This window comes from Cavia porcellus, unplaced genomic scaffold (assembly GCF_034190915.1).
Source record: "Cavia porcellus strain 051 isolate PalLab524CR breed Dunkin Hartley unplaced genomic scaffold, mCavPor4.1 scaffold_31, whole genome shotgun sequence".
NCBI lineage: Eukaryota > Metazoa > Chordata > Mammalia > Rodentia > Caviidae > Cavia > Cavia porcellus.
In genome coordinates, this window is record NW_026947514.1 from 35,537,629 (window position 1) to 35,598,576 (window position 60,948).

The 60,948-nt window shown below is 46.7% G+C and overlaps 1 long non-coding RNA gene across 1 annotated transcript; it reads right to left on the reverse strand.

Moving 5' to 3' along the window:
• Window positions 1-12,769: 12,769 nt before the first annotated feature.
• LOC134474131 (uncharacterized) lies at window positions 12,770-39,319 on the reverse strand. Its single transcript, XR_010044758.1, has 3 exons — window positions 37,628-39,319; window positions 25,802-25,914; window positions 12,770-25,315 (listed from the first exon to the last, which is right to left on the reverse strand). It is a non-coding gene; the product is annotated as an uncharacterized LOC134474131 (long non-coding RNA).
• Window positions 39,320-60,948: the final 21,629 nt, after the last annotated feature.

Genomic DNA, 60,948 nt, shown 5'->3' on the forward strand with positions numbered 1-60,948 from the left:
TTATTAGGCAGAGTTAAACGTAAGAGAAAACAGGGAAGAGGCCTCAGCTTGAGGAGCTAAAGGAGCCACAGCTCTAATGACCAGACTGGCCTACTAACAAAAGAACTAGCTGTCACGGCTTCCCTGGCGTGGGCTCAGGGGCTGTAACTTTCCAGCAGCACAGAAACCTAAGTGTGATCTGGTGTTTTAGGGGATTTCCTCCTACTGTAAAATATGGATCAGAGAATTCCCACCCTTGGAGACACTCTAAAATCCCCCTCTTTCCCAGCGCACTTGGTCCTTGCAATAAACACGGTGGCTAATGAGAGGACACGTTCCATATGTACATGGGTAGCGAGGGAGAACGGGGGAAATGCTTCCATCTTCAGTGGATACCAGGTCATGGATTAAGGCCCGGGAACATGTTTTTTATCCCGTGAAGGTATCTGTCATATTTCAAACTGAAGTGAGGGATCTGTGGAGGCAGGAACCGTGTTCAGGATTACTGTATGCTCAGTGACGTGTTCACCAAGCTGAGCAAGCTCACGCAAGCCCACCTTCTTGGTTTAGACTCAGGTGTCACAGTCCCGGCTGTAGAAGACCCCGTGTAAGGCTCAGCCTGAGTCCCTGTTGGGCACAGCTCTTGCACCAACGCATCAGTGGCCATTTTGCTGTGACACAGCTTTTGGCATGAGTAGGTCCCTTTAATCCATCCATGTGGGGAGGCATCTTCCTCACTGCATGCTTGCCAGCACTTGGGAGAGGCATCACCTTAGTGCCGGCCAGAATTCCTCTGGGGGTCCCTGCTGCCCTGGGCTGGCTCAAGCCACCCTACACTGTCAGAGCAGGCTTTCTGTCTCTCTATGTGCCAGTGTGTGTCAGCGCTAAGGATGGTGACGGTAAAGCTCTGGGAGCTACAAGGCTGCAACCAGCATGATGAGATCGCTTCTCCCAGGCTGCTCTGCCACTGTGTACCAGGCTTATGCAGGGAAGAGCTTCCTCTGAGCCCCACATACAAGTGGCCGTATGCTAGAAGCCCACTGAGAGAACAATTTGCATCAGTTTTACATCAGGGGGGAGTCAAAAACTGAGAGTCATTCACTTGTCTCCTGCCCCAGAGGAGGGACTTCCTAGTCCCAGGGAGTTTTCCTGACCCTGCAATCAGAGCTACAGTCAGAAGTTGCAGGTGCCTAGGAGATGCCACATGCCTGTGCCCTCCATACCCTGAATCATGTCTCATAGTGGAAGACTAGGACAATTAAGAAGGCTAGTACAGGGGCCAACTGGAGGGCAGCCTCTTCCAGCAAGGGAACCAGTGAGTCCTTTGACCAGGGTGACAATGTCCATTTGATGAACCCCCACAGAGTCCCCAGAGGTGGCTGGATCTCTCTCTGAAGGGATGCCATGTGCATACCACCAGGAGATAAGAGCCTGCGGCATGGGCACCTCTGCCAGTTCCTAATGGTCACACAGCCACAGGCTCTGCCCTTCCTCAGATCCTTTCTACCATGCTGACCCAAAAGCGGTGGTGACCGAGGGCCCCTCCCCAGAAGATCATGCACTGCCTGGGTCCTCTGGGATTTCTGTAAGTTCCCAAGGGAGGGGTGAAACTACCTGCTGACTCCTCTGACTTCTTGTCATTGGTGAGTAGGAGCTCAGAGTCACACTGAATTTTCTTTAGAGCAATAACGATGTGGCAGTCATTATCACTGCATTCATGGTAGAGGGATCAGCAGAAGTAAGATGGTACCCGCCCATGGAGTCTGAGTTCCAGGCCTGAGTGCAGTTAACCTGTCCTCCCATGTGGTACCAGAACCGGAATGAAGGTTCTTGTTATTTCCTCAGCAAGTGAGTACCCATTTTGAGCTCCAAGGCCTTCTTTCCTCCCTTTTCTCCTTCCTCCCCTCTTCCTCGCAGCCTGTCTGAGGGCCTCACCTGCTCCAGGGGTGCTGGAAAACCACTGCTCTTGGCAGAATTGAGAAAACACCCCAAGTGGGCCTTCAGTGATCTATCAGCCAATCTTTCTCCTTCCATTTTTAAAGTCTAAGCCAAGCTCCTCGCCATCTGCCAGAGGTCAGGCCCAGGCCAGTCCTGTCTGTGCTGCATTAGCCAGTCCCAAACCCTAGCCGGGGGCCTGACTGTATCATCTATTCCTGTGCAGCTGCTTTTACCCCGTGCATGGGCATTTCCTGGGCAGTTTTGATGTGGTTCACTGCTTTCTTGTTACTTAACTGTGTCCCTTGGCATGGCAAAACCCTGTCTTCTTATCCACTGACATCTGCAGGAATACCAGGTGAAACACAGGTCCCATCTCTAAAGTCCCAGGGTCACTGTAGGTACCCTGGAATCACCTTGCAAGAAGATGGTATCTGGATCTAGAACTAAACCCCACTGACCTGCTCCCCCCGTGCTATTGGTCTTTCTCGCTTAAAGCCAAGGTCATGCCACCTCCTCACCCAGATCTGAGAGGAGTTGGGGAAATCAAAAGTGCCCTGAATCAGTATTGTGAGGACAGACTGATTTCAGGAATGGAAGCAGCCAACCAGCACCAGTCTATTAAGGCCTGACTTGCTTGGTTTCGTTCTATAAGTAAACAGTTTTCTCAGCTAGGATGGATTTATGGCCCTGCCAAGGACTTCCACAGCTAACCAGACCACCTTCTGAATTCCTCTCTACTTTTGGTCCTGCCAGGAGCAAAGTCCTTCATATGAAGGAGATGAGAAATTTTCTACTTTGCCCTCCAAAATCACAGCTCTCAAACCGGGTATCACAGAGCCTGAGTGTCATCCCAGGCACTCAAGAGGCTGAGGCAAAACAATGGTAAGTTTGAGGCCAAGCAACTTAGCAATTTAGCAAGACCCCTGCATCAACAGAAAAAATAAATCATAGCTCTCTTCTGAGGCCAGGCACGTCCTTTCCCTTTAACTCAATTCTCAGCCTAGAATTTCCAGCACACACTGACGGAAGGACAGAGGTGGTCTGAAATGGCACCTGGGCTCCCCAAAGGTATTTTCCAGGCTCTTCTAATAAGACCATCCCAGGAAGCGGGCAGAACCCAGGAATTTCAGCAGTTAGACTTCCTGGCATTCACTAACACATTCTGTGGGTAAGCAGTGTATTCTCAGCTCATCAGCATTAACTAATGGCCACTTTTTCACATCTGACACCTGGGCAGTGAGCCCCAGGTGACAGCTTGTAGCCACCACACACCCTGTGCTTTGTATAAAGGGTCTTGGGCTCCCAACACGGGCATCTGCAGCTCACTTTGCCTTCCCTTCTCACCCTGGTCCTCGCCCATCTGCAGGAGGTCAGGCCCAGGCCAGGCCAAGGCAGAGAAACAAAAGCCTACAGGAGGACTGCACCTCTGTGGGCCAAACATGCGAAAGATGGTCACCTGGGGCTGTTTGCCCTTCTCCCTTGCCCGACTGCCCTGCTCTGGCTGCAGGCTGCCTGCGCCTTTTCCCTTCCAAGACAAGGCTCAGCAACTGCAGGAACGCTACTTTAGCATTTTCCTGGGAGGACAGCAGATGCTTCTGGTCCACTGGCCTGGGTGGAGCCAAGGACTTCTCTGCAAGGCCTGGGGACCTGAAATGTGATCTTCTGGTCACATCCATCGCCTAATCTGCCTCTCCTCTTGTAACAAGCGCTCCATCTGGCACAGCTGCTTCTCCACCTTCTCTGCTGTTCTGTCCCTTAGTCTCAGAAAGAGAGAAGGGGGCCATCCTTCTAGGGCAGCGGCAATGATCCTGTGTATGCAGTTGGGAAGTAACTCGGCTTCTGGGTCACCAACAGGAGTGGCCAGTGAGCACGACAATTGGTTCCCTTGGGAGTGACGTGCATGTTGGGAGAAGGAAGCTCATTTTCCTTCTGTGTGAGACTGAAGGATCTCAGAAACCAGAAGCTGCTCGGGTGGGATGCGGGTGGGTCTGTGGGGATATTTGCCACATGCATAGAGAGAGAATGAAACCAACACTGAGGAGAGCAGTGCAGTAGCTCAGAGAAAATAGGGTCCCGGAGACACCATCTGAGCCAGGAATCAGGGTGAGAACCTCTTCCCAGCATTCCCATTCTGAGAGCCGATGCCCTGCGCTGTGCTTAGAGTACTAAAGGTGAAATTTCTTCACTGGTCACCACTGATTCACTAATGCATCTCCCAACTCAGACCCTGGAGGCATTTCTGTATTATTCAGGGTTCATTCAGTTGCAAGTAACAAAAGCGCAATTCCAGACAACTTATACCCCAAAAGGAAAACAATGGATATGGCCATGGCGGGCCTTAGTGACAACAAGCATTAGGACATTCTCAGACAGCCGTCCCTACTTCTTTGGTGGGCCTGCTTCCTGGGGTGTGCATACCCGCACTAGGCTGCTCCTGTGCTGTTGGGGTTCCAGACATTCAGGCTTCAGCATGATGAAGAGGTCAGTCTCAGAGGAGGACTCGTGACCCCAGCGTGTCCTTCTCCGATCACCACTGCTGAGGTCACAGGCCCACCACGCAGGCAGGGAGGAGAGGTCTGTCACCTGAAGGCACAGGAAAAAGAAGGCAGTGAAAACAACCTGAAACAACATGAAAAAAACATGGGATCTCCTATCAGCAATTTGGTGAACGCCACCCCCAGCTCGCTAAGGGGGAGACGCAGACGCCACACTGCTCCCTGGTCGTCTCATCCACCTGGCAGAAAAGCACCACAATTTATGTCACTGAATTTTGTGGACTGCTTTTGGAGAGTTAAAATAGGGTTTGCGTCATATTTAAACTGTAGACATTTTCATTTGTAGCTTACTTTTCCCCGCTCTGTTATTCAAAGTCGAGGGGAAAAGGATCAGTCGGTCTGCAGAGAACGCCGGCCCACTGAATAGCACAGTCAACCAGCACGTGAGGCCACCCGCAGCCGGCCCACTTCCCTGAGGCCCGGTTATTTACACATCTACCACACGACTTTCAGCTGTCAGAACTTTAGGGTGTGTGTGTGTGTGTGTACACATGCATGCACATGGTACACTGCGTTTCTAGACCTGAGAAGTGCCCAGGCCCCGGATCCTTGCTGTACACATGGACTTGTGTGTCATGGCCTCAGGACCCGGGATGATGGTAGGAATTCTTACTTGATAATGTTATTGAGACTTTGGAGTTTCTAGAACAAGAGCTGGGATCCAGTGTTTACAGATTCTCAACAACCTCAGTCCAGGAGACTTAGGCAAAGCTACCAAAGAATCTCTTGGTAGGTGAGTGTACTTGCCAAGATTTTCCTTACTGACAAGGATCTTGGTTAGAATATTGAGAAGTCTTTCAAGGGAACTTAGAGATCACAATGGATGCGACCTTTCAGCACACACACTGATAATTATAGGCATATCTCAGAGGAAGCACCACAGGACTCATTTAAAATTATTCCATAAATACTATATAATTTAGAAAATTATTAACTGCACCATAATAAAATTTTAATCCCTCAAATAATTTTCAATACTATATAGTAATTGATAGTATTTTCAATAAAGTAGTAATTAATTATTTTGATGAATCATATTTTAGTAATGTTAATAGGCTTTCTACTTCTAAAAGAATGTATCTTTTATAATTAAAACATTTAAATTAGTGATAAGCACTTTTATGGGATTCAAATCTATCAGAAGCAATTTAATCACCAAACTTTGAATGTTATCATTCTCATAAAACTATTTTAGAATTTCATAGTAATATCCACGTTTTTATTTAATATCCAAGCCAATTATTCATGTCTAAATTTAAAAATATTCTAATTGTTCTTTATAACAGCTGCTGTTATCAAGAAATAGGCCACAGAATTCTAATAAATAGCATAGTAGGAATATTCTGTCTAGAACGTACTGAGCCTTTGTTGGTGTACATGCAATAACTAGATGTAGCCACTAGAGGGAGCTCAACTAGAGGGCGAGAAGGAAGGAAAAGAGCGGCAACATTTACCCTTCCCACTGGGGAGGTTGTTTCAGGACACCAAAATCCGTGGATGCTCAAGACTTTCATATAAAGTGGCATAGTTTGCATACAGCCTACACACATCTTCCCATACACTTTAAGTCATATCTAGATTACCTATAATACCCAATACTATGTAAAGAGCTGTTATGGTAATTTAAGGTCTGATGACCCTGGGGAGGGGGGGTTATCGGTACATACTCAACATAGACTCAGACTTTTTGTAATATTTTTTTCCCATGGTTGACGAATATTGGATACAAAACCTCGAAATACAGAGGTCCCAAAGTACACTGATGTATTTGAATGCAGACTGTATTTCGGTTTGACCATTTGATGCTCATTTTCTGGAGTCCATACCCAGGAACCTAATTAGTAATACAGCTCACGATTCACTGACATGAATATACTTCATTTGGAAAGAGATCTAAGTAAGTCATGCTCGCCTCTGAAGAAAGCCAGCTCATTCTCTCTCTGCACACCCAATACTTGTGTAATGCATTTCAGTTTTCAGAATGATTTCATATACATTATCTTATTTTGGAGGCAATGTGGTATGGCAGAAAGAAAATTAGACTTGAGTCAGCGAACCTGAATTGCAGTCTGGTCCCTTCCACTTGCTGCTGTGACCTTGGATGAGGTATTTAACCTGTCTGGACAGAAGCATCCTCATAAGTAACAGGCCAATGTTCAAACGGATGAACTCTGAGGTGCTTTCAATTCTAAAACCCTACAATTTTATGGTATAGCCTGTGTAAGAGGCTGTCTGTGTGTGCACCTGTGAGTGTGTGTCTCACTTTACTATGAATTCTTTCAAATAAAAACAGGATTCTGACTTTACTGAGAGCACTTTCTCTCTCTGCCTTAGAGGAATAATGCAAATGCTAGGAAACGCCCAAATAGCAAAAAGCTCCCTGCAGGACTCTGCATGTACCAAGATTGGGTTACAAAATTTAATGTGTATATGAGATGTTTCCATCAACTCATGAAATAAAAGTCCAATAAAGGCAGTGACTTTTTATTATTATTTAGATTTAAGTCATTCCCTACAGGGTTGAAAACCCAAAGGCAACCTCCTGAGTTTAGTGGGCGCTCAAAATGAAATGGAAACAATGTACCAGGGAAATAGATGCATTTGACATCATCATCCTACCCCAGGGGCAACCCTTTGTTCTTTGTTTTTGTGAGTGTGTTTTTCTGATCCCAGCAAACAGCATAAATGCTGAGTGCTTGTTAGAATTTTAAAGCGTTCTTAACCTACTGATAAATTCTGAGTTTTGGAATTTGTGATTCTTTTTTGTCTTAACACTGGCTGCTTTGTATCATTTTCATTAAACTAATGCAAAGCAATTCTCATCCCCAGCCTTGAAGAAATCCTTTAACTCTCTTGCCCAGTTTTATTTAAGCATCCTCAGATGCACTCCCTGTTCTCAGCCATGTCCCTACCACTGTTCTCCAACTTTTGGCTCAAGAAATGAATACAAATACAGACAGACAGGCACAAGGGGAGCGCCAGGAGCTACAGTGGGGTGAAAGCCTTCAGTTCCATGGGCTGTGGGCCAGGGTTTGAGTAAACAGGGAAAGCAACTGCAGTGTTTTGAGCAGAGGGCTTACGTGGCATGATCTGATTCATATTTCAATAGGATCACTTGGGCAAATGTGTTGAGATTGTCCTGAAAAGAACAGAGGGGAAAAAGAGAGCCCATGAGGAAGCCACTGTTGTGGAAATTTAAGGGTTAGTGGGGACATGGCCAGGGCTGTAGCAGTGGAGGCGGTCAGTAAGCGCAGAGACCCCAAGGGGAACAGGAAAAGAACATGGGGTGGTGCTGACGCGTTAAGTGTGGTGTGTGCGAGAGGAGAGTTGAGGATGACTGTGCGGAACCGCCATCTGCCACATGGGGATGGTTCCAAGTGAGTAAGGACAGGACGGGTATCAGAGGTTTCACAGTGGCGGTGTTGTCTGAGACATCCTGTGGGCTCCAGTGAGGTCAAGTACACGAACGCTTGGGATGGAAGTTGGAGAGTGCTCAGCAAACAGAAGGCAATGCAAGCTGTGAGACTCTAGACCACCACGGTCACCCGCGAAGCTCAGGACACTTGGGTGATAACACACTCAGACCATGTTAAGCCTGCACATCAGTTAGGTTGGATGTAAGTGACAGCAGAATGAAACTCCCAACTACTATGTACAGTATGAGTTTGTGTTCTCTAAAATCAGAGAATGAATTTTATGAACAATGGAGGTTAAGAACAGAATATATTTATTGAGAGAAAGAAAGCTTCTGTCTGAGGGACAGAAGGGGTCCCGAGCAGGTTGCCAAAGACTGTCTTTTTTAGAGACTTTCATAGAGTAAAATCATGCGGTGAGATAGGTTGAAGGTGGGGAAAACTGGGAACTGGCAAGACAGATGGACATAAGGTGGGACAGAACTGTGGTTAACCAATAAGATCAATTGTTTAGGTAAAACTAATTGCATTGGGGACAAGGGGGAAAATGAGTCGTGTAGAAAGCGGGCATTCTTAGACAGCTGACTCTTCCCATAGCGGATTGGATGGTGGCTCCTAACTTCCTCAGGGTGACAGGGAGCTGTTTAGAATATCAGTCCTTAGGATGCAGGTGCATTTGTTCGATCTTCTGTCTTCTGTCTGGCCCAGAGCAAGAGGTGTCTGTCTCCCACAGTTGCAAGGTATCTGGGCTTCTGCACTGGCTCCTTCCAGGACCTAGTCCTGTCTCACTGCCTGCAATATTTCTAACTAACTCAGCTGCCTATAACAAAAGAACTGACTTACGGACTCCAGTTTGAAGGAGGGGTCTGGAATAGGGAAGGGAAAGGCTGATGCAGCCACTCCAAACACTTATTCCTGTCTCCAGGGTCACCTTGCCCACCTACGTCTATTGTTTGGGTGGTCTTTTATCTGCATGCTGTCTACACCTTCCCAGTAGGGATATCTGCCTGTCTATGAGCCCAGAGTTTCAGGCAAGCATCCAAGTCTACAAAGCCTAGATTCCAAGCCCTTTGTGTTTTTGTTTGTTTGTTTTTGACAGGGGTTGGGGGAGTTTCATTTCATGAACTTAGGAGAAAGGAAGTGTGGTGTTTACGCCTGGGCTTAGCTACCACTGTCATCTCACACAGTGTTTGAGCAGACGCCAGGGCCCAGTGCCTTTGCAGTTTTTAGCTTATAGATGGTGCTTTCTGCTGGCTCCTCCAGATCACATTTCATCCCTGTTAGGGTTCTAATGCAATATAATGTTAACAGACTGATTCTTAAGAATTGTTAAAGCTGCGTTACAGTGTTCAGGTAGTGAAGGAGAAGGATAAACATGCCTTTGTATCTGGAAACTGGTTTAAAGAAATGTGTGTACTGCCAAGTTGACAAGAGGTGGACTGTCATGGCTGATACACTGTGTCAGTTTGAGAAGTTTAGGAGCTTATCTAAGTGACTCGGCGGTTCTACATCCTAGGGTGAAGAGGACCCACCCGAGGGCAAGCAGCCTGCTTAAAACAGAAGGGAGGAAAAGAGATTTGCTCTCCCCACGTTCTGCCCGTGGTGCTCCTGTGTCTTCAGCCACCAGGAACTGTTGCCCCTCAGCCATGCCATTCTGCCCTGGAGCCAGTTAATTTTGGACTGAAAGCTCCGCACACTGTGACCTAAGTTAACCTTTCTTCCTTTAACTTTGGGTGCCAGGTATGTTGTCCTAGCAACAACAGAAAAGTGACTTATTGCTCTACCCCTGGGACCCCACTTCCCTGAACACCTCCATGAGATGTTACTGTAACTGTAGATGTTGAGTGTCCCTCAGAATCCATGTGTTAAAGGCTTGGCCTCTAGGGCAGCCCTGCATTGGCACTGGAGGGTGGCAGAACCTTTAAGAGCTGGGACCCACTGGGAGCCCTTCAGGTCATTAAGGGCAGACTCTTCAAGGGGTCAGCGGGGTTTTGGCTTCCTCTGCACTCTTCCTGGCTATAAAGTGAGAAATTTTGCTCCACCATATGTTCCTAATGAACTGTTCAAAGCAGTGGCATCAGCTGGTCATGAATTGAAACTTCAAAACTGTGAGCCAAAGGAAAACTCTTTCTCTCTATAAGTCAGCTATCTCAAGTGCTAACACAGACCACAGGGCCACAATTTACACACGCTCCCCGATTCCACATCTGGGACATCACTCCAGGGGAGAGCTGCTTTACTCCTACTAGACAGTGGGCTGTGGGGAGCGTCCAACCTGTCCAGGTCCCTGAGCCAGTCCATTGCTGTGGCCCCAGGAGCAGTGTGCTTAGCTGGGTCCATCCACCAACTCACATACAGTGTGGACCCCACAGTGGCCTTCTGTCTGAAACACTGACTTGCTTTAAAATGTCCATAATAAAAGACACAGGTGTGCATAGCATCTGCATGGTCCACCTTCCCAGGATGTATTAGATAAGGTATAACATTTGGATTAACCTAATAAGCTCATATTGTATAGCATATAACTCGACATGAAAGCATGACTTCCTGTGGAAATGGCCTCCTCAATGGAGCTCCCTCATAAAATCCCTCACATCACAGTCACAGACACATTGCCAGCATCCCACTTTCCTAGAGGGGTATTCCAGGCCACAGCAGAGGAAGTGACCTGGCGTAAGGTGAAGGGAATTAACTCCAGTTCCTCCTTGGCTGCACCCATGGCCAGACAGTTTAGAAGCACCTGGTCCTTTCTCAGAATGTCTTTCACCCACTCTCCCTTCTGCAGGTCCACCCTTAGCAGACCAAATTCTCCCTCAGAGGGCAAAAGGGTGGGGAAAGCCAAGGTCACCACTGCCATGGTTTAGATTTGAAGTGTCCCCCAAACCTCATGTGCTAAAGAATTAGTTATCAACTGATGGACTTTGGGGAAGTGACTGGATCCTGAGGGCTTTACCTTTATCAAATGGATTCACCCATTGATGAGATCATAATTTGATGGCATTATTGTGAGGTGATGGAAACAAGGGCTATCTAGCTGAAGCGAATGGATCATGAGTGACCCTAAGGACTATACCTGGTCCCCACGCCTTCCTCTATGGCTCTTTCTCTTTCTCTGCTTCTTTGGTCACCATGAGTTGAAGTTTTCTTCCACCACACCCAACCATGGACTGAAATTTCCAAAACTAAGCCAAAGTATATTTTTCTTCCTTTCAATTGAGTTTCTAGGGTATTTTGTCATGGTGATGGAAACCTGACTAACACAATTATTCTAACCCATTCAGTAGAGGCTTCTGAGACCTGAAGTTTCAGGCAAAGTCCTGTTTCTCAGGCCTCAGTCTCTCCTCCTTTCTCCATCTCCACCATTCTATGCATTTCCCTCGTTGGGGTCCTTAGTGCAGCCTCCTCCTCCTCTTCTTTACATCCTTACAGAAAATGTGGTCCCCTCAGACTCTGCCCATGTTCTTTAGACTCTAACACCTCAGTCTTCAGCAAGATGCCCTCTCCTAGGTTCATGAGCAGGGTGGGGGCTATTTGGAACAGGGAGGATTTGGGGACAGTCACAGCACCTGGGACTCACTATTGGCATTTGGAGCCCCGAGGGTGCTAAACATCCAGCCATGGGTAAAACAGTCTTCTTCCATCCCAAATGCCAATAATGAATCACTTTAAGTACCAAGAGTAACAGCAGAGATACAAGCCCAATCCTGGGCCCTCCCTACTAGTGAGGTTCTCAGCTAATTTTCTCACTGCTTTGTCTAAGACAAAAGTATATTTCCTCAACACGAGCATTAAGTCAATGTTAATTTTATTTATGGAAAACAGCGGCTGGTCTATGAGGAAAGCTTCTCCCCTGGACAGTGTGTCTTTGCCTTTGCCCTTTGATGGCGATGCACCAGCATCCCTGTGCTGACTGGCCTCTTGTATCATTGTGTAGATGGGAGCAGGTCAGGGGTTGAATTGTGCATCTGACTCTGCCACTTATTAGCTGTGCTACCTTGAGCAGGTCATTGACTTGGATTTATCATCTGTAGAAAGGGAAAATAATAGCATCCAATACATACGAATTTGTGAGGGAAGATTTAAAGTGCTGAACCCACAGGTCCTCAGGTAGTAAAATCCCCCTTGGAAAAGGGGAGCTTGTTTTTCCTGCACCCTGAGACCATTGCATGCAACACACAGTGTACTTTCTAAATAGGTTACATGTAATTTTCTCATGGCCTGGTTAGGGAGTTGGGTCTAAAAGCGTGAGTCAGTGTGAATCTAAACTAGTTTCTCTTTTGCCAAAGCTCCTGGGGCTTAGCAAAAGCAGAAGGCTGTCTGCTCAACTAAGATGTATCCCAATTGCTAGTGCGCAGTCATGTGCTACACATTGCAGGCACGCTGAGGGAGAGCACGCGCTCTACAACAGTAAAGCAGTGTCACGGCTCAGAGTTTATCCTTCTGGTGACATACAGACCCAGCTTTAAGCTACCCGTGAAAGGGGAGTCAGGCCACCACCCAGAACCCTCGCAGGTGTAGGCAATAGTTTGACTGCTGCTTCTGAAGACTTTTTGCCAGGACTATGACCAAATAATAAGGTTGATAGGTGGAGGGGTTCTTTTAAAATTTTATTTAAAGAGAAAAAAAGCAAAACAAAAAAAAAGGTAGAAATAATACAGAATTTCAAAAAAACAAACACTAAAAAATTACTAGTTGATAAATTACATATTATCATTTTAGAAATAGTTGTTCAAGTTACAAAATTAAAGCATAAAAGTGGATGTTCAAACAGTGAGACTGCAAACAGTTCTGTTCAACCATACAACAAAAACTTAGTAATATGGTTATCAATCCTACACACTTAAACATACATGCTGTTATATCCTTTAGAGCACTTTCTTTCCCTTTCTTTTTTACAATAATTATTACACATTTTGGGTCTTATTACTCTTATAGTTCTTATTACTTTTTACACTAGAGATACAATGTGATATTCATAAATATGCTTCTTATTATTTCACTTATGAGGATAGTCTCAGGTTGCCTCCATTTACCTATGAAGGCCTCAAAATCATCCTTTTTATAACTGAGTAATATTTCATTGTATAAAAATACCGCATCTTTTTCTTTTCTTTTTTTTTTTTTTGAATTTTATTTAAGGAGAAAAAGAAAAAAAAGCAGAAAAAGGGTACAAGTTATACAGAAATTCAGAAAAAAATAAACAGGAAATCACTAGTTAATGGATTACATATTGTCATCTTAGAAATATTTGTTCAAGTTACAAAATTAAAGCATATAAAGTGGACATTCAAACAGTGAGACTGCAAACAGTTCTGTTCAGTGATCCAACAAAACTCAGTAATATCATTGTCTATCTTATACACTTAAATATACATGCAGTTATATCATTTAGAGCACTTTCTGTTCCTCTCTTTTGTACAATGACTATTACACATTTTGGGTTTTATTACTCCCACAGTTCTTATTACTTTTTTTGGAAGAGAGTAAAACCAAATGTGGCATAAAAGAACAGAGTTGGTCAAATCAAAAGGGTGGACTTAATAGATAATGTAAAAACATAATACAAGGTGATCAACAATGGTTACCATAATGCCTCCCGCTATCTCAAATAGAATTGTCTATATCATCAGTTATAATAAAATTGAACAAAACAGTAAAGAACGAAACCAACAAAACCAAAACATTGCGGACATTACAGGTCTTCAAAAGTAGATAATAGTCAACCAGAATGGGTGTCATAATGAATCCCACTATCTTCACAGCTGTTGACTAAACTTTCGAACCTGGTACTATTGAGCAAAACAAAATAGAAGAACATCAGTCAAAACAAGATGGTGAGAGCAATACAGGGCTTCAAATCAAGTTAATAGAAAATCAAAGAGGGTTACTATAATATATCCTGCTATTTTTAAATTTATTTTTCCCTTAATTAAAAAGATAAAAATAAAAAAGTAAATAATAAAATGGAGATTGAGATAAAAGAGGGCATAACAACAAAACAGCGCAGATCCAAAACATGATCATTTAAGCAAAATGGTGTTTCACCACAAGATATTCCCGACATAAAGGAGTTACCATATTGTCTCTTTCCTTGAAATCTTTGAGTATAACTTCATATACTGTAGCATCAAATATATCAAAACAATGTAAAACCATTCAAGAGAATGACAGTATTACAGGGTATGTAGAATCAACTAACAGAAAATGAACAATGATTTCTGTATAATCTCCTTGCCTATAAAAGTTTTTGTTTATACTATCACATATAATAAAATCCAATAAGATATAACATGTGAAGACCTATGGAGACAGAAGAACAAAAGCTTGATGGGACTTCAAAACAAGATGATACTAAATCAGCATTACCTATTATGACGTCATTTTCTCCAAAATAGCTGTTCCTATCATCCAATCTTATTACTTTTTTTGGGAGTTACAGACTGGGCAGCCTATGTGGGGTCCGCCCCTCCAGGTCAACCTACCGAAAGGCCTCACCGCTAGCGTGCACCTTCAGGTGCTGGGATCTGGGTTGTGCTAGCCTACTGGGTCTCAGCCAGGAGCGTCACGTAGGCTAGGCACTGCTCACCAATCACACTTGAGAGGGGGATATGTGAGTGAAGCACTACAGCACCCTGTTCCAGCAAGTCTGCCCGATCCCAGAATGTCCTCTGTTGGAGACTCCCAGACCGTGAAAGAGTCCCAGTTTCCCTCACTCACCACAGGTCGATGCATGGCTCCCTGCCCATTCCGCTCTCAACTCCATTCACCGATTCTTGTTCTCAGAGCTTTCTTGCATCTCTCTCCCTGCCGAGCCGATTCAGACGCAGCAGTGGTGGCAGGAAACCCAAATCGCGGCTTCCAATGGCGCAGGCTCCAGCTTCCACATTGAGGCTTTATCTGTTCCTGTTATAGCACCAGGATTGCATTCCCAGTTGGTTTCTCTCAGCCCAGTTCGTTCTTGGGTCAGCAGGCTATATCTCCTCTTGCTTAGGATTCCTCATGCCACACCATTCCTGGATTCTAAGCTGGGTCTCTCAGAGAGCCTCCATAGCTGCTGCTATCTGGCCGCCATGTTCTCCCAGAAGGGGCCAAAAATACCACATCTTTTTCATCCACTCTGCAGTTGATTGGCATTTTGGTAGTTTCCAAGACTTAGCTATCACAAATTGTGATGCTATTAACCTGGGTACACATATGTCACTGTGACATGACCTTATCAGGTTTTCTGGGAAAATACCCAGGAGGGGAAGAGCTGGATTTAATGGAACTTCCAATCCTAGTCTGAGAAATTGGTGGAGGGGTTTTTGTTAGTCTTTTTTAAAAACTTGTCTCTTGATTACAATTTCATAATTTTCCCTGTTTACCTCCTTGAACCTTTTAGGTAGAATTGTCAAATTGCATCCTTTTTGTTCCCCAATGAAACCAAATGGGTCTCCAAGTTGTAACAGATTTTTCTCTTATTTCACTGGGTAGCTGAGTGGATGAGAAGGAGCCTACAATGTGTATATGTGTGTGTAAGTGTGTACATGCTCATGCGTGGTATGGTGTGTGTGTACATGTATGTGGTATGATATGTGTGAGCATTTGTGTGTATGTGATATGTGTGGGTGTGGTATCTGTGTGTGTGCACTGTGTAGAGGGCATGTGTGTATGTTTCTGTAATGTAGTGGTGTATGCGTGCATCAGTGCCTCTGTGTGTGTGTGTGTATGTGTGCTGTGTGTACACTGGCAGGGCGGTGAGTTGGGAACGGCAGGCTCTAGAGTAAGGCCCTGCTCCAGCTTGGCTGTGTGAGTGATTTACATGCATTATCTCTAAACTGCGTTACACCCCATAAGAGTTGTTTACAAATGAGAAAATTGATTCTTACAGAGATTAAGCTTGGGGAACTCGCCCAGGTCATGCAGCCAACACATGGAGTAAAACAGGGATTCAAATCAAACTTGGATAATTCTGCAAGTCTTTGGCCCCATCAGGGACCACATCAAGGCCTCTGTTATGGTTTGATAACTAGTGGTCAACTTAACGCCAGCTGGATTACATCAGCATGCATTGAGAGAAGATGCTCCACCTGAGGAGGGTTGCCAGGATAAATAGGTGGAGAAGAAGGGAGGTATTGAGGGTTGAGCTGTTAAGGAGACATTGTGGGTTCTCCTATGAGTTGCTTGCTGTCTGAGCTGTTGGTTCTCCTGGAGAAGCTTTGGTCTTCACATCGAGCATTGCTTCCTGGCTCTGGAGGGGAAGACGTGTGCTGCCTGGTCTCTAGGATGAACTCGTCACACTGCTTCCTGGCACGTACCCGACTGAGCTTGTCGGAGGAGGAGCTCGGGACCTCCGTGTCGAAAAGGACAGCTGTGGTGCCTTTCAGGACAGCCCCGCTCTTTGTTGTGAGTGTGACTTCTGGGCTCCAGTGTAGAACCCTCATCCCACCAGTACAGCTCCTTCATCCTGCTGGCATGGACTTTCTGGCTTCCACCGCTGACCCTTGGGTCTTCCCGGCATGGATCCGTAAAAGAGACTGGCGTGAGTCCTTCTTGTGGGCTCTGGACTTCCAATTGGACTCGTGGAGGCGTTGTCCTGAGCTCTGGGTTTTTATCTGGACTCATGTGGGACACTGCCGTGGGGTTTAGACTCTTGAAAAATAATCTATGTCGTTGGTGTTGCGGATAGATTTCCTGCATTCTCCTGTGTTAACTTCCGGTGACCATTATAAAAATATTATAAACTCCATGTCCTAACCTGAATTGTTCTCTGTGTACAACCTCTGACTACAACAGCCCCCTTATCCAAGGTTTCGCTTTCCTCATTGTCAGAGATTTGGGGTCAATTTCAGACTGAAAATTTTAAACAGAAAAAACAAGAGTTTTACATTGCACCGGCTTGGGTAGCATGATGAAATCTCCAGCCACCCCTCCCCCTATCAGTGTGAATCGTTGCTCTGTACAGCATCCCTGTGGGCACCCGCTGTGTGCCATAACACACACACCCTCTTGGTTATCGTTTAGCTGAGGTGGCAGCACAAAGCTAATTCTACTTAACAAAGGCTCTGAATCATGAGAGTGGTGATGTTAGTGATTTGGAGGTGCCAAAAAGAAGCCACGCAAGGCTTCTTTCGGGTAAAAAGGTGAAAGTAACACTTTTATTAGTCTATTGCTATAACTTTTTATTTTATTATTTGTTATTGCTGCCAATCTCTTATTGTACCTAACTTGTAAGTTAAACATACTCATGAGCATGTTTGTATAGGAAAAGACATATATATTGGTATTATTCACATTTCAGGCAGCCACTAAAGATACTGGACCAAACTTATCCCCCAGAGACAAGAGAAGTCCATGCTGCCCCACGTGACAGTTTAAGGAAAGCTAAAGTATCAACAGATTCAGTCACACGCCTTTGCCTTTCGCAGTGTCCTTTCCCTTGAGTTCTCTCTATCCATTAAATTTGCTCCAGTTTCATGATTTAATTGTGTGAGTGGATTTAAGAAGAGGGAATCAGAGCAGGGTCTTACAATTTGGCTTATTCTGGGAATCAGTAAATTAATTCTTTTTCTGCTCTGGACCTTGAGAGTTAGTGAGAGATAACAAGAGGGAAAGAGAGAAGAGACAACTCAAAATAACCATCTCCAAGGAATTGGTTAAAGGAGGGCCTGGGCCCAAAGCTATTAGCTTTGGTTTTGATTTACTTGCAAGCCAGTGGTCATGAAACCCTAGCCCTAGAAAACACAGTATGGAGAATTTATGGGAAAGGTTACAAGGGCAAGAAATCTGAGCTCAAGCCAATGATTAGACATAGAGTGGCTGTCCAGTGACAAGTGTTCACAGAGGTGACCCGGTCACCAGCCTCTCATAGGTGGAAAGCTGAGGAGAGCCTGGCTCTGTAACTCGTCCCCAATGAGGGTGGAGACTGGTGCGCCCGAGGGCTGTGAGGAATAGCGGCATGGAGGGGGCACACCTTACCCGCGAGGACCTCTGCAGCCCTACTTCTGTCCAGCCCTGCCATGGGCCTATAGTTTGGCCCAAGGGACTCTGGAACTTTCCTGGCTGTGGGATGCAGGTGCGGAGAACAGGCCTTGCAGCACACTGAAAGGATTTCTAAGGTATACAGAATATAGGAAAAGCAGGCTTTAGGTTCTAGGAGCCCTGAGATGTCTCAATGTGTGGCTATCGAATGAAAGAACAAAGACAAGAATGGTGCCAAGTGTTTTTGAGCTCAGAAGTGGCAGGAGGATTGTCTCTCCCAAAAAATATCCATGGTGGCTACATCAGGTTCATTGATTCATCCAGCCAATATTCACTGATTGCCTAGTGTGTTTGAGTAGGGCCAGACATGACAGTGGTGCACAAGAAGAGATTTTTGCTCTTTATGTAACTGAGAGGCTAGTTGGATGTGATAGGAAATGAATAAAAACCCCAGGCTATGACAAGGGCCATGAAGAAGGAAAAAAATAAGCATGTGATGTGCAGGCAGCAGCTAGCGGTGGGCAGAGCAGGGTGCGTCTGCAGTCAGCCAGCTCTGGGGTAAAACTTGCCACACTTCTCCCTGGCCCGTGCCTTGTCTGGGTGCCCTCATCTCTAAAACAGGGACAATGATGTCTACTTTGTGGGGTGCTTGTGAGAGGGTAAAGCCAGGCATGTGAGGCACTCACAGACAGAGTGATAATGGATCTCTTGGTCACAAGGAGCATTTACTCTGGAAGTGTAAGCAACAGAGGCATCATGTAAAGGATGGATCAGAGCACAGCCCAGAGAGTGGAGAGACAGGCTTGCATTCTGGAATAACCAACAAACATACCTCTAGACCACTCCAGGGCAAACACACTCATGTCAGCTACCATGGCTACCAGACAGCTCCGTCACCATGGCCCCCAGAAGCTGGATGTCCCTTTACTCCCCTTCAGACTGGAGCCCACACGGCAGCTGATTCCTGCTGTGCCAAGTATGTTTGTACATTGCCATGTCTGATTGACAGATTGTCAGGCTGACCTCAATTCTAGTTCTTTGGGGAGCCTGGGAAAGGGAGTTTCTGGTTTCTATCTAGGCAGACAGGCACATAGTATGGAAAATTCTTCAAGCTTAGAAGAGGTATCTCAAGCATCCAGGTACAGAACAAAGACTCACATAGCTGATCAACATAACTGGTAGCCAGTGCTCTACCTTTCCACTCTGAAGAAGACAAAGCAGCACACAAGGAGACCATTTTGGCAGGTTGAGGCATCTATTCTCCTGATTTTATTTAAAAAGTGGAGAAAAGGATTGGGAAATGCAATGATATACCATTTTACATTGTTAATTCTGCAGATATAAAAGCCTAACAATACTGTGCACTGATGAGCATGCAAAGAAAAGAAAACTCTCCTCTTAAGAAGTGTGGTTGATGCAGCAATTTAGGCCAGCAATTCCGAAGGAACCAACGAAATTGAAGATATTCCTGCTCTATGCAACAAGGGCTTCACAGGCTTCCCGTCCCTCCCCCTGGCATGCTGAGATGAGAGAGCAAGAAAGAAACCACCTGTGTGGTCCTCAGCAACCCACCACCGCATAGAAAGCAGAGGCATTTTGCTGGGAGGTTTGCATGCACCCCAACCGGAAGGCAAAGAAGGAGCTGGACGTGCCCCTAAGATTTCCTCATCCCAGGCAGCCAGGAGCCTACCAGCCAGTGATGAGGTGCCCACTCCTGAAGCAGCAGGATTGGGGACAGGGACAGAGACATGGACAGGGACATGGATAGGTTCTTGCTGGCATTAGTTTATATATTACAGGGGCAGCCTGACAGAGACAAATGAGGTTCCTCGGGTTTACATCTGATGGCGGCGTCCACAGCGCTCACCCAGTGCTGAGTGGCACCAGCCAGGGAGCAGGCTGTGAGGTCAAAGCCATCATCTGGCCAACTGTAAAAGGAGCCAGAATAAACTCTTCACTGGCCGTCAGCATACCAGACTGGCCCCCTCTCCAAAACATCGAACGCATGTATTCATTATGCTCAAGACCAAGCAAATTGCCTAGTAAAGGTTCCCAGTGGGTGTCAGAAATGGCAGTGTGTGCATGTTGAACTTTATCTTTCTTTCTTTTTTTTTTTTTTTTTTTTCCTTAGAGAGGAGCAGTGGATAAGGGCAGGAAAGGTTTGAAGAGGATTAATGATTAAAAGCTAGAGGAAAAGACAATCTAGTCAATTTGTGTTGATTTTCTTCTATTTAAAATAGGAAAACCTATGGATTATTCAAGCTTAATTGATGTTTTTGCAACAAAGGAATGAGAGGTGCTTAATTTGTATATATACTCTTGAGACCCATTACCAAGCTGTCACCCCCGTCAGCCTGGCCAGGAGGTTTTCCTGGAGCTCCTCTGTCTATGTTCACACAGACCTGCACTGAGGAGTTTGTCAATTCCTGGGCGACTGCTGCTCAAGGGCTTAAGAGGAAAAAATGGAGCTGAAAAAAAGTTGAAAAAACCTGGACAGAGAATGAGCACCTTTGGAGAATGAACCAATGTAATGATTTAATTTACCCTACTCAAGATGCAATTTTTTTAGCCTTAGCCCTAAAATAATATTTAAGAACTTAGCCAAAGTCACAGCAGCTCTGGTGAATAACTTTAATATTCTTGGGCAAATCCTTCACCTTTCTGTGTCCTACTTTCTTCATTCATACGATGGGGACATCTAGAAAATAGGCACAAAACTTCCCATGTGGAGTTCTAGGGAAGAGGAGGAGTTACGGGAGATGGATGGCACAGACTGGATGGCCCACAAATGTTATCTCTTTCTCCAGGTGTTCATGAGAACCTGTCATTTTAATGATGCACAGCACTTCATGAGTTCAGGAAGAGGAAGAACGTACAAGAATTTCATGCGCCTCACACGATTGGTTTGGTTAATTACCTAATTCTTCCCACTTTTGACCCAATGAATATAAATCTAATATCTTGAGTATTGAGAAACCTAAAGGAGAATCCCGTCTAACCCACGCAGAGATGAACTCCACACTTTTACACAAACAAGCTAGCCCTCCACATCACATGCGTCACGTGTGAGGAAAGCTTGAAACCAGTCTCAGCTAAGGCCCGCTGCACTGTATTTTCTGATGAATGGATGCTTTTTAATTCCAGCTGTTGTTGTTAAAAGCTTGTTTGAAGGGGAGGAACAAAAAACAAGGAGAAGGGCAGAATGTCTGCACAGTGAGAAAGAGCCTTCCAGGCAGCCCTGGGCTGCAAGGCCTCTTCCGCCAGCCCCTCACCAGCAGGGCTGCTGGGGTCGCATTTGCATTCAAGCAGGCCCGCCGCCCCTCCAGCGCCTCCCAAATTGCCCAGCTAAGTATTCATAGGGAATGCAAATGCAAAATGAAAGCTCCAGAAAAATCAATTGCCTTCTACAATGCACATGTATTTCTTTTGTAACCAGAAGACAATAGACCTCATAAAAAAGAAATAAAGCAAGCCAAACTGATTAAGCTATACAATTGAGGCAGAAAATCTGTGTACATTAAAGCCTAATCTTTGTAAACATTTGTGGACAGAGAGACTGAGGGAATACAACATTTTGTCTGCAAACTTGCAAGTAAGGAGTGACAACATAGAGCTGACCAGTAGGGCCCAGCAAGAGACCTGCTCAGTTTGGGATATACACACAACACAGCCAAAAAAGAGAAACAACTAAAAGGTTTGGACCCAGAGTGAGACCACCGTAGCACTACTAACACCTGCAGGGGATGGGGTATAGCTGTTGTGGACAGGATGGACCTAGGGGGACAACAGTTACAGAACGGAACACCTATAGGTCCTACCCAAGGCAAAGTCACTTTAATAGTTTGTAGCGTGGTCACTAGAGCAATGTCTTCTACTGCCACAATGGTGACTCTCAGTCCTTTGTGCCTTATGTGTCCCTCAGAATCTTCAAAGGGATGGAGGAAAATTTCCACCCCTAATCAGTCTCTGAGCCTGCTCCGGGCTCCGTTCACACTCTCTGCTCCACTGTCTCTGTGCGGGCCCAGGTAGTGGCACACATCTGGTGCTGCTCATCCTCCCAGCTGCTGATCTAGATGCTCTTGGCCATTCTTGCCACCAAGGGTCTCCAGATGACTCATCGCTGCTGCGCTCTGTGCCATGGTCCAAGACCTCCAAACCTCTGACCCCTAAACCTTCAGGGTCTGCCCCTTGCTAGCACTGGTCCCGAGCTTTCCCTCCACAATCCTGTGTCTCCAGGATAAAGGAAGCACAGCCCTGCACTCTCAGTTCCCAGAAAGAGACTCTTGGGCCCCCAGGGACATGGGTCTTTGAGTTTTGTCATGTGGTCGGTCCTCTCTTTGCAGGAGGGGAAAGGTCCCTGTGCTAAGACTCTTCCTGCACATCCTCACCCGGGGCTTATGCGCCCGTGTGCCCTTTGACCTCCTCACTGCCCCTTCAGCTGCCAGGCCCACTCCCTCCCCAGGGCCTTAGCACCAGCTGCTCCTTCCACCTAGGTGCTGCTGCTGTCCTCATTCTCTTCAGATCTTCAGCCCTGAGACACAGCCCTGCGACCCTGTCTAAAAAGAGTGATCACATATTTCTACATCACATATTTATCTTGGCTATTGCTCGTGACCCCACATGAGGACGTAGGTCCAATAAGGGCGGGAACTTCAGCTTTTTCACCATGTGAACCCAGTGCTAGGTAAGCAATCACTGAATGAACAAATGAGTGAATGGGAGAGGAGGGGACATTGCAGATGTCACTGGAAGGACAAGGGAATATGGTGCTTCTGATGCTCACACGGTTGCACAATGACTAGGTTGCTCTCCAAGGGAAAAGGCCCAGAGACTCTACTTATCACTCTGCTCAGTCCCCCGCAGTCTGGAATCTAAACTTCAATTTTTAAACGAGAGACCCAATTTGCACATTCCCTGAGAAACCAGGCTCCCAGTGACCAAGTTATAAAATCAGAAAGTACATTTACTTCTTCACAGTAGAAACAAAACAAAGCCAAATTGCTATTCAGATAGGAAAATCTCTGAGTGTATGAAATCGATATCTTCATGTCCCTGTGGGAGAAGCAATAGGAATCAGAAACAAAATGGACAAAAGTGAGTCACAGAGGCACAGTACTTACCAGGTCCAGATGAGCTATGGAGCAAGTGGTCCTTAAAACTGCTGCAAATGACATAAAAACCAACTCAAGTGGTTGAAGCAAAATAGTTCATAAAACTGAGAAAGCCACAAGAAAATCTGACCTCAGGCATGATTTAATACAGAGCTCAAAGGCATTAGATTTTTGTCCATGTTGCTTCTGCCAGTTAGCTATACTTCAAACAAATTCTTTATCCTTAGTAGCAAGGTGGCTGCAGCAGCTCCAGCCTTACATTCATAGCTCCAAAACTAGATGGGTTCAAATCTTGTTTTCATCTTGAAAACCCTAAGATATGCACAGTATAGCCAGAGGCATTAAAAGTTCTTATTATCTTCAGTTCATAGGACCATGACTAATATACATAGCCTTAGAAGGAGAGAGGCTAAATCTCAAACTTTAATTGTAGTCATAAAAATAGAGCAGGCAGATATGAGAAAGAAAAACTGCAGATTTTCCCTGCAGGCTACATCTTGATACGTACTCCTGTCAATAGAGTAGAAAAACTGACAGTCTGCTGGGCACATGTCCTGTGCCCAGTGCCCTCACTTCACTGGCCATTGTCCCTAAGGCTGGAGGTCTAGCGCCAGGACTCTGCCTTCCTGGACTCACTAAGGGATACTCAGTCTGCTCCTGGGCTCTGTGCTGACTGTCCCCAAACCACACACTGCAGTCACAGCCCAGGCTTCTGGGGTGGGGGGGGTCCTCTGTCTCTCTGTAGATGCCTTCAATTTTTGAGCTCCAGAGATACTCAAGCCCTTTTGGGAGGAAGAAACCCATTCCGCACAGAGAGCTGGGGGCATGTTCTGGTGTCGACTCCACATAAACACAAGCGAACAGTCTTGTGTGTACCCCTCGTGACTGAAGTCCTCTGTGGGGGTACATATTCTGAGACAGGCCCTGCAGACTGCCTTTCTTCAGAGGCTGGGTTCCACCTTACTATTTAGTATATATTTTTGCTTTCTCATCTATGGGATTTTATTTAGCAGCCAGTACAAATGGAATCTCCAGGAATATACATCATGCCCACCACACTTACTGCACGCTATTCACCTGAGTCATTGGAGGCAGGAGATTAGGGTGTAGCAAAGCTGGCTGGGGAAGCGGGCCTGACTTGTTAATTGCAAAATCCCAGGACACATGCACAGAGCAATTCCCAAAGCCCTGCAGTGCATTTCTTGTGAGCATTTTCAGATGGGACAGCCTAGCCCTGACGTCAGCCTAGGGAGAAGGAGGTACAGAAGGGCATCAACACTGAGCTCTTGGCCACTGTGTTTTTCCACAGCAGTCCCCTCTCATGCTGCAGGGTGAACTCCTTTTCCTGCGTTTCCTTGCCCCAAACTCACGCTGCAGAGCCTGTTTCTCTTCCTTTCCTTAATAAATGTAAAACCCTGCTACTATTTGCACTTGTCTGAACCAATTCTTTGTTTAGGATGGAAAGAACCGAGGAGCCAGTTCTAAGGAAACTCCAGCATCCCGAACCGGGTAAGAAGCCGTCCCCTTACAGAATCGGATGCAGGCTACCCTGTGAGGCACTGAATCTGGCTCCTGAGGTGACCACTAAGGAACTGGAAAGCACAACCCATTTGGTGTGGGGCAGGTGACCAGGGAAGGAGAGTCAAGGGGTCAGGCAGGTGAAGGCCTTCACTTCTCCTTCCCGTGGCCTCTCCTTGTTTCCCTCGCCTACCATGTGATCAGCTGGAGCAAGGCCAAAGGCCCAGGTGTGACCCAGCTCACTTCTACCTCCACCAGTTCTGCCCATCCCCCCCCTTCCTCCCCTGGCTTCCTCCTGCCCATAAAGCAGCAGCAGCTCATCTTGACCACAGGCACTGCTATCTAGAACAGTGACCCCAACACTTTCAGCACTGGGGGCCAGTTTCACGGAAGATAATTTTTCCACAGACCAGAATGAAAGAGTGTTTCTCTTTTGTATTAGTTTATGCTTGTGATACATAATAATTGCATTCCCCAGCACTAAATCACCATCTTAGCTGTACCACAAGTCCTCAGGCATCAGCTTCTTGGAACCTAAATCCCTCACATGCACAGTTCGCAAAAGGGTTCAAGTTCCGAGATGAATCCTGCTGGTGCTGCTCTGATACGGGGCGGAGCCCAGACTGTGAGGGGAGCAATGCGGAGCCGTACAGCCAGGGAAGCTGTGCCTGCTTGCTGCTGCTCATCTCCTGCTGTGCAGCGCAGTTCCTAACAGGTCAGAGGTTGGGAGCCCCTGTCCCAGAGGACCCCAGCCTAAGACACGATCTTGTGTGACTCTCCAGAGAGTTACTTAATTTAGGTGTGTCTCAGCGTAGCCCCTGAGATCCGGCAGCAAACAGAGCTGGACGAGAGAAAGTCCCAAATCAAGAAAATAATATGACCAGAGTCCTGCAGCTGAAGGAATTCAGAATGGAGCAGGATATTGAGGAGAAACAGGAGGGAGGATGTCACACACTCAGGAGGAGCTTGTCTGCCGGGCACACCAGCAGGGACGTTGGCCCTTCCCTCCCTCCAGCCCAGACACTGAAATGTCACCGAGGAGGTTTTCCTCACCTTCCTCAGTAGGGATAACTAAAGAAATGAGGCTTTCCTGGCCCCTCAGGTGTGTTTGGGGGAAAGAATGGCTGAGAGTCACTGGCACAGAAGGAAATGAAGGTCAAAATGTGACAGACATGCTAGAGAGTTTGGCCCTTCTCCTATAAACTGGAGGGGGTTTACTGAGCAATGGAAAGAGGAGAACAGATCTGTTTGCTAACCCTGGTGTAGTCCCTGAGAGTCCGGGGCCGCCCAGGATTCCACAGTTAGGCCAAGCGGCCTCTAAACTCACCTGTTTCTCAGCCAGCCCTGCTGCATCCTGTCCACCGCAGGAGAAAGCCTTTAGGCACACGCAGACTGTTTCCCCTCACTGGTGAAGAATTCTGTAAATCAGAGGCCTCTTCTCTGAAAGATTAGTGAAGAAATTAGTCAGGGGACTTTTCTTTTTAAGCTGACAACTGGTAAAATGAAAAATTTTAAAAATGGTCTTAGGCTGAGCAAGATCATGTTAGGGAACATAAGAGGAGGAGAAAGGTGGGTTTTTGTTGTTGTTTTCCAAAATGTAGGAAAAACATAGTTTGGTCTGGGGCACTTTGGGTGGGAGGCCCAGATGTGGCCTCTCGTGAAGTTATCTGAGTAGGAAATGGCAGATGTGGACATGGCTCAGGACACAGGCAGGGTGACCTCAGACCCTGGGGTGGCATCGGCAGGCTGTGAGGACAGAAGGTGAGGAGAGAAAGAACTGTGAGCAGAACTCGGGGTGTGGGCCACCCTGAGGAGCAGAGGAGAAGGAAATGGACTGGGGAGGTAAAATCAGGAGAATGTGTCACTGGGCAGAGTTCGTCCCAAAGAACCTCCCAAGAGAGGGGAGCCAGGCTTCCATGCTGGGTAAGTTGAGGTTCCCTGAGACCATGCAGAGTGCTGCTCAGAGCTCAGGTCCATCCAACAAGAAGGACTCAGGGCAGGCCCGGCAACAACATGCACGCCACCGATCCCCACCATGGAGCTCTGGCTGGCAGGTAGGTTCCAGTCCACAGCCAGATGGACACAGTGTGATGCAAGGGCCTCCCATCACAGCAGCCAGGAAGCAGAGAGTGAAGGGAAGAACCCAGGAGATACTGCTACCAGGTCACGCCCCAGGGACCACCTTTCTGACCGGGTCCCACCTCCTAACACCACCTTCAGCTACAGCACCCATGTCACCTTTCAGCGGCCCAGCCTCCGAGTGCACACAGCTCTTGGGGGACATCCAGATATAACCACAACACCTTCTGTCCTCAGTGACACAGACACTTGGCCAGGGAGGCCACCTTCACTTGGATGGGAGACCAGAGCCACTTCCAGAGGCAGATCCCTGAGGTGTCTCTGAGAGGCTCACAGCCGTGGTCAGCGCTTCTCATTTACCTGCATCAGAGACCTGGAAATCGGAGGTCAAGAGAGGCTGCCGTCTGTAGCAGCTCACTACAGGTTTGAAATGTCTCTGTAAAGATGTGTCATGCCTTGGAAATTGCTGGGCACAACAGCTGACCTAGGGCTGCTTAAAACCTCTTCAGAAGGGACAGTCACCGGGGTGCTGAGAATAGAGACTTTTTGCCAAGGCTTCAAAGTCTCCTTATGACCAAGCTTTGTAGCTTAACCGAACCACTGGATAAAGAGGAGCGAATAAGGATTCCTTGCCCTGCAAGCACAGCACCGACATAAACACTGCACACCGCGCCCCATTTCATCCTCAAAGTGACCCTGTGCGCCAAGTGCTGCTATAAATCATCTCCCGTTTACAAACAAGCAAACGCAGTTCATGGAGCCAGTAAGTGGAGAAGCTGTATCGGAAGCATTTTTCCATCTCCAGTGACAAACTCAGCTGACAAAGCTCTTCCTCTAGATTCCTTCCTCTTGATCCAGAAGCACACTGATCCCATGAGCCCCTGAGAATTTGGGACCTGTCCCAAGACTCAACGGTTAGGCCAACTGGCCTTTAAGCTCGTGTTTCTCAGCCAGCCCTGCTCATCCTGTCTATCACAGGAGAAAACCTCGAAGACCAACCAGGCCATTCCCATCACTGGTAAAGAATTCCATAGGTCAGATGCCTCTTTTTTTGATAGATTAGGAGCCCTCAATTTGCCAAGTTCCTGAATATGAAGTGGACACTATAGAGGTGTCATCACAGGGAATAAGCTCCCTATTTTAAGAAAGCTATGAGGGCTCTGTTCTGGGGGTGCCTAAGAAGCACAGCCCTGGGCCTCCTCCTTCGTCTGCTGCCCTGGGCTGCTGTTTCTATTGTGACCAGCAAGGCTGCATCGGGCTGCTGCCTGTGTGTTCCTGAACCTCAAGTTCCATGTCCATGTCTGCTTGCTCTTGCTATAACTCAGTACCACAGTCTGAGTAATTTATAAAGAACAGGGATTCGCTCAGTCTGGAAAATTCCAGGTTAAGCAGCCTCCTCTGGTGAGGGCCTTTTGTTGGTAGGGACTCAAGCAAAGGCCCAGGTGGTATAGGTGTCATGTGAGAAGGCTGGCTCGTGGCTCAGGTCTCTCCTCCCGTCTTGTACAGACACAGTGCCAATGAGTTAAAGCCTCCCCACCATGGGCTCGCTTAATATTAACCCCCTCTCAAAGCCCCACCTCTAACACTGTGTCAGATGAATCTTCTCCCCTCTCAACACCTCAACATGGCAACAAATGAGTTGGTGGGGGGCATTCAAACCCTCGCAGCCCGTGAATTTGGTTTCCAACATCTCTGTTCCAACCCCCACAGACTACTCCCTGCCACTCTCTGCCCACTAAGCATGGAGCAGCCCTCAAGCTCTCAGAGTTTGCTTCATGTCTTTGTCTAACTTTGCTCTGGTGCTTCCCGCTCAGAAGTCCTGCTGGCCAGTGTGACTGCAAGGGACCAGTCTCCCTCCTCTTTGTACCCTTCCACAGTCCTCACTTAGAGGATACATTTTTTTATTGTTCCAGCAAAAAGCCAGGTTAGCTTTTTTACTATAATCCTTATATACTTATTTCTTAGCAAAAAAAAAATTTTTTTTTATTTATTTTCTTTCTGATGAGTTTTAATCATTTGTTGACAGGAGAACGTGGCAATTTCCTTCATGATTCACTTTGCTATGGAGTCATCCTATCCATGCAAGTGTTCTTACCTTTCCTCCCCAGAGAAGGTGTCTTGAGCCACCCTAAATTCTGGATCATTCTGTTCCCTGCTGCTCACTCAGGGTTGGCCAGTACAGAAGAGCAGGTTGTTAACTACCTTAGCAAAACATTTAGTTTACCAGTAGGGATAATATCAATAATGATAAAAGTAACAATAACCAGTATTTGTATCATAACTTTTCAAAGCAGCTGTTGGATAGCAGAGCTGGAAGGGACCTAGAGATCAAGTCCATCCCTCATTTATGTATGAGAGAGCAGATGAAGCTCTGAACACATGACACCCTGAGTGAGCCTCCCAAGATGATGTAAGCCAACTCATTTCACAGACCAGGAAACTGAGGCACACACAGCAGATTGCCCCAAGTGACTCAAATAACACAAAGCAATCTGTGATCAGACTTCCATTTCCCCAATCCCTGGTTAGCCATCTGCTCTCTCCTTTTATAAAGGAGCTATAGAAGTACCATTGCGACACTGCATCTGACCCTGGCCTATGCCAGCTTGGAGCATTGTTTCCAAAGGACTCCCTGCTCCCCAGGGTCATCCCTGTTTCAAGTTCTGTCTCTGTTCCCAGTCTCCCTTGAGTCCAGGTATGACAACTCCAAATACCTAATCGTCTGTTAACAGGGAAGTTTGCAGCTGAGAGCTGAACAGCTCCCTGTCACTTTAATTAATGGCGAGTACATTGTCTGATGCTCCCCACATTAGCAGTTCCCATGTGTTGAAAGATGTCTTAGCTCTAAGCGATATGAATCACTATGCAGCCCGGTTGGCTACAGCAGCTGATGAGGAACCTGGACAGACCACGAAGTAGACCCTGCTGGCCCGCAGGACAGCCCCTCCGTCAGGGAGACAAGGAGGGCAGCTCCTGATGAAAAGACGCACACAGGACAAAGGTGGTGGACCCAAGGCTAGCCCCTCAGTCTCTTCATAGGGAAATTCTGTGCTGGCAGCTGCTTCCCAGGGTCACACACTGCAGCTGACTGTATGAGCTGACTGGGCAGCGAGGGTGCACTGTGGGACCCTGTTTCCTGTTGAGATGGGAAGGGGGTCAGGACCAATTCAGGGCGAGGCTTCCAGCTCAAGGAATATAGATCCTGTTGGGAACTCAAGAGGTAAAACTCTGCTATCATCTGTCCACACCGGGCGTCCAGCCCCTTTCTGCTGGTGAGGGTTCTTTTCCTTTCCCGTCCAGTCTCAGTGGTCAGGACTCATTCCTAAGGGCTTCACAAGCTGGACTGCCCCCAGGGGCACTGACAGAGAGTGACAGGATCCCACACACTCTTCTTTCTTCTAAGAAGTCCTTTGTGACCCCAAAAAGCAGTTACTCACTTTCTCCTGTGATACCTCTCCCTGCTGTCTTTCTGTTGTCACACTGGGCCATCTTCCCTTCTAGACTTCAGGCTTTTATTTTTAAATTTTATGTTATATCTTATTTTCTTGTCTTATTAAGAATTGAATCTAAGAGGACCCACAGTCCTTACCCTGAGCTACATCTCCAGCCACTGACTGACTGATTGATTGACTGATGATTGATTGATGCAGGGTCTTACTGAATCCCTAAGTTCCCCAGACTGGGCTTGAACTCATGATCCTCCCTCTTTAGAGCCTGCGCTATTAAGAGCTGAGAGTGTCTTTGATTATTTTCATATCTGCAGCTTTTAACACAGCGCCTGGCAAGTGGCAGGTGCTGAATACATTTTGGATGAGCAAGTAAGTGATGAGAGTCACACGTAAACTATAAATAATCATGTAAGTACCATATGGGTAGAAGGTCACGCAGCCTCATGGACATTTTGTCAACTCAAGTGCTACAAACCATGACTCACATGGGCTTTATTGCATTCACTGGTAAGGTAGGATAAATGCCCTCTGACAGATCCTCCTAGTCATATATCAGACAGACAGTGCAATATTAAACAATTGACCCTGGCAGGCACCAGAGTGACCCGAGGTCCTGCTATATCTGCCACTGTCTTGGCAAGAAAGCTTCCACTCGAACTGGGTGCTCCTCAAGATACTGCCCTAGAGCAGGGCTGGGCCAGGACGTGGGAGCCCATGTGGAGGAGGCTTGAACATCTGCTCTAAATTTTCTCGGTGTCTGGTTTAGAAAATCAAAATAGTTGATATTCGCCTGAAGCACCTAAAGACCACCAGGCTACATGGAGCTAACACTACAGAAGGAAATACTGTGCTGTAAAAAAAAGTTACACCATAAAACAGGTTTAGAGCAATCCAGGGCATTTTCCCCCTTGTAAAATGCATGAACTCAATCAATAAACATCCTTCCTCCGTGCCCCAGGAGCCCCAGGACACCCTTGCCTCCATGAAAGAATTTCACCTTTGGAGGCAAAGAGGTGAGCACAACTATGCTCACAAGATAAACAAATTCCAACAGAGATGCAATTTTCCCTTTCCATTGCTTTTTCCCCCCTAATTTAGAAGAACTAATGCATTTACTGATTCCCCAAGTCAGGATTCGGAAGAAACTAAAGTAAGAGCTATTTCTTCATTGAGCCACAATCTTCCTCCAAATCTATTTTTTGTTGGCCCCAAGCCAAAGCCAGTTACCTTCTGATGGAAGGAAAATGTTTCCATTTTAAATGATTTGTATCTGGTAAGTCCATGCACCCTGCTGATTATCATTATATTTCTGTCCTTTAGATATTTTCAAAATGACATTCTACTGACCCGCCGTCTCCAGGTTTAGAATTCATGGAAAAGGCCACCTCCATCGTTCCGCTCATTCCCCTGCTCCTGCAGTGCAGGACGGTTAACGGGTGCATTTTCTGTATTTCCTCTTCCCTCTAGGTCAGCCACCAAGAACCTTGTGACACCTGCCAGGTGCAATTTCAGGCACCCAATGCATATCCATCTTCCCTTCCAGGTCCTAGGCTTTTAAGATTGGGGTGTCCTTTAATTATTTTCCAATCAGCAGCTTCTAGCACAGTGCTGGGGCAGATGGATGAGTGATTGACAAGACCCACACATAAACCACACGTGATCGTGTATCACGTGCACACCTGTGGGAGTTCTGTCAGCCACGAGTGCCACAAACCGTGACACACATAGCCATGCGCCTCCCCACCCCTTGGAGATTTTGCCCATTATGTGAACAACGGACGGCGTGGTGAGCCCGGAGCAGGCGTGGAAGGGCACCCCGTGGTACTAACCCCGTCTCTGCTTCCTGTTTGAGTTTTCCAGTTGCCCAGCAGGGTTGGGACAGCAATGGCCACTATCAGCACTGCACATGGCTAAGAATGGGCTTTGTTGCAGGTGATTCTTCAGGTGACAGAACTGGGATTACACCCAGGGTGCTCTGGCTCTGGGTCCCTGTGACCCTCCCAAGCTGCACGCACCACAGGCAGGGTCACCCATAAGACCCTGGGTGCTGCCATCAGGAGCCATGCAACTTCGGGCAGCAACTTCATTTTCCTTCTTCATTTCCTTCATTTTCCTTTCTTTTCTCTCTCTCTGTCTCCCTTTTTTTGTTTGTTTGTTTTTGTGGTATTGGGGATTGCACCCAGCATCTTCCCACTGAGCTAAATTCCCATTTTAAAAAAAAATTTTTTTTTTGAGACAAGTTTTTACTAAATCATTAAGTTGCTCAGGCTGAACTTGAACTTGCAGTCCTCCTGCCTCAGCCTCCCGGAGTGCTGGGCCTGAAGCCATGTAACTTCACGTTCCACTACTACTTTAGCTTTCTTGACTTCGGTCTCTTCATATGTTGGGGTGGGGAGGCTCAGAAGCCTCAGGCAATGGTGTGCCTGAGATGAATTCCCCGCAGCTCTGACCAGCTCCCTGCGCTGAGCACTCAGTAGCTCTTAACTGTTTTCAGTACTGACATTATTGTTATTTGACAAAACTGTGCTGTTTCTGAGCCAAAGCAAAACCACTCAGCTCGCAGTCTGCCTCCATCTTGGACTTGACGTCATGCACCTTCTTTTCTCTCTTATCCTGCAAAGAACCACCGCAGCCTGGTGTCCTACCACATACTCATAATTTCAGGGCTCAGGAGGCTGAGGCAGCTGGATCTCTGCAAGTTTGAGGCCAGCCTGGGCTACATAGTGAACTGAAGGCCAGCCTGAGCTACATGGGGAGACACTGTCTCAAAAAACAACAACAAAAGCAAAACCAAACAAAAGAGCCTTCCCTTTCAGTCAGATCTGTGGGATGCTAGTTAAGCTTCTAAAATAATTGGGAAATTTCTTCCCAGGAGGAAGTCACTCCTGGCCAGACAACGCTTCCCTCATCCCCCCTTACACAGCAGAAACTTGCCAACAGTGTGCTGTGACGGGCCAGCCTCCTGCTCCGGAAGAGTTGTGAGATGACAGTGTCTCCTCCCAGTCCATTTGGGCACTGTGTCCTGCTGACTCCACTCCCAGTGACCCGAGCAGGCTCTCTGGCCCCACTCACAGCCGCTGCCCCAGTGCATACAAATGGGAATGGAGAATTAAGTAGCCATCAGCCAGTCTCCTTTCCTTCAGGTTTTGCTCTTGAGAACCCCAACATGTGATCCAGAGTGATCTTCCCAGAGCCTGGCTCAGATGGCGGCTCCACAGGAGGGTGATCCACCTCCTGCTTCCCACCGCAAAATTCTCAGCCCCAGCTGCCACTGTATGGTCCCAACTGGCTCCACAGGACTGTTTCCTGGACACTTGTTCAGGATCACCTCACCCAGGGTTTCCTGGAAACGTGGTGCTTCCCAGGCCTGACTCTGCCTAACTCCCCGGGACTCTTGGAGTGCAAATGAAATGCATTCTCCAGGAGGCTGAGCCATAGCCATGTGCCCTGCAGCTCCGAAGGAGAACTGGGCCCAACCTACATTGACCTCACAGTCCCACCTGGGCATGTGCCACAGCCCCGCCTCTGCTTGCTAAGTTCTCTACCCTTCAAGGCAACACCGAGTTCTCTGTCCTCCAGGAAGCTCCTCCTGTAGCAGACGCCCACATGCCCTCTCTGAATGCCCATGGCCACTGTAACCACTCACGCCCCCGTCCTGCCATTCCCTGCCTGTGCCTCTAGCTCTCTGCCTTTGTTCCTTAGTTCCTGGTCAGGACACAACCTCAGAAGTTCCTTACCTGGCCACTCGCTATCCCCTCCCCATCCACGCGGGGAAACAGCAGCCCTTACCTCCCTCGCTTTGGAGATTAATGAGTTCCTTCATGCAGAGCACTTTAAGTTGTGCAGTGAATGTAAGCTCTCAGCATCCTGTAGTCATGCGTCTTTCTTTGTTCCTGCTCTTACAGTACAGTGTTATGGTTACCGTGTCTGCAGTTTTCTCCGAGTCTCCATGGAAAGCAACGATTTTGTTTTCGCCAACTTGAGACCCTCCAAAGCCACAGACCCAAGCTCTGGCCCCTACAGGACACTAACAAATGTGTGCCACAGAGTCCATGATGCCTAAGGGTTCCCTTCCTTCCCCCTCCCTCAGCCTGTCACTGCAGCTACAATTTCCATCAAAAGAATTTATTACTATCGTACCTTGCAATTTTATGTCATTTTGCAGTTATTTCATTATCACCTGACATTTCTGTCAGACTCTAACTTCCTTGAGGGCAAGGATCTTATTTTTTTCTCACTCTTGTGTACACAGAGTCTAACACATGCTACCTTCCCCAAAAGATTTTGAATTCCTTAGCAAACTCTAATTAATGAAACATCGATTCATCTGCATACCAGTGGACTTTTAGCTCTCTAATCATAATGGAATGTGAGCACTGGAGCCGCTGTGAACAAGTGTTCCGAGTAAGTAGACCTAGTCAGGGGTCCTGTCACAGTACAGGTCAGCAGCGGTTAATAATAGGTTCACAGTCTCCAAAGCAAGGTTAGTACTCAGTGTGGGCTTTGCGGTCAACAGGCTAGTTCGGGATACTGTGTACCTGTGTGGCCGTAAACTCTTCTCATCTGTAAAATGGATTAAGAGTAGACTGGCTCATAGGGTCACTATGGAAGTAAATGCTCCTACAGAAGTTAGCTACTATGATGGAAGTGTTAGCGTCTACATAACACTACGCACCAGTCCAAGTAAGCTTTTATGCTTTGATTTCTTTAGCTACAAAATGATGCACTTGAGTTCTTATTGTATAATGAAAATAATGAACTATTTACAAGTGAATCATAATCATGGAAATTTAGGGCCCATCCAAGTGGGTTTTGCTTTCTGGAGGAATTTTAAGTAAATTTTCAATGTTCCTTACAGGAAAAAAAACAAAAAAACTAAAGCGACTAATCTAGAGCTAGAACAATTGTTTGCCAGCCCTTCTAGCTGTAGGCTTCTCACTTTCCAATGCTTTTGATCATAAACATGATTGTGACCCTAATAAAATCCAGAGCCTGACATGCTCTGCCTGAGTGTGGTCACATCCCAAATCCTACAGAACAGGGGCCACATGCAGCTGACGGGGATGGCTCATCTTCACTCACAGCTCACCAACTTCATCCAAACTCACTTGATTCATAACTCAGCGGGACACATCCCAAAGACACCCGCTCTCTGCCCTGGGGATGCTGTCTGGGACACTCTCCAAACCCCACAGTCTTGCTCTGGGCCTGCAGCTGGTAAGACAGGCAGACCTTTCTCCTCTCTCCATCGGACCTCCTGGGCTGAGAAAACTGCCCTTTACTGGAGGACTGAATGGAGGTGAGGCAGTTCGGGTGGGAGACGGCCATTGACTTTTCAGAACCCGCCTCCTTCTCTTTTAGTAGCTAAAACCTCTGTTTTCCTTTCCTGTCTGTGGGTCCCTTGGTGGGCCGCTGACCATCCCCAGGAAGTGTGGGACTCTGGTTAGGAGAGGCACAGCCTCTCTTGTTCACTCGAGCAGCTGTCCTTGGTGCTCCATGAGCGGTTTCTGCCTTTTCACCCCTTTGGTCGCTCGGGTTCCACCACTGTGGACATCAAATTCCTTGCATTTCCAAGTTGCCTGGTTGACTTCCAACCAATCTGTCTGTGTAGCTTACCCAAGTGGATTTCTGCAACCACACACTAGTGGGACGACTAAAACCCATATATGAATAAATCAGGTCATCATCCCAGTTTGTAAAAACCATAGCTGCAACCCTGGAGCAATGAACCTAAACTTCACTCATCTGTACCATTATGATATTATTTGTTGCAAATCACAGTCAAAAGTCAGCCTGCATTAAATTGCTTTCTACTTGCTTTGCCCACTCCACACCAAAATCATTGGGGTGAGTCCAAAATTCCCGATGAAGAAAGGACCAACAGTCATTCCTGTGTAAAGCCCTTGTCTACAAAATAATAATGTGCAGCAAGGACCCGCTCAGCGACCGGTTATGTGTCTTCTACTCGATCATTTAATCTCCCTGAGCTTCATGTGTCCTGTGCATGAAAATGTATGCAACCATGTTAGCTCTTTCTATTTCTCAAGGTTGCTGTAAGGTCCAAACTAAGCAATCAAATGGAAAAAGAGGTCACTAAATCTGTGGTCCAGGCAAAAATGAAAGCCAGTCACCAGCGCTGTCTTCTACCGGGTCCTTCCTCCTCTCACTGTTCCTGTAGAAACGCAGGAGTTCACTTCCTTTCTCGTCCACCATCCAGGATGGACACAACGGCTATGCTGTTAAAATGTGAATTCCGAGCTAGACCATGTTTAGCGCAACTTTTTAAAAATGAGTGTGTGCACAGTACCTGACCCCAGGCCACAAGAGGGACAGGCCATTCAGCGTCGCTCCCCCTGGGTTTGTGAGAATTAAAATTGCTTCCAGTGTTGCTTTTTCTTTTTTTCCTATTACAAAGCAAACTAGAAGGACGTGTAAGTACTTCAGTCTGGAAAGTAAGGAATCAACTTGGTAGTCTAGAACTTGACTAAATTCTGTAATTATGAATGGTTTCTGCTCAAATTCCTGTAAGAAAACATCTGCTCACAGTTCTGTAGGAAGAGGAACGCAGTGCCCGGCGGGGAGAGGTGCCAGGGTAGAAATGCAGAAGTCACTGGGCTTTGGGAAACAGCCCTGGCCCCAGCAGGAGGGAGAAGGGAGCAGACCGCTGTGGCCCCCACGGGGATGGTGTCCACTGCTGCTCCTGCTTCCTAGTGACAAACTGCTTCATGAGAGCTGGGTGTTCCCAGCAAATGGCCTGCCCAGGGCCTGTGTCCTGTTAATCACAGCAGCCGCCATCACCATGGGGCTCCCTACGTCAGGTTGCTGCACGGGTTGCTTTCTAACTCTGGAGGCAGGCACGGGGAGATGGCACCATGGCTCCCAAATGTGCAGCCCTGTCCCTGTGTCCTTGACTCGGGCGGCTATAGTGACTCCCACCTCTGCAGCCAGGCTTTGCGGTTACAGCACAGGCCTACTATGTGGCCCTGGGCAATGTGCTCCTTCCTTCGGAGCCTCAGGGTTCTTAAATAGAAAACTGGAATAAAAACACCTCCCTTGCAGGGTGTCCTGAGCATTTCTGGGTGAGCCTGGGTGAGTGACAGGACAGGGCAACCCGGGACACTCCAGGCTTCTCCTTGAGGCTCTTTCCTCACATACCTGCCTGAGGGCTGCTTTCTGGGGCTCAGCCCTGCCCTTCCCTTTTCAGATAATCCCTAAATGCCGGGCCCCAGGATTCTCCATCTGAAGGAGTTAAAATAAAACATCTCCAAAACCAAATCAGTTAGATGCTTCAGTGGTGGGGTGTCTCAGTCAAACCCACAAATCTGCCTGGAATCTGACCATTCTTCTTACCTCCTCTCTTGCAGCTAGCTGGTCCAGACCCCTGACTCCTCACATCCATCCCTGGGCCGACTCCCAGCTCCAGACCTCTCACCAGCAGCGCTAGGTGCTGCAGCGACTCCTGTATCCTGCCTCTTGGGCGCCCGGGGGCAATGCAGAGCAGGCTGCTGTGTGGCCCTCGAGCTCCTCTCTCAGGGCTCCTCAGCACTCCACACAGGCACCCCTGCCTGCCGCCAGGCCTCCGCACGTTACCCAGCATCTCCTGACCGCCCGGCAGGCTCCCTCACCTCGCGCTCTCTGCTTTCACGCTCTTGACCAGGGAGAGGTCTCCTGTTCAGTAGGTCCGAAGGAAGCGTCCACCACATCTCTCTCCAGCCCATCACAGGTTTCTTCCTTGCTGCTCAGCCATCCAAAATGTTCTGCCTTTTTTCACTGAGTAGATGTCTCTCCCAGGAAAATGTCAGCTCATGACATTTATGCTTTATATCAGTTGCACCCCAGTGTTGAAAAATAAGACCCAACACACAGTCTGTGCTCTGTGGCTGGGCAGAGGATTTGCATCTTTACTCAGGAATGGCTGGGTAGCTAATGTTGGGGTCTGGAACTAAAAAGTCACAACCGGGCTGTGGGGAAAGAAGGAAGCATCCAGCATCAACAGAGGGAAGCAAGAGAATGGGACATAGACAAGGACAGAGGTGACAGGCCAGACCAAGAGAAGTAGAAGGAGGAACCATTCTTCCTGACTGCCACGGGCCATCACAGGCCCTGGGACCTAATAATACCACAGAGAAGTATGCATACACACACACACACACACACCACCACCACCACCATCACCATGGACACACCTAACACATACACAACTCACACCACATACCACAGACATACCATATACACACCTCACAACACAGAGTACACACACACATCATGCTTTGCAGAAGAGTAAGTTCTGGGTCACCCCACAGAACAGCAGTGTGCAAATGCCTCACACAGACAGGCACCCAGAGGGTGCCCACTGGGGCTCGTTCTCTCTCCATTCCGGGGCCCCAGTTATGAGCAGTCTGAGGCTGAGAACCTGCACCGGTCCTCCCTTCCCTACAGTGTCGTTTTCTGGAGAGTCTTAGCCACGAACACCGCTCAGCGGGCTCCACACACACCACCCACCTTGCACAGCATTTCCTGTCACTCCATCTGTGTCCCCTGCCACGCTGACTCCCTGCCCCAAATGCTCTGACAATAGCGCCTTCAATTTCAGTTATTCTGGCTAGAAACTTAGAAGTCAGATGCAATATCCATCTCCTCCACTCTCCCATCTGTCCACACAGCTTGTGCATTCACTCTAAACACGGCCTGGACTCAGCCTCTCTGCATCTCCAAGATGCAAGCTTGTAGGACTTCATCTAGGAATCTTCCTGTAACCCCAGAACAAGTCAGATCCCTGTGTCCGCTCCAGTAACCTCTGTATTTTCTTTCACAGGATTGGCTGTGATTTCTAACTACCCATTTATTAACAGTATTTGACTGACATCTCTCCCATTAGACTGCAAACTCTAGCAGGGTGGATCTCAATGCCATTGAATGGATAAACGGATCTTTGCTTTTTGTCATTGCTTTCTTTGTCCTCATCCCCATCAATAATAAGTTGCCGAAAGGGTTGAAACATGCGCTATCACTGCTTGTGTCTCCTTTCCCAGTTTAGCACAAAACTAAAAGCATGCGAGGTGCTAGTAAGGACTTATGTCAGTAACTCAGCTGTTGAGTTTGTTTGGGGAATGCAAGTCTCCCCTCCCAAGTGACCAGTCAGGCATCCAGGCCCCGCCAGCCTTAGCTGGGAGCGGCGGTGATTCCACAGTGCACACCGGGCTGGCAGAGGCTCCTTCCTTTGCCTCCTGACACGGCAGTAATCAGAAACAGCCGTCACCAGCACGCTGCATTCCCCGGAGCACCGTTGGATGCGGGAACACATGTAGCTTGGAGACCACCTGCCAGGAAAAGAATAGAAGAATCATTTGCTGAACATGGCAGGGGTGATGGCTAGGGGGATGAGCCACTGCATAGCAAATAGCTGCCCCTTCTTCCCCAAAGCCCTAAATAATTTCTTCACTTGAAAAAAGAAAAGGAGGAGAAAAAATACATGATTAATTTTTCATGTAGATCTTCCCACTGGGAAGCTTAGGGAAGGGCTGTGCATACTAAGAGCCCAACTGGAGCTGTCACAGTTGGCCTGGCTCAGAGAGGGAGGGAGCGGAAGGAGGGAAAGCCTGGGGCCTCCACCTGGGGTCCCCTCGAGGGTGTGACAGGCACAGAGCGCCTGCCTGTTCTCTCGTCTCTAGATCCTGCTGCATCTCAGGTGTGGTCACCTCCACTGCCCCATTTACCATCATGCCTTTGGAGGCAGGACTGGTCCTCATTTTACACACCAGGAAACTGATGTATGGCAAAGTTAGGCCCCTTGGCCAAGGTCATCTGTCAGAGGGAGGCAGAGTCAGGATTGCAGGTCTAGCCCAGAGCTGGCCCCCTGCACCCTCACGCAGTGCTGCATCCTGGCAGGTACTGGCAGACCCTGGGTGACCATCTGTCGGAGGCTGTGTGGCAGACATCCTTCCGGGTGGGCTCCAGACAGCTCCAGCCCTGGGGCCCAGGCCAGATTCACACACACACATTAACTGGTGCAGTGCTCACGCTTTGTCCTGGACATGAGGAAAAGCAGCAGGACACAGCAAAGGCCACTCGAACGCTGCTTGCCTCCGGTCCCTCGCAGTCTGATCCAGCAGCTACCACACCACCTCCAGCACACTGTGCAGCTCCGTTACCTCAAGGAGGCTGAAACACTCAGCTCTGCGAGGCTCCCAGGCTCATAATTGCCCTCTTCCCCCTAACTCACAGTGTGACCTTGGGGAGACCCCTTCACATCTTTGCATTCGTTAGCTGCCCTAACAAGTCCTACAGGGCATTCATGCGCTCACAGTTCCAGAGACTGAAGTATGAAATTAGGGCACCTCCAGGTGGCTCCGAGCAAGAGTCTGCTCTGGGCTTCTCTCCCACCTCCTGGGGGTGCTTGGTGCTCTTTGGGTGTAGAGATGCACAGCCCAGCCTCTGCTCCCACCTTCCCGTGGCCCTGCCTCCGACTGTGAGGCCGCAGCCATGTCGGATTGCCTGCCCATCCTACTCTAGCCCGACTTCATCTGGATTAATTACCTCAGCAAAGCTCCGCTTCCAAAGGCAGTCACATTCTAAGGTACTGGGAAGTGAGCTAAAACTTCAGCATATGTTGTGGGGAGGACACAATTCAACCCTTAATAATCTGTGCCTCAGTTTTCCCCTAAAGGTGAATAGTAACATCGCATCCTTCATTGGGTGTTTGTGAGGACTGGATAATATAGTGCCTGGCAAAGTGTCATGGTTTATGTCTGTGTCCCCCAGGCCTCATGAGTTTGCATTGCGTATTTGTGATTGGTTCATTATCTAGTGCTTGGATTGATGGTGTCAGTGCTCCACCCACATAGGGGTGGAGCCAGGATGTGATGTAATGGCAGGAAGAAGGTGTGTCTTGCTTTTTTGCTGGTTTTGGCTTGCTGTTTGCAGCCGCCATGAACTGCAGCCCAGCCATGCCTGCCTGCCTGCCTTGGAGCCAACTGAGTGTGGACTGAAACCTCCAAAAACTGTAAGAAATAAACCTTTCCTTTCCCAACTTTGGGCTTCAGGTATTTTGTCTCAGCGAGGAGTAAAAAGTAACTAAGACATAATTTGGTACCGAAGAGTGGGGTTGTTTGCTGTGACTATATCTGACCATGTTTTTCGAGAGGCTTTGGAAATTTCTTGTGGACAGAATTTGGAAAGACATGTCGCCTGGATGCATAGAGCTGGAGCAGCTTAGGCTCTTCTGTAAAGGAGATTCTGGTCAGGGCTCAGGAGACCAGAAGGCTGATAGAAAGCCTGATGGTAAAGACCAGGCTTGGGAGGTTTCTGCTGGGAAGAAGGACTGCATTGGTTGTTGGGCTCCACATGATGTGTGTTATGGCTTGGCAGAAAGTTTGTCTGCATTTTGCTCCTGCCCAGAGACTGCCTGAGACTGAGACAAAGGGCAATGGACTGATTAATCTTGAAAAAGAAATTAAAAAGCAAGCAAATGTTGAGGCTGTGGCATGGCTATTGTTGGTGGCTTTTAGTGAGCTTTATGTTCCAAATCAAGAGCAAAGAGCCCAGCAGGATAATTTACAATGCTGTGAGTTTGGCCAGAAGGAAAATTCCAGGAAGGCTGTGGACTGTAAAGACTTTGAGTTGAGATTTTGATTCCTGAGGAGAAACAGAGAGATAAGAAAGATAGCTCCAGGGCATCCCAGGAAGCTCCAGGGCATCCCAGGAAGCGGGTCCCCACCTGTGCAGCCTCACTGCAAAGGTGAAAGAATTTGCTCAGAGAAAAAAGCTACAGAGTGCCATGCTCCAGAATGGTGACAGAGGCTAAGTGAAGTTCCAGAATGGCGACAGAGGTCGCATGAGTTTCCAGAATGGCGGCAACACAGAGAAGCTTTTCATCACATCAGGCAAACAGAGCCCTGCAATCCAGGCAACTGACCCCAACAGCCAAGAGAGAGAAAAGCCTGGCTACTGCTTCAGCTAGCAGCAAACCTTGGCGGCATCCACACGGTGCTGATTTTAGGTGCCAGGAAAATGCACGAATTCTGAGGGTAGGACGGCTTCCACCTCAATTGCAAAGGGCCTGGCTGGCCAAGCAGTGTGCCCCTGAGAGGGCAATTTGTGAAGATGTAAAGGTGAAGCCAAAGGTGCAGTGGAGACCCCAGAAGTTTGGAAAAGCCAGGAACGTGGATGATCCAAGAAAAGCTGCAAAAAGCGAGCAGAGAGGATTTAAGAGAGAAGCTGCGAGAGCTGATATCCCTGGAAGTGCCATGGGGGTGGAATCATCCAAGCCTTTTGGAGCTTGCAACCAGATTGCTTCAGATGCTGAGCGTGAAACTCTAGGACTTAATGTTTGTCCTGCTGGATGTTGGACTTGCTTTGCTTCCAATGCTTTCTATTCCCGTTTGTAACTTCTAGAATGGTAATGTTTATCTTGTGCCTTTGTATTTCAGAAATGTTTAACCTTGTTTCATTTGTTCAGGGGGTTACAGTTAAGAGTTTGCCACAGATCTTTGAGGAGATTTGGGACTTGGACTGTTCAGCAATGCTGAAACTGTTAGGACTTTGGCAACTCTTGGAGGTGGACTAAATGTCTTTTGTATAAAGGATGTACATGAGTCCTGGGGGTCAGGGGTGCAATGTCATGGTTTATGCCTGTGTCCTCCAGGCCTCATGAGTTTGCATTGTGTACTTGTGATTGGTTCATTGTCTAGTGCTTGGATTGATGGTGTCAGTGCTCCACCCACATAGGGGTGGAGCCAGGATGTGATGTAATGGCAGAAAGAAGATGTGTCTTGCTTTTTTGCTGATTCTGGCTTGCTGTTTGCAGCCGCCATGAACTGCAGCCCAGCCATGCCTGCCTGCCTGCCTTGGAGCCAACTGAGTGTGGACTGAAACCTCCAAAAACTGTAAGAAATAAACTTTTCCTTTCCTAACTTTGGGCTTCAGGTATTTTGTCTCAGCGAGGAGTAAAAAGTAACTAAGACACAAGGCCTTCAACAGTACCTGGTAGGTGACAAGAACTCCACGAATGTTAGTTGTGGTTAATAATGTCGTAATTGTCTGCAAAAGGAAGTGAGCATGCTTTTTGTTCTGAGACACTGCTGGAAGAGATTCTACAGTATTCTCATTTAGAAGCAAGTGACTGTTCATTGAAATATTGCATAGATGGAATTCTGAGTTGCATATAACAGAAATTACTCAGGCCAGCCCTGGCTGCAGATGAATCATAGACTGAATGTTTGTGGCTCCCAAATGCAAGGAGATGGCATCTGGAGGCGGGGCTTTTGTGAAGTGCTTCAGCGTTGAAAATGGGATTAGTACACTTGTAAAAGAGATCCTAAGAAGTCATGTGTCAACCAGAGCCCCAGCCCTCAGTAGCCCCAAATCTGCTGTCACCTTGCCCCTGGACTCCTCGGCCTCCAGAACTGCACAGAAGAGATCTGCTGTGTGTAATCTGCACAGCCCACTGTGCTCCACTACAGAAGCCTGGACAGACTAAGCCTGGAGACGGGAAGGTGGCGCGCCTCCTAGAACAAAGTTAGAACTGCAAGAAGACTGAATGTGCTGTTGGAACTTGGGAGCCTCACTCTCTGTCTCTGAGCATCTGATTCGGTCTACCTCTCTGGTCATAAGTCCTGACCACCTGTGTGTTTGGGGCACCTTAACCGCATGTGCCTCTGTTAACAGGGGTGATGCTGGGATTGTCGGGTGCTTGGCATGACCGCTCTGGTCACGGGAGTGGAAGCTGTTAGTCTTGTTCTCTTGGCTTGGGTCTTCTGCCATGAGACGGGAAACCCCGCTGCTGCCCACACTGTGGTGTTCCTGATGCTCCCAATTGAGGGATGCCCATGCTATGTTCGAATCTCTTCCTGGCACCTCTGCACTGCAGGAGCCGAGTCCCTGGCCGGCCTGGGTGGGAGCTTACCCTTGCGGGAATGTGGACAGAGAAGGGACCTGGAGAGGGGGCTGGATGGCAGCCTGACTTGTGCGCTAGGCCATCGCCTCCTGTTTCCAAACTCCTTTCTCCAGCTAAAGAGGTTTCCATTGGTAGTTCACTACCTAAACTCTGGAGATCACCATGTTACAATCCTCCCACCTCCGCTGGGCATCGTGATTCCTATCTGTCTGCTTCTTGTTCTAACCCACATCCTTCCACAGGCCCCTTACCTTTGCCAGACACACCCGGCTTTTTTCTGTTTCTTAAGCACAAGGCTTTCTCAGGACATTTGCACATGCCATCCTTGTTGCCAATAATGTCTCTCCCCCAAATTTTCATGTGATCACTTTCAGATCTTTGCTCAAAAGCTACTCAGGCCCAGAGAGACCTTCTCTGGCCTCTTTATCAGCGGCTACCTCATCACCACTTCTAACCATGACTGAGCTAATTATCATTTCCATTTCTCTCCAGTAAGTGTGATCACCTCACTTTATTTTGTCAATTTAGGTCTCACTTATTTATGCCCAGCCACATCCCCCACATACACACTCAGCACAAGCTGCAGGAGAGCACAGATCTTGTTTGAACTGGGGCTGTGGCTCACTAGTAGAGTGCTTTTCTAGTACATGTGCACACATACCACATGTACACACACACACACACACACACTTGGTTTATTTTATTTACCTGAGCTCCACCATTCTCTGAGCAAAGCTTAACAGTAATAAATATAGGTGGAATAAACAAACCCATAAGTAAGTTTCAAATAAATTCAGAGTTAAAGCACATATGAATAGTAAAGTCAGAAATCATCCATGTTGTCATTAGTGATCGGCACTAACCTTGCATTACCACCCGAACGTGACAATAGCATCACCCTAAATGGTAAAAATCTTCTTCAGCGTTGGCCTCTCAAACCCCCCCATACCATGCAAAGTTTAAGAAGTACCATTTGGAAATTTGTGCCAGGCTTTCCTCCATCATCCTTTTGTACTTGTATTACCCAACTACTTGCCTGCAGTATAGTTCTTTACTTACAGTTTTAAGCATCACTAATAACATTTATTAAAGACCAAGCTAGCCTCATTCTCCCTTCAGTTCTGAGCAGTCACAGAAAGTCTCCATTGCTGTGACTTATTGTCTAATTTTATTATCACCCAAGGATGCAAGATGATTTATTTGTTTACATAAATTCAGATTATTCAAATATTCATTTATCTGTTTTGCAATAGCCATTCTTTTTCTCTTGCCTTAATTGTATCTTATTAGACATCTCAGTTTTATGCCATGTGGCCTTAGGATATACTGACGTGTTTAAACATCTCATGCATACTTTAATAAAGTGTAAGTCACTGAAACTCATTGTAACTTGTCTACAAGCTAAGAAAGCACTATGCATTGCTCTCTTGGGAAGAAAAACTAAATCAAGTGAACTTCCCCACATCCTCACAGGAACCACCCAGACTTTGGTGTGCCCTTGTCTTGCTTATCTCCCTCTGGTGAGCCTATCCCAGCATTTTCAAGTGAAAGACGACAGAAAGCAGACAGTTCCTCAGCTATCGAAAAATTTCTCCCCAGCACGGTGGCCTGAAGACACAAAGTACCCAAAAAGACCTCAGAAAAAGTCTTACAAAATCTTCTAACACAAATGCTAATTGGTTTGTGTCTTTCTGACATGTGGAAAAGACAAGGAGTCTGGCATCTGCTTTGGTGCCGTTCCACCTTGCCTTCTTTAGATGATTGTGGAGTCCGTTTTCTGTGTGTGTGGCTGCTTGCTGTTTGCTCTCTAATCCATGAGCTTGAGCACTCCAGCTGCAAAGTTACAGAACTGGCCTGAGGATGCAAACAGCTTCGCCAGGCTCCATCAGGCTCCCACTGAGAGTTGTCAGAAGCTGTCTTGTCCATCTGAATTCCTCCTCAGCCCCTGCACCTCTCTGGAGCTGAAGGGCATGGTGCCTGGGGCTCCTGTGAACTCATCAGAGCAGAATCCCATTCCCAAGTCCCATGCAGAAATGGATGGATGCCTGGGTGCCACTTCACTCTATCACAGACGATGGCAGTAGCTGAGGTCTGTAGCTGACCTAAAACTAATTCTCCTCTTTAATGAATTGCCCAGGGAACATTTCCCTATGCAATTTTCCTTCTGATTTTAAGATTTTCTTTAGTTTCCTTTCTCTCTATCCCTCCTGAGGCTAAGCAGTTGAAACCACTTCCTTTTGTGCTGAACCCTCGCAGTTTGTGGTCACTGGCACTGAAGCTTCCCCATGGCTCCTGGGCGCCCCAATCATTTCCTTCCTAACACGAAGCAGCAGGTGTAGAGTGGTGGTGTTGTCTTCTTTCTAAGCCATAAAATTTTCTTCCGTGTGATTTAAGAACCTCTAGGATACTACCTGGGCATCCCAGAAGATAAGAGTAGTTAAACACCTGCTAACCTTCTGCTGTTACGTCCTGTATCTATGTTGACCTGTGACCACAGCAGCCAAGCCACAGGCAGGCGGTGGGGGAAAGTTTAGAATTAAAAAAATCCATCTCCCACTACATGTTACAAAGTGCTGATTAATATGACCAACTTTAATGTGGATGATGAAGGCTTTATTGGCTGGTCTGTGTGGCTGACTTAGGGCCACTCTATAAAGCCTGTGGACAGGACTTTTGCTCCACTGAAAACACTAAGGAGTGGCATCAGTGGGTGGTGAGTGAGGCTGGCCTGGGCATCTTTAAGGCTTGGCACTTGCTCAGGGATCTTAGGGCCAATAAAACCTTTCCCTGGTCCAGGTCTACACGTCAGTTTCAAGACTCAGTCACAGACTCCTGTATGTAGATAGAATTACCAATCACCGCCAACCTTGGCTCTCACCACTGAATCCTAAATACACTGACAAGGCTACACAGGGAGCCCAGACTAGGACACTTGACATTTACAGCTAAGAAGAGCATGACTGCTTATGTAAATTATGTCACAAAATGGGAAGGAATTTAATTATTTTCTGTTGTTTTGGCAGCAAAGCAAGATGATTTTTAATAAAATACTTAACAAGGATTTTTTTTCATGTTGAGACCTAAGCAATGTGTTTTGTGCAGTAGCTATCCACTCACAAACAGTGAAAAGGCAACATAAATACAATCTAATATTGATAATTAAAACTGAAGGCAAAGTGGATTTTTTACTTGCCTTTTTAGTGTGCATGCACAATGCATAGAGAATGAAAATCGCTTCTGTGCTCTGCCATAATGAAACTGGACCTGACAGCTGTATGATAAATGACAAGAGGTGACAGTGTCTCAGGGCAACAGTGTGAATCTGGGCTCTGGAGTCGGTGTCCTGGGATCGAATCCTCATTCTGCCACTTATTAGTTATGGAACTGGGTAGAATGATAACTTTCCCAATCTGTGGATTTTTCCCAAGGAAAATATGCTAATAATCACCCTCTACTTTATAGAGTGGAGTCTCAAATGAGCCGATTTATTTGAACCTCTTAGTTCCGTGACTGACACATAATAAGCACTTAAAAAACAATAATGATTATCATAAAGAGGAGTGTGGCAAATTTCCAATAAATCATGACAGGAGTGGAGGGAGCTCGGTGAGAGGGACAGAGTAAACAGTCATGAGCTTTACTTACCACTGCATTGGAGAGAGGCTATTTCACCCAGGAAAGTGAATGATGCAAGAGATAGATAAGTACTAAATTACTATGAAGATTTGACATTCAGCAGAGCAGGAGAAACAGGCTGGCCAACTTTTTGGAAGACACAAGCGTAAGATCTATGGAGAGGACTCTAACTGTGTAAGAGTGACAGGGACAGAAAGTTGGAGCAAGTAAGTGCTCAGGCCACTGCAGCCCCTCAATGTTCCAGAATGTTCCAGAACACAGAACACAAATGTTTGTGTTCTGGAACATTCCATGCCCAATTGCCACAAAAAGCCCTGTGTACCATGTACTCAGGTATTTTGAATAAACCACAGTGGTCAGCTGGGCTGACATCCTAGGTAAAGTGAAAATAATGGGGCCAGGGGTTTAGCTCAGCGGCGTAAGTGCCTGCTTGGCAAACGCAAGATCATGAGTTCAATCATCAGGATAAAAAAGAAAAAAAAAAACTTATAGGAGCTACAGGCCCCGTCACCTGCCCATCTACCACCTGTGCTGGAACATCCAGGGATATAACTACCTGGAGCCAGATGTCAGCAAAGTCCTCATATCAGAGAATTTTCTAGAACGACATATTATCTATCACTCCAGTGAACAAGTGAGGCAAGGCCATGCACTTCAGAGAAACTGAAGCACTTGATGAAGGAGAATTTGCTGGTCCAAGCAGGTCACACATAGATCAGAGTGGTTTGACTGTTCGGTTCTGACTCCAATATGAACACAACTGACCTCGGCCAGAACTGACCCTTGGCATCCTCTCCCACAATTGAAACAACTTTAGCAACGGAACAAGAATATCAGATATTCCTCAGCCAAAACTCCCTCCCCAGAAATGATGCTTCTATTGACTCTGCAAGCATTCTGCTCTGAAAATTCTCTTTTGCTATGCTCCATGAACTCATCAAACTACTTTAACTACACTGATATTTTTAATCACATTGCTGTTGACTCTTGAGAAATTGAGATATAATAAATTTTTACTTGTTTATACTAATCCATTATATATTAATTTCAAAATTTAACTCAGTTCAAAACTAATTCCCTTTATTTTGATAGTTTGAAGGAAAGCCTTGTTGTAACTCCAAATACTGAGACCCGCTCCTCACGCACACACACTCCTGCTGGCATGGTAGGCGCTGGATTTTGAAACTTACACGACAAGGAGTAAAACTAGGAGAAAATGTAGCCACACTGAAGGACTATAATTAGAGGTGAAAAAGCCTTAAGAGGAAAAGAAAAAGAAATGTATGGAATGGCTTACAACAAGGAAAAGAAAGCTAAAACCTTGAAGTCAGATATAAAATTAGAAAGGAGGAAAAAAACTGATTTTACCATGGATTAAAGATCTATCTTTTTAATATCTAGATTCTCCAGCTAACAGGAATCCAGATGTCAGTTCTCTTGTTACTCTCTGAGCAGCTGCAGCCCAGAGTACACATCCATTTCTGAACAACTTTAGAATAGTGCTTGGGTTGGTCTTTATTAGCTTTCCTTCACCATACAAATACCTGAGACAGGCAAGTTAAATGGAGGAAACGTTTATTTTGGCACAGGTCTTTGGCATATGAGCCCTTGGGAGACACTGATGTTCCGACCATAATACTTGACTACCAGCCTAAGTTTTGCTTGGTGAGAAGCGAAGAACCCTTTTGCGGAAGAGCATTGACACTAGACACTGGGGTATAAAGTGGGATGAAGCATTGACAGTGTCAAATTCTATGTATGCTTTGCATACCTTTGCTTAATCTGTGGCCTTCAAAGGCTTTGGAATCATATGGATATCTTGGCCAGACAATTCTTAGCCCAAAACCTCATCACTTGACTTTAAAACTGTGTATCTTTATGTTTTCCCTGGGAAGCACAGTTTAAAATTAGATCAGAAGATATCAAGTCAGAACATGGGTAACTTGTGATCCAGGAAAGTAATGACTTGGATGTCCAGATAGTCACACAAGATCTGTCAGAGAGTTCTGCAAGCCCCCATTTCATGGGTGATTATGAAGGGCCACCATTCATGGATCTCCTTTCTCATTCCTACAGAGTGGTAGGGTATTGGGTATCCTCAAGGGCAAGCTTGGTAAAGACCAAAAAAACTAGTGCAGGAGATAAGGAAATAGCAGAAGAGCTTGGTGATCACTGTGGAAATCAAGCTAAGGTGACAGTGCTCTCCCCTGTTCTTCCACCAATGAAAGCTCTCCCAGGCCATGCAAATAGCTGAAAAGATCCTTGACATGTTAGTCTTGGTCTTGAAGTTCAATCTTAGTGTCAGATTTAGCAGGTAAGTGTGATATCTTGGATGGAACAGCAGTTCAGGGAGCAAGTCTGTCACACAGAAAGCCTGGAAAATTCCATCTGTTATAATGTTCTCATTTATACAATAAGGATAATAACAGCACATATCTTCATAGGATTATTTCAAGAACTAAATGAGATAGAGTACTTACAGTACTTAGAACAGTATCTAGAACATTCAATAGCTATCAGTAAATAAATCTCAGTAAATAGTATTTACTAAGTGCCAGCAACGATGATGAAAAGCAATAGAAGGATACATCATGGAAGGGTAATTAAGCCTAAATTCCTGAAAATAAATGCCTTCTGAAATAAACTGATGTGGATATAAACTTTTCTTGTCTCTGGATTTGGGATCCTCAAAGTTAAATTTTAATCCTCAATTCCTACTATGCTAATACTTGCAGTCAGAATATTTTTTCTTTCCACAGTAATGATTTTAGGTGTTGTCATTCTTGTCTTTTATGTCATTGATTGTAAGCTGCCTAGAATTCTTGTTGAAAGAGGTAAGGTACATACAATGAAATAAAAATAAGAAGACACATCATAAAATTTGCAGAATTTATTGAATTGTCGAATCTTTCCACATAAACCAGAATACTTCTGAAAGACGGGTAAGCACAGAGAGCGATAACAGAAAAACATCCTCCTTATTTTCTTGTTTATGTATCAAAAGTCTACCTAAGAGAGCAATCCCATTTCTCTTACTTCCTGTAGCTGTAACGCAAAGCCGCTGTTCCTTGTCTGAGGATCTGAGGCCCCTCTGGAGGGCAGATGCTCCAGCAGGCTGATAGCACAAGTCGCACACCATCTGCTCACCCTCTGCTTCCAGGCATGTGCCATTTCTTAGTGGAGTGGCAACTTCAACAGCTAATTTCAGCCTTATCTTTTATCATTTTCCCCCACTGCTCTTCCCTGCCTCATGGGGGAAAAGAAAGAAAGAAAAATCCCGCACACCTGCATCCTCGAGGATCAAAGAGAGCTCATCTGAAGCCAGTCTCGAGGTTGCTATGGTGATGGACAATTCTGACCATCAGGGTGCAGGAGGCACTGGTGCAGAGAGCCATTGAGTTACAGAGCCACGGGTGGATGGGTGCAGAGAGAGCCCCAGAGTACCTCCTGGCTTGAGAAAATGACTAGCCTGTTCAGCCCACCCTGCGCACTCCTGCAAAGCCTTTCTGATGGAAAGTCAGCCACTCCACACTCTGATGAAACACTCTCTGGTCCTTCTCGCAGCCTCCATCATGTGCCTGTGGAGTTCTTTTTCCATTATTCTCTAATGGGCCTCACAGCGAGGCACTGGAGGAGTGAACAGTTTGCTCTGAGGGCTCTAAGTTCAGGTGATTTGGAGAGGAGCCCAATTTTCTCCTCTGATGGCTTCCAGGAGGACTGCCTTTTGTACTGTGGCCCCAGAGCTACATGCTCCTGAGCTGGCTTCACACCAGGTCTAGCTTTCAACTGTTTGGGAGTGAAAAGAAGGTGCCTGAGGCTGACGTCCTCTTGCAAAGCTTTATTGCCCAAGTGTTCATTTGTTCACCTCTGTCCCCTACACAATTGTCTCATTACGTAAGAAGTTTGCTGATCTGTTAGAGAAAATTCTCAGGGTCTAAACCAAACTAGCTTGTTCTAACTCAAGTGATCTGGAAGGAGGAGAACACACTGAAAACAGAAGGTAACCCGACAGTGTCCCACGCTCAAGGCCAAGGATCAGTGGAAGACTGAAGACTGGAGAAACCAATACACATTCCCGTCCCTGGGCTGCACACAATGTCAAGAAGGCTATGTTCTTGCTGCTCAGCCTCCTTTGTATGTAGGAATGGTTGTCCTATGAACTTAGTATGGCCTTCTGGAAGTTCTGTGCTTTTCCTACTTAAAAGGTAGATGAAGATGTAATGGATTGAGCTACAGCAGCCATACGGCCATGAAAGAAGCTCAGGAGGTTGCTGGAGCCTCCACCCTGGCATACTGAAGCTCTGAACAAACACGCAATTACTTGTCCCTGGACCTCTTGTTTCATAGAAAAGTGGTCCCTATTAATTTAAACCACTGTGATCTGACTTTTCTTTTTATTGGAAGCTTGATGCATTTATATTGGTCAGATTTTCATTACTGTAACAAATACCAGAGATAATTTTAAAAGGAAGATTCATTTGGGCTCATGGTTTTGGAGTCTCTGGCCAGTCACTTGGCCCTGTGCTTTGGGCTTGTAGCAACACTGTAAAATCTGGTAGGTGCATATGGTAAAGGAGACTTGTTCACCTCATGGTAACCAAGAAGAAAGAAAGAGAGGAAAAGACAAGAAGGGGCCAGATGCTAACATCTGCTTCAAGAGCACCCCTATAACTTCATTTCTCCTATGAGGCTCCACCTCCTAATGGCATCAAAGTCTGGGGCCAGGCCTCTGACGCAGGAGCCTTGGAAATACCCTAGATCCCAGCTAGAGCAGCAGTCCTCATGATTCAGGGCCTCCTGTTTCCATATTCCATCTCTCTAAAAATGTAAAGGTATAAAAAGGAACAGACACCAGACCAACAAAGACTGCTTCTTAGAACTTTCTAACTCAGAATTCTCTAACTGAGATAATGTGGCAGTGCCCAGGAGTCTTCCATGCATCTTTCCTGTTGCTCCTCAGAGTTGGTGAGGCCAGGGTTCTGTTTGAGCTTCAGCAATTCTTGTGGACACAGTGACAAGTGAAGCAAGATCCCAAGGGCTTCCAATCAACCATTGTGAAAAGGGGGGAAAGGAAGGGAGTTGGGGGAGACAGCCCAGCAGAATGATAAAGTAACTAAGCCTATCATTTTCTGTAGGCAGAGATAAAAGGCTTCTTTAATAAGCCAAATTTCTAAATGGCTCAAATGAGAACACAATAATGAGGAGAGGAATGGTACCCTAGTTTCTTTTCTCTTTTTGTACTACAAGCCTCAGTCCAACAACTCAATCTGCTGTCACTTTGAGAAATTTCTCCCAGGGAAGGAAATTGAAGTAGCAGAAGAATCGTCAGTCCCTAAATGTGACAATATAAGATTTACAATACTTATTTTTCCAAATCATTTTCATTCCATCCGTGCTCACCAGTGATCTTGGCAAATGTTCTGCACATCTTTACAACAACACGGACTCATGTTTGATCCAACAACTGGGTACCATCACCTAGCCACACTGACCCATAAAATCATCTGTCATGTGAACGATAAAGGTTTTCGTAATTTTTATCTTCCTGAACATGAGTGCTCTGGAGCTGTAAAATTATGCTAATGGAGACAGTGAATAGGGAAGTCACATTAATGTACACAGCAGGCTGGGTGGGGGGTAGATGAGTTTGGTTCTTAGCTCTTGATGTTATAGCTTACATATTATAGATCCATGTTTATTATCATGGCATTTATTTGGTGTGCATTCATTTCTACAACTATTTAGAGCCACTTAACTTCATCCAGCCTGATGTGTAAGTTCAGTTGGCACCTGGCACCCTTCCCCTCTCGCTCTGTGTGGGTTTCATGGAAGCCACTCCTAGCACAGTCCCTGGAGGGGTGGGGGCCCTGCTGGGAGAGTCCAGCACCAGGTGCACCACTGTCACTAACTGCTAACTGCCAACTGCTAACTGGGGAACCAGCTGTCTCAGCCACCAAAGGACACAGAGGTTAGATGTGATCAATTTGAGGTCAGTGACAAGTTTTACAGTTAAACCTTCTTTTCCATCAGTGATGTCTCAGGACGAGAGAAGGCAAACTAAACCCAGGAGGCAAGCCACACCTGCACTCCGAAGGGCGAGCTGCAGACTCAATGCTTTGGGGGAAAGAAGGAACTCAGAGAAGCTCCCACAGTTTTTACCTTAAATTTGTGTTTATTTGAAAATCATAGGTTTTGCGTATTTTTAAAAAATTTCTGCTGCTTAATACTTTTGCTCAATTCCTGAGTATATTTTACTTTCATAACATGGAGAAAATAGAGTATGTTTTAACGAGGTGTGCATGGGTGGTGGGGAAATGAAAGAAGACAAAGACGACCTGCTACCACATTTATATTAGTAGGTCAAGTCTCAGGCTCCAGAGTTTGTGAGAGACAGACAGACAGACTGACTGACTAACCAAGAAAGTAGTGTAAGGAAACGGCTGGTGAGTTATGGAATCTGAGAAATCCCAGCATCTGCAGTCAGCGAGCCGAACACCCTGGAGAGCACCGTGTAATTCTAGTCTGAGTCCTAAGGCCTGAGGACCAGGGGAGCCATTGTGGGTCCCATGCAACTCTGAGAACAGGAGACCAGTGCTAGCTCAAAGATAGGCAGAGAGAAAGAACACATTCTTTCTTTTACTTTGTCTGGCCTTCAACAGATTGGCTGAGGCCTGCCCACATAGGAGCGAAGCATCTGCTTTCCTCAGTTTACCAATTAGAATGTTAATGTTATCCAAAAATACCTGCACAGACATCCCTGGAAACCCTGTTCATCCAAATATCTGAGCATCCATCTTATAGCCTAGTCAAGCTGGCACAAGAAATTAACCATTCCAGGGAGGTAATCTTGTTTATCCTATAGAAAATGTTGTGAAACTTAAATAACACAGATAAAGTGCTTAGGATGGTGCTGGACACAGAGTGGGCACAGAATAAAATATTTAGGAAGGGAAATTGAACTAGGGAAATCATTTCCCATCAGAAAACGAAGATTGTATTGTAAATGCTGAATTTTAACTTCCTGAAAGATTTTTATGTCATCATGTTTTACTGGCTTTCATGGTTAGTGTCCCACAATGGCACAATTAATTGAGCAGATCTATAATGCAGTCAGTGGCACATGTGGTCCAGTCACAGGAAAGGGCTGGTACCTGAGCCCCTGAAGGTGCCAGGGGTCAGCAGGCGTCTCCACAGCTTCGTCCTCCCCACCCCACTGTGAAAAGGTGAAGCAATCCACCAGGTCCAATTGATTTACTACCCAAGAGTCCTAGGTAAAAACCAGATGTTTACTTCTAGAATGCAAACCATACATCCATCCACTGCATGAACTAATTCAAATGACAATTTGCAAAGAAGGGGATATGGACTCATCTTTTTCTTCACAGCTGGATCTCTTTTTAAAGAACATTTGAGGAGAAAGAGGAAGAAACAAGAGTATCAAAGAGGTAGGAGCCCTGAGGACACTATAATAAAGGGCATTAAACTGGAGCACCAGACCCTCCAAAATGGTCCTGTCCTTCAGGACGGTCTGACGCAGTTGGGTCTCCTGTACACAGTCTGAACTGTAGTAAATACTCAGGATCTCGGGCCCTGGAGGAAGTACGCCAGGGACTTTTAGTCCCACTGCCCCTGAATTGAAACTCAGTTCTTACAAAAGTGTCCACTGCCCACAGGATCTGGGCCCTGTGCCCACCTTGTCCCTTCCAAGACCTTGGAAAGAAGTCTCACACCTGTCATATTCCCTATACCTCAAGAGTCCTCTGTGAAGGGGACACTGCAGGGGACTGCTGGATATGAGGCCCAAGGCCTGCAGACATTAGTCACACCAGTGACACTGACTTCTGCCAAATGACAGTCTTTCTGCAGTGTGACAGTCGCTGTTAAAAACAGAACCATCAATTGTACACCAGCCTGCATTTTCAGACATAAAGGGTACCACATCAGGTATGGTAATGAGAGGAACTTAGGTGGAGTGCCCAGAGGTGTTTTATTATCATTTTACTTATTAATTCATGATTTTGTGATTTCTTCACATTAATAACCTTGGTCTCATCCTCTCAGATCACTATTTGACCATTTATTTTGCATAGCAAGACTCCTCAATGGGAAAAGGAGAAAACTAAGACCATGGGAGGGAGAGGAAATTCCGGAGGGGGAAGAGTGGGCAGATGAGAGCTTAGAGGGCTTGCAGACAGCTAGTTGAGGAATGCTCTGACCCGGCCCCACCCTCCACTCCTTCCCTAATGTGTCCAGATCCCTCCAAGTCCCCCAGCGCAGAGACTTCCTGAAGGACTCACAGTGTCTAGTCACCCTCACGACGGTCCATGATGGTGAAAGGATACAAAGAAAGATCAGCACAGAGACGCCTGGCAGGAGTTTCCAAGAATTCTTCTCCATGGAGTTGCATAGGACTGGCTTACTTCCCTCAGCCACAAACAGTGCCCCATGAATGATGCTGTAGGGCCAGGGACATTCACTAAAGACTCTGGGTCAGGGTCTCACCTGGGGACTGGTTACATAGGTACCTGCTGCCTAGAACCTATCAAAAGTGCCAGATTCCCAGGAGGAAAGCAGTTTCCTAATCCGCACTGTGTGCCTCAACAGTTTAGGTGAGCCACTTACCAGGTGAGAGGAAAGCTTCCTGCAAGCCAGGTCCCCACAAGCCAGCCAACACCAGTCTCTCAAAGGATGGCACTGTCCCCTGTTAATCTCTTTCTGCATATCCGGATCTGTTCCTTGTCCTCTACAACCTGCTCCCCATCAAGAGTCCTACTGGAGGTTGGAGGATGAGACCCTTCATAAGGGAGCAGGCAAATCTGTGTGGCAGAGTCCCACATCTATTTGAAACCCCTTTTCCTCTTGGGATATGAGAGCTCTGACAATATTTCCAGCCTACTCCAGCTCTCCCTGTGTCAGGCCTTTCCTCTACACCCAGATCAGTCAGGCTCAGTGGCTGGATCCATTCAACGTTGTCCCTGGGCTTTGGGAGTGTGTATGAAGTCCATGGGTCACCCCTCTGCCCCACTGGGGAGCAGCCATTCATCAGGTATTTCTTTGGCATTTCAGGGTCCATGTGCAGGCCACAGAAATCACAGGCAGCAGGGCTGGAAGCAACACATAGCTGGAAGCACAAAAGGTAGATCAGTGAGTCAAACCTCAAAGCATAGCAGGCTGGGGAGGGGTGGATTGGGGTCTGGCTTCAATCTCTGGCCTCACTTTTTGCTACCTGTGGGCCCCATGTGTGCAAATTTTGTAAGATGTTAAACTCCACTCTGTGTTTCCTGGGATTAAATGTGATATTCAAAATAAAATGCTAGTTTCCTTTTTTCTGTTCTTAAAGAAATTCACACTCTCTTGTCCTCTCAGTAGCTAAACTCCAAAGTCGCAGGCATTAGAAGGCAGCTCTGTGGTATAACTGCTCACACCTGGTGATTGTTCACCCCAACAAGGGCTGTTCTCACAGGAAAGGTGAATACAAAGGGTCCCACAGAAATGCTGGAGCCCCAGAAAGCTAGTATTGAAAAGGTTGAAATAAGCTGATCCTAATCAACAAGTGTTTATCACCGTTCAAGTCCTGGGGTGACAACAGTGGAGACCACAAGAGAAGGAGGAGACCAGACAGAGCCTCTTTGCCTAGGGAGTCTGAAGTCTGCTAGGAGAGAAGCCTCAGAACTCGGCACAGCAGTCAACTCTACAGAGTGAGGTTACACGCAGTGCTTAGCTGAGAAACAGGTTCGGTAGGTGCTAAGGTTACAGTGAGGAAAAGGGCGAGATGTTAACTGGGCCTCTATGCTCAGGAGCCTCTCAGGTTCCTGCAACCCTGCCTCCTTCATGGCCTGGGCTTCCCAACTAGCTCCTGACAGATGGAAGACCAGAGAAGTTATGGGCTGTCCCCACACTGTAGACTCTAGGAAAACTGTGCCTCCCATTGTGGGCGCCCTCTCTCCTTGCTTACTTGCCCTGGGGGAAGCCAGGTGCCATGTTGAGAGATGCCTAGGATGGGTAGGGGTGTCACACAGCCAGGAAGAGAGAGAGACCTCCTGCCCACAGCTAGCAAGGAGCCACACTGCCAGGGACCTGTGAGGAAAGGGGTCTCGTTCTTACAGGATTGGGACCGTGGTCCTGCCTGACGTTGTTCAACCTTATGGAAGAACTTGATCCACAGGTACTTAACTTTGAGGCCTCTTTATTCCTGATCCCCAGAAACTGGGAGGTACTAACAGTTAGCTGTTTTAATTCACTAAGTGTTGGGTTATTTGTTGTACAACAATAATAAACACAGCTGAGAAGGCTGAGTAGGATTCAAAGGGGTGGACGATGTAAGAAAGGAGGTAGAAGGGGACAGGGAGAGCTGTTTTTCACTCACCTTAGGTTCTCATCTGATGTCCTGTACTAAAATATGGATTAAGAAGACAAATACAAGCATGTTTGCAAACATGTGTGTTGTTCCTGTAACAACACTGGAGTGCCCAAAGATGAGTCTCGAAGAGGTGGCTCAGAATCTGGCATAGATAACGTCTTTGTCAAAGAACAATAAATGTGTAAGAACATCAGGGCAGAGGATGGTGGTTTGATGGACAAGCAGGGTAAATATAGGGGCAGTAGCTGCAAAGAAAGGCTCATTTAGTGATGTTTTAATGTGGCTCATAAAGGTCTAAAGTGGTAACTTCTGTCCTTCCTGGTAGAGAAGGGAGGAGGGACACATGAATCAATCTATGTCCTGTTCTTAGATAAATGGAGAGCGGGAGTGTTTCCTGCCTTTACTGCTTCTCAATTTCCTGTGGCAGAAAGTGATTTGTTTTAAGGAGGGCTATGTAGAAGGCATAGTCACCAGTGCGACTTTTCAAGCCTGACTCGGGCCGTCACAAAGTGCTTGCCCCAAGGACTCCACTGGCTGGATTTGGGATGCAGCCTCCACGGGAGCTGCAATTCAAGTCCTGGCTCCTCTGTGTGCAGCTCTGTGTGTTGCACCCCCAGGCGTCTATCTGGGACATCCACCAAAGGCATCTGGATGCTTCCTCTGGGGCCTCTTTGCAAGGGGAGAAAACTTTGAGCACACTCACTGTTCCCCACTGGACTCAGCTGCTGGTACTTTTCCACTCTGGTCCTCTGTCATTGACCTTAGGGTCCCTAGTTCTGCCTGTGCCTTTGCTCCAGGCCCTCTGCAGTGAGAAGCACCCACATCTGTGCTGACCAATTTGATGAGAACCTCTGATGTTTAATGGAGAAAATGGAACGGAAAGTAGGCCCTTTCTGTAGTCTGAGACTCTTGCTTACACCATGGCAGCCAACGCTTAAAAACCTGTCTCAATTTTAGTCTGTTGCTTTAATTGCTTACTCCCGACATCTGGCCTCCCAGGGCACCCTCTCCGCTCAGTTGATTTCCTGACAACACCAGGAAGATAAGAAAGGAATAGTGTTCAAGGCCTAGGCTGGACTCCAGCTGGAGAAGAGGAGATCAGCTCCAGGGAAAGCTCAGCTCATGGCTGGATGAGTTCCGGAAAGAGACCAAAGCTCCTGGATGGACGTGAGGATCCAAAGTTCTCATCTGCTAGTTTCAGGAGCCAGTGCCTTCTGTGTTATTACAGCCCCTGTTATCCCATCTCAATCTGCCAGCTAGGAAGTCTAGGGAAATTAGGGCGCATGTGACACACTGGAACTCATTTCTCTTCAAATCACAATGACAGTTAGCACTGAGTAGCTTTATGTTGGAAAACTCAGAAAGGCTTCCTTGGGACCAATTGATATAAATGTTTAAAAGGGTTTGTACAACTGAATTTCCAGAAAGCCTTCCAGCCCAACCTTTCAACAGCTGGCATATGTACAAGTTACCCAGAAAATTTTTTCAAAAGACTAAGAGCGTTCACTTCTGTTTTGTGGAATGAAACTTGTACTTGTGGACTGTACAAGATAAGGTTCTGATTAGAGAAATTGAGATTGTAGGAGACTAAATCAAATACAAGTAAAGTACAGGAGAAAGGAGACTGTGAAAATCCATGCTGGCCCAGGGAAGAAAGAAAATTAAGCAGAGGCTCAGAATACCACACTAAATCAAGAGTTGAAACCCTCCTTTTCATCTTTATGGGAAACAAGATGGCTCATGCTCATGTTTTATCCTAGCCAGACGCCATGGTACAAGCCTATAATCTTAGCATTTGGGGAGAATGAGTTTGAGTCCCCACTGGGCAACTTAGTAAAGCCCTGTCTCAAAAAATACAAAAAGGAGAAAGGATGTAGCTCAGTATAAAGACCCTGGGCTCCATTCCTAACACTGAAAAAAAATCGTTTTTGCTTACTAGTCCTTCCCAGGGGCCACCCAGATGTGTGTGGTCATATGGTTCTAACAGGCACAAGCAACTAACCACAAGTGTTGTGACCCTTATTTCAGTGCTGGAACCAGGCCATCCCATTGGCAGATGGTTAGCCTATGAACAGAGCTCTTGAGAGCCAGTTGCCATGTAAATGATTCCTAAGTTCTCTTCTAGCTGTGTCATCCTGTGACTGGACTTTTCCCTTAAAGAGAAAGGCTAGAAGAAAAGGAAAGTGAGGAAGAAGACTCCCCACCACAGGAAGAGGGTATCGTCACTTTTTCTGTGATACTATGGTTGTCACCATTAACCACCTTCCATTTTTAGAAAACTAATGTGACATGGGAAGAATTAAGGTCTTAGTTGTGAGGTACAATTACAAACAACAAAGCCCACTAGAGACTGCTACCCCCTCCTGCAGTCTAGTCTGATGGCAATGGGAGAAAAGAGGCTGACAAACACTCTGCTTGGGACACCTGGAATGATGGCACCCCCACCATGTGACTAACCATAAAAATCTGAGGGCAGCTCCAGAGTTTGTCACCCAAAAGAACTGCGATTAAGAAGGCACAGTTGTTCCGAAGCGATGCTGGAGGTTAACAGGAGAACTCGGGGCTAAAAGGATGGGACATAATTAGGACGGCTTACGGAGGGCCAGCTGGCACCATGGACCTCTGAACTCTTAGTCTGACTCGATCTGAAACCTCAGTTTGAAGCCACTGAGCACCCTGGCTGCTTACCTAGAAGTGGCAGGTCCCTGCCTCAGAGCTACTCTGACCACCTGACATCCATCAGGACACAACTGCCATTCATGACAGGCACACCAGACTCCCACACAGAGTAAATTGGCTTGACCTTTAGGAAGAAAGGGAAATATGTCACCTTCCTAACAGATGATGGGGAGATGGCCTCTGCTATGAAGGATAACCTCACTGCACAGCTCCGCAAGGTCGTAGAAAAAGGCATGAGAGAGGCTGAGAATGAAAAATTGAGCTCAGAGCAGAGACACACAGAATAAAGTTTAATTCCCATAAGCTTCTGCAGTGCTCTCACAAGGCCCATTTTGTCAGGGTCTGATTTCTGTCCTTTCCTGGGCATCTCATGGGGT